Source organism: Aphelocoma coerulescens, chromosome 3, assembly GCF_041296385.1.
Source record: "Aphelocoma coerulescens isolate FSJ_1873_10779 chromosome 3, UR_Acoe_1.0, whole genome shotgun sequence".
NCBI lineage: Eukaryota > Metazoa > Chordata > Aves > Passeriformes > Corvidae > Aphelocoma > Aphelocoma coerulescens.
In genome coordinates, this window is record NC_091016.1 from 91982112 (window position 1) to 92039745 (window position 57634).

The window sequence follows — 57634 nt, forward strand, 5'->3', positions numbered from 1 at the left end:
TTAGTAGTGGACTTGGCAGCGCTGGCTAAATGGTTGGACTGGATGATCATATAGGTATTTTCTAAACTAAATGATTGTATGATTCTAAGTATCTGATTTTTTTTTTTTTTACTGTTGCTTTTCCTCTTGATTCCAGGAAAGTGAAACACAGAAATACAAGATACTAAAATCATGCCAGAAATACAAATCTGGTAAACAGTCTCATGGAATCTAGAAGAGAAGTGAAAACACAAACATATAAATAATGTTGTATATAATATAGATAACATTATGTAAATAATAGAAATTATATACAGCATAAAAAATAGATATATATGTGTAGTTTTGGTCATTAAATAATAGATTAGAAATAGAAAATTATTGAAATGAAGCTATTATCAGAACTCAAATGAACCAGACTCACAGATGTACAAAGCTTTCTTTCCAATGTATATTTAAGAAGAATATGACTAAATAAATCAGAACTGTGAGGTGCCTGCAAGAAAAGGCCCATTTCTAAGTCCTGCCATGATAACCTCTGGAGACAGTTCAAAATAAATGAATAAATAGAACTAATCCATATGCTTTTGTTCAAATATGAATCTTGCAGTGTTAAATAACTCAGGGTCAGTAAAAATCCGTGGCTCCCATCTCAGTGTTTCTTCAGGGGAAATCTGTGCGAGTTCTTGACAGGGACCCTCAGGTGACTGGGAGGAATATATGATAGCATGGCTTGGTCCATCATGCACACTGCTGAAGTGCTGGCAAGGGAGGAACAGTGACCCCTGAGGAAAAGATGTTGGAGGGGAGCAGGGATGGCATTGGGGACAAAATACTGAAAGGGCCAGAGCTCTGCTTAAGTATCAGAACTCGTATCAGACGGCTACTTGTGCCTACTGAGAAGTGGTGAACTGCCCTGGTAGATGCGTGTACGAGCTTTCCCCAGGGGGATCTCTCAGCAGCTGTGCTCTGCAGTGATGCCTGGGTGAGCTGGCAGACAGGGAAGGGATGAAGTTTGCTACCAGCACAAACTGGTCTCTTTATGAAGGTGAACAGGGTAGGACATGGTGGTACTTTTAAATTAGGAAAGGAGTTTTAACAGTAAAACTGTTACTCAATCTTTCACTAATCTTTACCAGATCCACCTTAAAAACAAACTCAGGCATTCCTGGGTTCCAACATGGGAAATCTGTCCTTGTTCTCCACTACCCACACATGCTGGTTTCTCATTTCAGTGTAAAATGAGAAATAGAGTATGATTTCATTTCACAACAGCATTATTTTTTCTTAGGAAAAACCAAGAGACATCAGAAAAACCAAATAGGATAAAAACAACCAGGGACAATACCACTTCAAAGCCAGGAAAGAAAGTCACAGCACAGGTGGAAAGAGAGGTAGACAGTTGAAACTCTCCAAAGCTGAATCCAGTGAGAGACATCATGCAAGGGGCTTTTTCAACTGTATCATCGGTAAAAGAAAAGCAGGATAAATATGGGTCTGCTGAGGAATTGTACAGGAGACCTGGTGACAGAGGAAATGGGAAAAGCCAAGCTTGGTGCCTTCTTTCCTTGGCTTTTATGGGTAAAACCAGTCTTCAGGAATCCCAGGTTCCCAGGACCAGTGGGAAGGTCTAGAGCAAGGAAGACTTACCCTCTGTGAAGGAGGACCAGGTCAGGTATCATTTCAAGGAACTGGACACACACAAGTCCATGGGACCTGATCTGATGCATCCATCAGCACTGAGGGCATTGACCAGTATCATTGTAAGGTCAAGCCTGACCATCTTTGGAAGGTCATGGCAACTGGGAAAGGATCCTGAGGACTAGAAGAAAACAAATGTGAGTCTTGTCTTCAAGCAGGGGAAGAAGGAGGATTCAGAGAATTACAGGCTGGGCAGACACACCTTCATCTCTGGGAAGGTGAAGAAAAAGGACAGTGTCCTTAATATCTTCTTTGCCTTGATCTTTTCCAGACCTTAGAAATACCTGGGACTGGATGTGGCTTCCTCCTCAAAGGGAAGAGGAACTATAAAAGACCTAATATTACACCAAGTAAATGGTCATTATAGTGTCCAGGTCTGAAGTATAAATAAATATTTAAATTGAGGAAACAAAAGGTTGTATAATGAATATTTTTAAAGATAACTTGAACAAGTATGAAAATGCATCATATCACACTGACTTTTCAAGACAGAGGCACAATTCTATTCCACTACACCCAGTCAGTCCCTTAGAATTTAGACTCATATATATATTTCTTTTTTTAAAAATCTAAATAAAATATAATGTATAGGAAAATTTGTGCTTCAGGGCATTCAATGAGCACCATGGAAAAGAAATCCCTGGCCTTTACCTGAATTTAATGATATTAGTTCTGCAGAAAAATGCACATTTGTTTCCTCCTGCAACCACTATTTGCCTTTTGTCAATTTTGTCAAACTCTCCAAATTACAGCAGATTATCATCACTATTACACCCATATTTCTTCTAAATGCTCATGCAGACAAGGCAACCACATAACTCTGATGCAGTAACAATAATTTTTAGCAGGGCCAGCATGCTGCCTTTGCAGTCTGAGACCTCTGAAATTTGTGTGGTCTGAGATGACCCTTTGGGCAAGGTCAGCAGCATCTCAGCCACTTGCTTCCCAACCAGCTTAGCCAGTAAGCAGATTATGGATGCACTTGGAGAGTTTCTGAGTGCTTAACCCAATGAGAGCCCTCCCGTGTTTTGCACTGCCTGGCCCATGAAGATGTGCAAGGCTGCAGAGGCCATTCCATTTTTGATGACAGTGCTCAGTGCTGAACTATTATCTGCCAGAACAGCTGGTTAATAGGGAACCATCCAATATTATTTGCTTATAAGCCAGCTCATAAATGATGAACACTACTCAGTCACTTTCTAAATCCATTCATGTTTCGTCATCATTCATCATAAAGAGGAAAAGCCAAGTTAACTATGTATCTGTCAATAAATGTTTCACCTTACCTGCCCCTGCATTAAGAAACACCTGTTGAATGCAAAGATTTTTTTTTCACTAACAAAAAGAATGTTCAAAGCCTCATGCAATACTTATTTTCTTTATTTTTAGCATAGGCAATATGAATTTTATTATATTTATATTTAGGATGGATGATAACACTATGATTTTTTCCATTGAATGACTGCAGTTTTATCTACCTGTTTATGAAGCTGAAAAATGTAATGGGAAACTCTAACAGATTGACAGATCACACCTGGGTAATTTCCAAGGTGTTCCAGTTCTGCCACTCCTCCCTGTGCCCTCCCACTCCATGTGTCCCTGTAGTATGCTTCCACTCTGCTCTTCCCTCCCACACAAATCCTTTTGACTGATGGGAAGTCCAGTGGGTTATCCAAGGTGTTTCCTTCAGCATCCCAGTGGGCTTTGGATGTGCCCATCATCTTCAGCACTACCTGTAGGTGTCCATGCTCCTGCCAGTGAATTTCCCACCTCCTGATGTTCACAGAATGGTTTGTTGCTGCCTTCTCCTTGTTTTTTTTCCCCCCCATTTCTGCTCTTCTTTTCACCACCCTTGCCTCCCTTTCTCCACCCAGTCTCCTCCCAACAAATTACCTGGTTATCCCTGTTTTGCTACATTTATTTCCAAATGCCTGACACCACTACATGTGCAATCTCAGCATTAAATGTCATTAATGATATGGTTTCCTAGGCACAGCTGCCCTTACAAGGCTCAATTCCCCAGAAGATCTTGAATTCCCCTTGAATTGCCTGGTTCATACTAGTTTCCGCCCGGTTACAAACCCAACCCGCGACAGTTGGCTTGTCTTGGATGCTTTCTGAGACACGACATCTTGCCTGTGTCTCGATTCCCCCATTCAGCTTCAGGTAAGCTCAAGCACTGTCTTGTCCCATACAAAGTTTCTCCTGTAACATGTTTCTCTCACCTTGTTTTGTGTTCATGACACATCCTGCTCTCCCTTCCCTGCCCAGTCACAAGTCATTAGCCTGAACATGTCCTTGGGACACCATCCTGCTTCCTGCAGAGGCACCATCTCAACACCATCCTTGTCCTCTGCAACCCACAACGCTTTCCTGGTGTTGGAGGGACACCCAGTCTGAGCACTGCGCCGGTCCAGGCAGTGAGGCAGGGGCAGGGCACCGGGGCAGATACAACCTCCTATTGACTGGAGGTTACACAAAATGTCCCTGGGACTCAGGTCTGTCCAGATCTGTCACTGCTGGAGGTGGGTTTATCTGCATCAAGGTTTGTTCTTGAACAGATGTGCATGCTGCTGCTTTGTTTCAGGGAAGAAACAAATTTTCTGTGTGATAGAGCTTTATGGAATGAGGGCATTGGTGGATCAACGCCGCATTTTTTCCCGAGGGTCCCCCATGGCGGCACTCCGATAGCACCTATGCATGCACTCGATCTCACCCTCACAGGCAGTCGTGAACAGCCCCTCACACACACAGTCTGTGCACAAACCGGAGACAAAGAGGTGAGAGGGGATCTCTGCGTGCAGTTCCGAGGCACTTAATGCGACCAACACACCTGAAAGGGAACAGAGGCCAAGAACCAATAACAAACCCCACGTGTGTTTTTATCCGGAAGGGTCCCAGGGGTGGGCAGAGCATCAGAAGCCAATGGTCTGAGGGCCAGGGGGCAGAGGCAAGGGTGAGTGACATAACAGGGGCTAATGGGAGAAGGGATGGGAGGGGAGAGAGAGGCAGTGATCAGTGGAATCTCAGTAAAGGGAGAACTTTCTAGCACAATGGTGTGGGGGGGGATCACTTTGAAGTAACATGGGGGTGTAAAGTGGACTTAGCCACTGCAACACAGCTTTACTGAGAATTGACCAAACGTGGGTTGGCTAAAAAGGGGAGTAAGAAAAGCAAAGCATTGTGCCACATTACTTGACACCTGATGGGGAAAATGCAGTTTTCCTTTGTAAGTATCTGGGAAAAGTGTTTTCTATTGGCAGATATCTTGCTCAGAGGTGATAAATAATTTATTGTAGTAATTTTAGTAGGAACACAAGTTTTGGGAGACCTCTCTTGTCCCTGCAGCCGGTCAATTCCCCTCTTAGACACCGGCTGCAAATTCAAGACAAGCAATTTTGTAAACACGAAAATAGGATGTTATGATCGGGACACCTGATGGAAGGGTAGAGGAAAACACAGAAGAAACCTGGACTTCCTTAAGTGCAACAATTAAAAACAGGTGATGATGTTTCACTACAAAAGCACAGGTGAACAGGACTTCATTTTTATTCCTATAATTTATAAAAAATTTTATGAAGACAGCTGGCCAGTGTGAAACAAATCACTTGCTCCATTGATTGATCTTCCTTCCTAACAGCTAAACTAGACAAAATGCCAGTTGAGCAGAAAAGCCTGAGTAAGCATTTTCCGTGTAAGAGGTTTCATTGTATTATCTGGTATCAAAAAAGACCTGATTATGTTCTTACCTGATATCAGTAAAGATCTGATTATAGTCTTTCCTGATCTCTACTTCATAGGAAACATTTTTAATGGTTATCATTGCTCATGTCAGTGACATTTCTGCTAAACTCCGTGCCTCTCCTGCTCCTTCCTTTGGTGCCATGGCTGCATTCCCTGTCATCTCATCTAAAATGTCCTTCTGTGTTGTTTCTAGTTCCGTAATCTACTGTGGTAACAAACAACGGACAGTGGTAGTATTTATAGAGGTAGTTGGAAGAAGGAGATTAATTAAAAGTCATTTTGAAAGGAAGATGGTCCCATTGCTTTGAAGAAAAAGATATCAAGACCTTGGAGCTGTAACTGCTTTGGAAGGTTTACTTTCACTTTTAAAGCAGATGTCTCTGTTGTTATTTAATTAGGAATAAACTGGAATAGCTGGATGCTATGGGAAATCTGCTCAAAAGCAGATGTCATCCAAACTGTTTTAGTTCATGCAAAGCACTTGCAAACTCCGGAGGGTTATGGCCTCTTTTAGTTAAACCACAGAGCCTGTAACATGTAGTGCTTATTGTTTTATTTAATGCAATTCGTTAAAAACAATTTACCAGGGAACATTGAGATTGTCCCGTTCCCTGACTTGTCTTGTCCTTCCCTCAAGAACAATTCAAGGATGTTCTGCTCTTTTCTGATATGTAAAATCAGGCACAATCAGGTAGTACCTTATTAGCACTAAGCGCATTTTCAGTCAAAAAGAAATGTAATGCAAATGCACGGGTTTGGAGAAAATCTTAAGCACAGCTGAGACCTTCAAAGTTCTTGGAATACCAAATTGCTTTGACTGGGCTTTCATTCTATGCTGATATTAGTTTTTTTCACTGAAAGGTAGAACTTCTAAAATTACTCTAAGCAGACTTTTTCTAATTTCCCTCCATCCCCAAACTCTTGCCTCACAGTCACTACAGCAAAGTTTTGGGCAATTGTAGTAGAGTGGTGAATTGAAGCAGGAAGAAAGCGTGTCCCTGGAGGTCTGGGAGCTGTGACACTGGTGCATTGGAGATGGACATGGAATAAAATATGAAGAACTGTTATCTTTTCCAGAGAAGACAGGATTTGGGTCCAGGATTAGATAGTCTGCATTCAAGTAGCCTTCCCTAGATGTCCATTTGCAATAATGAGATGCCTTGTTCACATAAGAACATTCATTTACTTATCTTAAATTGAGCTAAGCTGCATCCCACCGTTAGTATGTTTTCTAAATTGACTAAAAGGCTAAAGGATGAATTCAGTTTTTGGACTGTAATTAATGTCCACAGAATGATGATACATTTATTCAGTGGTAATGCCAACTGATGAGGTGGAGGCATCTATAGAGTTGCCATGATCATGATGGAATCGTTAATGTTGAAGGGTTGTAACCAATATTTAAACAATTGAGAACAGTGCCATTTACACCTTGTGGCTGCTCTGACCATGGTTTGCTTTACCAGAGCTTGTGCTTCGGGTGGTTTGGGTTGTGAGAAAGCACACTGCTATTTTCAAGATGTGCCTGTACATCTGTTGGTCCCTCTGCCTACACGGCCAAGCAAGCTTGCAGGGGCACCATTTATGGAAAGCTTCTGCTTCCTGCAAGTGCATCTTTGAACTCAGCAATAAGGAGGGCTAACTTTACTCCAGGAATTTTGGTGAACTTGTGTCTTTCTACATAACTTCAGTCTGGCTGTTCAGTAATGTGTGTAGGAGAAGCAACAGAGATTCAGAGGGGCCTGTCTAATTGCAGCCTAATTTTCTGTCTTGACAGCAGCAGCACTGAAATTCTCTGAGGGGTTTTCCCCATTTCTGTGTGCCTGTGCAAGGAGAGGCATTTCACTCTGCCTCTCCCCCAGCGGCGCAGAGCTCCTGTCAGCCTCAGCAAAACAGCTGCTTCCCTGGAGAAACCACTCCTAGGCAAGCACATACTGCTGTGGAGCAATAAGGCAACTGGCTTAAAATTGCATTTTTTTACTTGAAAAATGTATGGGGTAAATACTTCACTCTGCATATAATTATTAATCTGTATTTCAGCTTTTCTTTAATCTATTTCTAGGCAAAGTAGGGATGAAAACAGGACTTTATATAACCCTGATGAAAACATCTGTCAAGTAACAGGAAAGAAATAAGTACAAAAGACTTGTTAATAAAACAGTAAAAGTATCTAGAGACATAGCATTACAACGGGGGAGCTTAGTGCTCTAATTAAACCATCTGCTTTTAGAATTGATTTCCTTTAGCAACTGGCTTGATTGCTGGGGCGTCCCTGCCTAGCACTGAGCTGAGCCCCAGACTTGCCTCAATCAGTCTTCCCTGGCCATGCAGGCACTGTCCTTCACACCAGCTGGCTCAGATGGTGCAAAACGGCCCCCAGAGCCACTGTTGTCATGCAGGAACACTCCAACGAGGTGCCTCCTGTCCCAGGGGGGTGATGTCCCCTAAGCTGGGGCCATTTCTACTTTGTCCATATGCCTCCTTCACTAGGGTCTATGCTGAAACAGTAAATGACAGCCCCATCGTTTGGGAGAACAGGGAGGAGGAATAAAGTAACCTTCCTTCATCCACTGAAGAAATTTCCTTGGTTTAAAGATAGTGGCTACTGACTGCTTTATGACATGGAACAATAAATATTTTGGAGTTTTCATCCAGAGCTTAACTGGAAGAACTTTGCAATTTTAAAGCTTTGTGAAGAAGTCAATCCCTGTGCCTTCAGCTCTACTGAAACATCATCAGGCGTCCACTGCCCAATTTATTTTCCACATATAACATGCTTTCACTGCAGATGAGCAGGTTTTCCTGCTTTCTTTTTTGTTGTGTTTGTCTGCTTTTCCTGGCATGGTGGGCAGGAGAAGCAGAAATGCCATTTCTATTACCACAGGCATGAGGACCATGCTCATAGTTGACTTCTTTTTACTGAAGATCTTTCACCATCTAATGAAATAAGTCCCTGCAACTGTCAACCACTGGGATCCAATGCTTGCAAAACAAATGTGCAGGAGCCTCCCCAGCAGGAAAGTAGGCAGCAGTGGGGGTGGCTGACCAGAGCTGGTATGCAGAGCTGCTGGGAAGAAGTGGCACAGGTTATATATACTGCCTTACCTGCCCTCACTGAACTCAGCCTTGTAAATCCAGAGAGCAAAGCTGAAAGCATGGGAAAAGCTAATTAAATGCAGCACTCAATTAAAATCCCTCTAAAAATTTTTATTAGTTTTGTGCAAAACAGTTTACTCATCCTTTTACTATTCTTCTCAGTTTCTTTATGAGGACAGACTGTTTAGGTGAGCTGAAAAACCAGTGTGTAGGGTAATCCCTGAGCCTGGGCAGTTAACCCTTTATGTGCCAATTTGATGTGGTCTAAGCAGAATGCTGAGCTGCTGCATGCATGCTCAGCTAGCCGGGGAGGAATCATAGAACCATAGAATACTGGGTTGGAAGGGACCTCATGGACAGTCTGGTTTAACCTTTCTTGACAAAAACATCATCTAGGTGAGATGGCCAAGGACACTGTCCAGCCAAATCTTTAAAGTGTTTAATGCTGAGCAATCCACTATTTCCCTGGGGAGATTCTTCCAATGGCTGATTGTTCTGATTGTAAAAAATTTTCCTCATGTCTCTGGTCAGAATGTCCCCAGGAGTAACTTTTACTCCTTACCCCCAGTATTTTCAATGTGACTCCCTGTAAAAAGGGAGTCTCCATCTTCTTTGTAGTCACCCTTTAAATACTGGAGCATGGTAATAGTGTCTCCCTTCTCTTCTTAAGGTTGAACAAACGCTCTCGGCTTTTCCTCATGTGGAGTCTTCCCAGTCCTTAAATTATCTTTGTGGCCTTTCTCTGGACCTTCTCCAGCCTGTCCACATCTCTTTTTGCCTAATGAGGACCAAAACTGAACACAGCATTCCAGGTGTGGTCTCACAAAGTGCTGAGTAGGATAATGACTCCTTTACTGCTGCTGGTGATGCCCTTGTTGATGCAGAAGCTTCTTGGCTTGAAGTGATTCCTGACCACCTCTTGGGGTGAAAGAATCCAGCCTAGCCCAAAGAGCTGCAAGCAGTTTAAAATAATCCCTCTAAAGCTTCCTGGAAAAGGGTATGAATTGCTGTTTGAGCCCTTTCTGTTGTTTTCTACACAGTGTTGGCAGAAAGACATGCAGAAGGTGGTATGTCTGTAAAAACTTTTATTTTCTTCCCCTTCAGCTGTGCCAAGAAGCGGAGCCTAGTGTGAAAATATGTCTCTAAAATTAAAGCAAATTTATCAGGAGCACCCCTAGTTATTTTCTTTAATTTTAAAAGCTGCCTTATGTTGCATTAACAGAGGCTTGAACAACATGTTCTTTATAGGCAGGCGTAAAGTGCTTGTAACACAGATGGATGACAACAGGATCACACGGTGCTCCTGGATGCTCCTCCAACCAGAGGGATCCCATCCAGCCCCCAGCCAGAGTCCAGTGGGGTAGGGGACACACCTTGTGGTGGGGCTTTTACCCTACAGCACCAAGCAGCACCCCACAGCCTCCTACCCACACTGAAGTAGCACAGGGTGCCAAGCAGTGGCCATGGACCCTGGCATTAGAGACAGGGGGCTCTGCCAAACCCTGACCTATCTCAACTGACTGAGTAAAGCCCATGGGCTTCACAGCCATGGTGGGTGATGGCTCTGCCAGCATGTTGCCCATGAGGAAACTTCTGTTGCTGCGAGTTGGTTTGGTCAATCTCAAATTTTGTGTTTGCTGCGGAGAAGACGATAAGGCACGCACAGAAGACAGCAGTGCTGATGCCTTACACACTACAAAAGATGCCATGTCAGTGTTCACACTGGCTAAAATGCTTAAAGCTGGCATGAGTTTGGAAAGCCAGCAAGTTCCAGGTGCAAGTATCTCTGTGCCTGTGAGTGGTGCCGGGCCAGGGGAGGCTCACCATACTCGGGGTTTGGTTACCTCATGTTTCACAATGTACAGACTGTCTGTGCTGTCCTCTAGATGTCAGTGACAGCACATCCCAGCTCCCTGCTTCCATCCACACCCCATCATGGCTGGGCCAGGCTCTTCCCTCCTTCCCTTTCCCTAGCTTCATTGTCTCTGATACAGGACTGACGCTCTGTGGCAGCACCAAAGGAGATCATTCTCCAAAGCACACCGAGATGGAAATTTGTGACTTCTATTTTTTGAAAAAGCTGGTTTCCAGTTTTCCTGTGGGTTGCCACTCCTTGGTAACACAGTGTCTCACTATGCACCAGTGGACCATCCAGATGTCCATGATAAGATGGCTGTGCTTTCCCAAAGCAGGTATGCTCTCCTCAGAGGTGATCAGGTGATCCCTGACCAAGATGGGGAATGCCACATCAGTGTGTGCTGATGGTGTTACAGCAGGACCTTCCAACAACGGATAGCTAAGGAGGTGCAGGAGAAACAGAAGGCTATTGAACAACTTCCTGTGCTAATTTATATGAGGCAAACTTATTATTAATGGAACTGCTGGTAAAATAATTTTCCATTAAAGTCTTTCTCAATGAAAAATGAGATGAGTGAAAGTACACATAACCAAAGTCTCTCTTTGGGGCTTCTATCTTTCAAGAAAAATGTGAAAAATAATGATTGCATTGGCTTGTTTTCCATCTCTTTATTCTACAAGGAAAGTGGGTGATGTTTTTCCAAACATCTCTAATGTGAAGACCTTCAGTCAGCACAGCGTGAAGACCATATTCACGAGAGACCTCATTCTCTAACTCCACCCTTTCTTCAGCCCTCCACCTCCCTTTTTATTCCCCAGGATGTGAAAAAGGTCTTCAGAAAGGTACAACAATTACATAGTTTGCCTTTATTGATCGCCTATAGTGCTAAGTCTCCAAGAGCATCTTTTATAAGGACTGCTGCTGATTGGTTGAAGATATTGCTAAGATACTGTAATGCAGTTGGGTGGGATAGAGGAAGCTAAGAAAACTTGAAATGTTTTTCTAGTTTCAACTATCACCATCCCTGGAGACGTATAAATTTTAGGTCATCCTAACCCTGAGAGGATGTTGAGCAAGTCTTCATGATAAAGAAGATCTTGTAAAGTTACAATGATCAAAACTCTCCCCAGTCTTTATCTGGGAAAAGCTGCTGAAGCAGTCACCATTTCATGTTTTATTCTCCCTGGTTTTAGGACATATGCAACGATGTTTTTCTTCCTATTATTATTGTTAAACATAAGAGCATACGTCCCATTGGGGTTTGGAGAGCATGAACTCCACAGTACCCCTTGGAGCAGTGATGCATCTACTCTGGGGACTTTTGGCTGCCACAGTGAGAGGTGTTTTCTCATGAGCAGTGCATTGCAATGGCAATTGATTACCCTGGGAAGAAGATCATCAGTATATTTGTTACATTTCCCTTATAAAATATCCCAAACTTCTCATTCATCTTCATAACCTCTCAGCTGGTAACACAAGGCAGGGAGACTGATGTGAAGCTGGGGGTGGTGGCAAAGAGAAGACACAACAGCACAGAGATTGCATTTGAAGGTACAAAAAGGTGTAAAGCAAGGAGAAAAGACAGGAAAATACTCTGATAAATGTGTTGGAATTCCAGGTAGGATAGTACAACAAGGGGTGGGGGATTGAGCTGTGGGAGCCTGCTGAGAGATGCATGCAGGGAGCGGGTCAGAGCAAACACCACAAGAATGATTTTGTTGGGACAAACCCAGTGATTTTGTGTTGACATTAGGAAATCCAGGCAGCAGCACTGTGCTGGGGATGAATGAGAAGCAGCAGCAAAATCTGCCAGAGAAGGGGGAAAGGGGAGAGCCTGAGCCCTGAGCCCTGTGCAGAAACAGAAGGCAGCATTCAGCTGCTCAAAGGAAGGAGACAGACTGTGTACGTGCTTGGGGAAAAGTGGCCATTGCCCTTGTCTTGCTCACCACAGCCCACAAAGAGAGCCATGACCACAACAGATCCCAGGCCCCTCACATACAGGGTTTTATGTTGGAGTAGCTGCTGTCTGCCAAGGGTAGTCATGTTCCTTGTTCAAACTAGTGGGGAATAGGGATCTGCCTTTACAAACATTTTTTAATATATATGTCTATCTATTAAACGGAAATAAAATTTTTAAAGTTTTTTAAAAGATAGCTGGCTACCCATGGTCTTTCCAGATCTGTATTTCACTCCTGCAGCTGTTGTAAGTTCAAGGAACGCATCCCTGGCTATCGAATTTTCTGACACCTTTGAATTAACTGAAGGTTAAAGTCTGTCAAGAGAATGTTTAATTCATGTATTTAGCAGGCACAGTTCTTTCATCTGCCAACACAATATGCCAGGAAATATGCTAAATTGGAGCAATAGCTCAATCAGGGCTAAAACAAGAAACTGTTAAACAGCAATGCTTCTGCCAAGACACTGAGAGCTAGTATCAGGATCATCTCTAATTATGAATTCTGCTAGCTGAAGTAATTAAAGAGCTCATTCTGGACTTGCTTCACGGAGCTTCTCCATGCTATTGACTAGTGGGAATCTCCTCATCCTGGTGATCTCAATTGGCCCTGGATGTCACTGGTGCCATCAGGAGAACAGGACTCTGCACCAACTCAGCCACTTCTTCTACTTGACAAAAGCACAGCTAAGGCAGAAGAAACCAGCTCATATGATAGGTAATTCCTGCAAGGGAGACTTATTCAAATGAAAGAGCAACCAGGACAATGAAGAAAAGCTGGCCACAAATAAAGTTCAGCTGGAATTTGGAAGAAAGTTTATTTTTTGCTGCAAGAGAAGCAGGATTTTCAGTCAACTTTCCAACTAGCACAGCAGAGCCAAAAAAGCACAGGAAAAAATATCAACCCAGACCCAGTGTTGTGCTTTTAGGTGGAGTTGGGTAGTTTTATGAAATAGACTCTGTGGCAACATAGGAAACAGCATAGGTCTTGTCTCTGTAACCCAAGAATCTCCTCTAGGCTGATTATTTAATGCAGACCATGAAAATTGTTGCACTAAAATGCCATCCCCTGTGCAGGTTTCAGTAGGTTTCAGTGGGTGTGATGGATACCCACACTTTTCTCAGAGCAAGAATGTTCCAAAGGACATGAAATGGCCACTTAGGGCTTAAGTATTATAGTCCAGCTGGAGCAGCACTGCTGCTACAGCAATTTACCTTAATGATTCAAGAGCATATTTCACAGCAATGCTGTATAGCTCTTTCAACCTAAAAGCCCTTTCATGGCTTAAACTCAAATTTATGCCACTCACAGAATACATCTAAAAGAAAAAAAAAAAAAAAAAGCATATCCACCAAAACCAGGAAGAAAAACAGAGGATTTAGAGCTGTGAAAACCCAGAGGTTAAAATGTGCTGAAGGAAAATTATACAAAGAGTGCCAGTGATTATAGAAGTCTCATAGTAGGAAGCCCATTACCTCAGGGGTCAGCAATGAAAGCCATTAAACAGACATTACGGGGTACAGCGTGGTAGGGCAGCAGCAGGATGCCCAGACTCTGCAGCACCAGTCAGAGGCAGTGCTTGTGGGACTTCAGCCAGCTCAGCAAGCAGCTTTCCTGTCCTTTGGAGATGGCACATGGCTGTGTCACTGCTGCAGGCAGGTGATATCACCAAAGGACTCTGCAAGGGCTATTCCCAGCAGACAGCCATTAGGCAATAGCTGAAAGAGGACAATATGGGTGGGTGGGCAAAGGAAGCTGAAGCAGAAAAACTAGAGCCCTGTCCAGATACAGCTTTAATTAGAAAATCCAGCATTAAATGATAAAATTTGTGTATCTGAACACATTAGTATGCTGTTCGTATCATGCTCAAGACTGATTCAGCATTCTTAGTTCTCACACCTGAAAGGCTGACCTCTTCACAGCCACATTCTTCCCACCTCCCTCCATGAAGCATATAAAACTGAAATTCAGAGAATCTAAAGAAAAAAGAAGGGAAGAGCTGTTAGCCTTAATATCAGGTTTCATGGGACAGATTTTGCGAGTGAGGGATGGACTGGTGCTTATGTGCTGCAGACTGGAGCCCAATGGTGGCAGCACCCATGCCACATCCAGCACCGTGTGTGCTTTCCTTGCACCTTTGCCCTGTGAAAGAGAAGTTGACACAGAAATTTGCAGGAAAGAAGGAAAATTGGCTGAGGCTATCTTGGAAAAGCATGCAGAAACCATCAAATCTGATAATTAGCCTTTTCCTATTGGGAAGGTATGAACTGGAAGTATTTAATTGAGAGGAGTAATGGGGTAGCAGCAGGTGGAGAAGCAGAATGGGACAAACCTGAGCCATTATCTTCAGCAAACCTCAGCTGCTACAGCTCCATGTTATTTGTCTGGCCTTGCCCCTGGGCTCCTGATCACTTTCTGCAGGTTTGTCTCCATGCCAGCACTGATCTGCTCCTCACTCCTCCAGTGGTGAAACAAATCCCTCGTGCCTAGGTGCAGGCAGTGGTGGTCTGGTCCCTTTGGGAGTCAAAAAAGTAGTCATGGCTTTTGCTTGGCGTCTGGGGCTGGAAGTCCTCTTACACCCTCAGCTCTGGCACTTCACAGTGATGTGACTGCAAAATCTTGCTGATACTTAAAGTCACCCAAATAAACCAGGCAAAAAAAGAAGCTACTAACTTTTTTTTTTTCCTTTGGGTTCCCAGCAAAGTAACTCTGTCTGCCAGGTTTATTTGTGGAAGATGCTGTAATACAGAGAGACATTGTCTCAGCTCTTATTTTACCCATCTTGATATTCATTGATTTCAGTGGAATTGGTCTTGATCTCCAAAGAGTTACAAAAGAATGATAAGCACTGGTTGCTGTGCGGCATGGTTGAAGGGGATAGAACCCAGACCTGGAAGTGTGTGCTTTCCCTGGAGAGTGAGGTTCCTCTCCTGAACTAGATGTATGTACTGTGCACAGCTAAACTGGATGGGGCAACCAAGCATCTAGAGATTGGCACACATTTCTCAAGGTCTCTGCTTCTCAACTCCCTGTTTCCAAATCAGAATGTAACAATTTCTTTCTTGTCTTCTGAACACAATTTTTCAAGGCTCCAGATGACCTTTTCTTTACAGTGCTAATTCCTTAAACCTATAATTTTCTGTTTCCCAAATTCACTAGGGGATTGAATCACACACAGTGGGCACCTGTGAAGAAATCATATAGAGGACTTGCACCCAAAATGTTTGCTTGTGCTGCACCATGCAGCCTGAGGAGGCTACTTCATATGAGACCATCAAGGCACCTTCAGTTACAGCTTGGTTGAAGTCTATGGAATGAACAAGGCAAGTCCTTCTGGCACCTAAAAAACAAATCAAGCAAATGAAAGTTCAGGAGGACCTTGTCACAGCCCAGACTGACTGCTCTGGGGTAGGAATGAGATGCAGACAGACTGGCACACACACACGCTTGCACGTGTACAAACACAGCCAGGACTTTCAAGCACTTTTTTCCACTGATGCTCCCCTGGCACAGGGAGCAGACGCAGGGCTGGGATGCACAGAAGGATGACAGCCAGTGGCAAAGCATCCTGCACCGTGTGACCTTTGCCTGCTTTCTGCCCTCAGTGCGGTCTGTGGCAGCCAGGTGGGAGGAATGGCAGTGCCACTGGTTTTCACAGAGTGCAGGCTGTGATGCTACACGAGCAAAGTGACCCAGAACATCACTTCCTCTGCAAATCTAGAAGCTCCTGCCCCCCCGTGCAGCAATATCTGCTTCTACCCACCATGACGTAAGAGCTGAGCTACTACAGCTCCACTCACTTCAGAGCAGTGCTACTGATCCTACATCAGCTGAGGATCCCACTGCAGGCATTTCAGGCTTGCCTATTCCACCTGTACCTCTTTTATGGATCCTGCCTAAAGCAGGTGGCACAGAACCTCCCTCCAGGGTATAGCTGAAGGCACAAACAGAGTTGTCACAGCAGCACTCACAAGAGACAGTGGGCAAGTTTTAGACAGGAACAATAAGGTATTAAAAAATATTTACTAGACTGAGAATCAAGGAAAGACTGTAATGATGCAACCTGTACCTTTGGTTAGCCACTTAACTGGTAAAATGTATTTAATGGATTCCATAGAAATGTATTCTATGGATTGGCAAAGTGGATAGGCAAACCAGGAACTCACATTCCTTTCAGACAATAAAAAGCAGTGAAGGTTTTAGCCCTAGGAACAAAACTTCATTGTGTGAAAACTTCCTGGCCCCCAAGTCCAAGCCACCCCAAAGGATCTGCCCTTTATTTCTGTGGTATTTATCAGCTAACCCAAATAAAAAAGCTGGAAGACAATAAATCATCCCTTTTTTCTTTTTTTTCTTTATTGCTCTTTACCTGGGGAGACTCCAAAGCAGCAGGTATTCTGGACACATTGCAATTCCCATGCAGCCACCAGGGTTCAAAGCCAATGAACATCTTACATAATCAGGCTCACCCATCCCAGGTGAAAAGTTCTGCAGTGCTTCCACCTGCAGAGGCTGCCCAAACCAAAGCACCAGGCTGTCACCAGAGCAAAGTGCAGCAAGAATAAAGACTCACATTTTTTCATTGTTTCTTTTAGCACATACAACACAGTGCAAAAGTCTTTTCTGAATTACAATTTTTTATTAGATGAACACAGTTTAATACATAATGTGTACATGACCTAGGATGCAACATGCTCCCTCCCCTACAGAGTTACAGAACATTGATGCCATGAGGGGGAACAGCAGCTCTGCATTTGTGACCTCCCAGGGGTGTTACAGGGGTGTTTGTGACCTCCCAGGGGTGGCTGGGAGTGGAAGCTGTGCACACAGGTAGGTCTACACAGGACAGGATGACACACATGAGGAGGAGGGAAAGATTAGGAAGAAGGGAGTAAGCTGGATCTGCCCTGGCTGAAGGACTGCTCTCAAGATGATGTTCTCTGTTCTCCCTCCCAAATTCCTTAGGGAGCAGGAGGGTGAAGCATAGGCCATGATGCAGCTGGAGTCCTGGAAAGCAGTGCTGGGTGGTGTCACACATGGCACTGCCAGCCAAGGGCCCCTGTGAGAGCCACTGCTCAGGGTGCCAGAACAAGCCATGGGCCATTCTGCACTGGGTCTTCCACTCCTGCTCTCTGTGCAGGGTGAATATATGGGGTTCCATCCTCCTCCCACTCCACTCCTCCCATTCATGCCAAGATCTAGTGAAATCAGTGAATAAGTCACTGAAGATTAATGAGATTTGGCATCTTCTTGGTGATCACTCCACTCTTGCACTTCTGTGAAGGGCCACATGGTCCTGCTTCTGAACCATGGTATTGCCTGAATAGGACACCTCAAATAAATGGCCTGATGATGGAAAAGGACAGAGAGGGACAACCAAGAAATCCACTGAAAGCATGGCAGCTACTCTTCACTTTAGTGAGTTGGGCTGCTCAACATTAGAATCAGATACTTATCTTAAAGTAAGTGTAAACTTATGGGCTTTAGTCCAGATTCACGTCCCTTGGAAGGTTTGATTCTAAATAGTCAACAAAAAGGAAAAAAAAAAAAGTCACCTAGGAAAAATCAAGAGTTCAGAAGACTCATCAAAAACTGTTTCAGTCTTACAAAGCATGTGCCTTTTGACTCAGGCCTCAAAATAAATTTACTGTGTTATTAAAAAAATAGCAATATAGAAACTACCCCTTTCTCAGTTCAAAGTTTAAGCACATCTAAGAAGACCCTACAGAAACAGTCCTTTTTCTGGCAAGGCACTATCCAGTAGTGTGTGGCACAAACAAAAATACCTCTATCAAAGCCACTGATACAGTGAATGTGCATGTGCACGTCAGCCCACACAGCAACTTTAGCTAGGTACAAAGATTAACATTTTCACTCACACTGCTCTCCATTTTAGAAAGTGGGGTAGTTATCAGTATTAGATAGAAATTGGGATCATTTGGTTCTTAAGCATAACTTTGTATGTCAAAATTTTAAAAATAATTAAGGATTTCCTATTTCTTTCAATAAATGTCTCTAGTTTCCCCAGACCTTTTCAGTTACCTGATAGTTACATTTCTTTACTACAAAACTGATTTAAAAAATTCCAGATCATCTTGCATAACAAACTAGAAGTCTACTTGCTTTAGTTACAAAAATAAGGCTGTTGTACAACAGACAAAATTCACATCCAAACATATATACTTCTTTTTTTTTTTTTTTTTTTTTTTTAACTAGCCATTTATAATTCAAAAGCACATATTCTAAGGGACTTACACTGCCAATCCATACAAGCAAGCAGGATATCTTTGGAGCTAGTGTTGCCCTCCATACAACTGATTATGCCCACATGTGTGCTCCGAAATGAGCCAGGTTTACTTAACAGCTGAAACAAGACTAACTCTCCACTAAATGAGAGCCTTCTATTCTACAATTATCAAAATTCAAAAGGAGGTTTGTGAAACTGATTTCATCCCTGGAGAAATCAGTGTGGTTTTTCCTTTCACATCAGTAAGCCTGGGATTTCACCCAGGATTACTCATGTGCATATGCTTACACACTTCAGTACATTTTTCAAATCTGGGACTTCAGGCAGTTCTCAAAGTTTACAACGTATCAAGTACATGATAAATCCAGGATGGCTTCTCTGTAATCAACTGCAAAATTACATAAACTTATATCTGTATTCATTTACAAAGTTAAATACTTTTTTTTAAGAATAGTTATATTGAACTTGGTGAAGTTAACAATGTATAATTACACCTCATGTCATATTTCCTTCCTATAGTTCAAGTCTCATGAAAATATGGGATTGGTTACAAGAATGTCACAGTACCTTAGCACAGACAACATAATTCTTAAAAATGCACATACATATATCAATGCCCGTTCAGGATTCCTCTAGAGAAGGTGCTCTGGCAAAGATTTGGACCAGTAAATACAACCATGGACTTCAAAATCTGTGTGTGCTCTTGCTCCATCTAGCCCTTTAGATGAACTGAGGAGCCAGGTTTGTTCAGTCAGGTAAGAAGAAGGCTAAGAGGTGATCCAGTGGTAGCTTTCAACTATCTTGAGGCCATTAAAGAAAGAATGGTGCCAATCTGTTCTTGAGAGTGCCAGAAAAACACAAAGCAAAGGCAGCAGCCTCAAATTAAAGCCTAGGAGTCAAAGCTGGACTTCAAAAAATAAAGTTTTCACTAGGAAAGCACTGCAGCAATGTCACAGATTACCTAGAGAGTTATGAGATCTTCATCTCTGGATATTCTTAATGCTCTGCTAGACCAACCCATATCTGATCCAAGCTAGTGTGGTTCTTAGGCCTGATTTTGACAGTGCTGGACCAGATGACCTTCAGTTGTCCCTTCCAGCTGACATGTCTAGTACGCCATGGTTACTGATGTCAACAGAACAGGTGATTTTTTTTCACAGTGTTGCTTTTGTTGTGGTAGTGTTGCTTTCTGACACTTTTTACAAGTCTGGCTTCCTTCAAACCACATGGTCTGAGTGATGCTGTGATTGCAAAGAAGCTTTTCCACACAGGGTTGTCTTTCATTCACCCAAATACATAAGGACATTCACTGTGATGGCACTACCTCGCCAGTATGAAATCCCTTGAGTAAAAGCTACATTACAGGGTAGGTGTTATTTATGTAGCCAGACTTGATTCAAAATGCATAATGCAATTTTACTTCTGTCTAGAGTGCATTTTGTAATGGTTATTGGCAATTCATGGGCCTAAGTTCTGCTATGTGGATCAAAGCAGTCCCACTGGAATAATCTCTACCTCCTTTACTTGGCTCCTGTTGCTCAGCTGAGCAACCCCTGTTGCCTCATTCAGCAAAGCACACACTCAGCTTTCTCACTGTCTTGGAGGCACCTCCACATGACCACATCTGGGGATACAACCAGGACAACAGATAGGCAGGTTAGGCATGCTCTTGAACCACAGTGGAGTGTTTAACCATCATGGGACTGAAACCTGGCTCTCAAAGCATCCCCCTGACTCTCATGTGGCTTGTGGTGGAGCTGTGTGTTATTGAAGGTAAACTGAAGGTTTTGGCAAAATTTCATTTTAAGACAGTCCAACTCTAGAGCTCCAACACTGGGTGTTAAGACTTTCTCAGTTAAGAAAGAACTTCATATTATCATTAGCTAAGAGACCCCTTTAGTTCTTCAGAACTCCCCAGTACCACCAAGTATTTTACTGAACATTTCACCTGCATTGGGAAACATGTCAAAATATTTCACTTTGGCACCTCCTTCATGATAGCAACTTGTTTTAAACAGTCAGTTGCAATGTGCATCATTAGACAAATCAAGTCTTCATTAACAAGATTAGCAGCCCATGTCTCTTAAAATAACCATGATCTAGAATAAGCATCACAGTAAATAAATGTAGAGGAAAAATACAGCAGTTTTTGGCTTAGACTGAGATCTCAAGATTGATACTTTTTATCTTCTGGATCATAGCCAGCCCAAACATCATAACAACCACCAGCACTTTAACTATCATGATGAGCTAATTTGAACTACAGTAGTGGGAAGAATTAAAAAAGGTAAGGAATATGACTATATAAGTATACCCATGAGTGATAGAAGCCCTACACTTCCACTCATTCTCAAACATACGTGTCTGTTAGAATATCAGGGCCAGTTGCAAAAGCAATCCAAAGACAAAAGTGAAACATCAACAGTGAGCATTTTTACAAAGGAAGATGAGTAGCCCAGCCTTAATCCTATTTCATATGAGTGTTATTAGCTCCACATTATTGGAGAGCACCATCTCATGGCAAGCAGACTACTACTAATGATACATGTTTGCTCTATCACAGTGATCCATTAGGGAAGCTGTTATGTGCTGAAGAACAGAGTCATTCATTCAGGAATGTGCTTGTTGATACTTCATGTGGGCTTTCTAGGGTTCTGACTCCTATTGAAAAAAGAAAAAATAAAGAGTATTATTTATTATTATTAACATAATATTGATGTTATGAATACATTTTCATCTCCTGTACCTGTGACCTTTGCATATAAGGTGACCCTAACCCTGGACCACAGAGGAGCTGAGGATATATCTCTCTGAAGTACCACCAGACTGAAGCAGGAATTTTATAGAGACAGCCCTCCAGGCCTCCAACATCATATTTTCTAGTAACAGAGCTGCATAGAAGCTGCTATTTCAGATTGCTTCATAACATCATCTTTTTCCTAGGACATGCTCTCCGAGCTATAAAGTGAGGCAGGCTGCCAAAATAACCTGTTTCTGTGGTTCTCTGCTGAGGCTCCTTCCTACTCCTGTCCCTCAAGGGGTCCAGAAATAAATGAATTCCTGGCAGAAGAAGAACTCTATAGATACCCAAGAGCTACCACCCAGGCCTGAAACAGTACTAGTACCAAATATATCTATACAGTATCCAAAGGAAGAAAAATCCTCCCCTATGTATCTGATCTACTGCAAAAAGGTGTACCGTGCAGCCTGTTTGAACAAGTGTCCAGATTTCCACATGGCAGTAAAATTTCCTCTATTATACTGCCCTCAACAGAAAGATGTTACCTGGCTTTGTGTTTTGGCCTGTATATATGTGTTTGCTAAAACTGAATTCAAAAAAGTTAATATAACTTCTGACTGCTCCAGCATTTCAGCATTAAAAAAAAAAAAAAATTAATGCCTAATGAATAAAAATGCTGAGCTATTATGCCAGGCTGCAGATAGTCCAGTGATCAAGATCCTAGTTTTGTCTCCTTTTATAATTAAGCCAGTTGCTTGCAATTTAGATTGATCATGTGAAGGAGAATGTAGTCTTTAAACTTAGTTTATCTACTGTCCCAAATTACTCCCACATATATGCTTGTTTTCATTTAAAATGCTTTACTCTCCTTACAACCATTTTGATTACTTCATTAGCATGAAGCTGATATGGACAAGGTATGGATCAGAGCAGTAGTGCATCCAAACACACAGGGTTCCTTCCACTCAAAAACATTCAATCTCAACATTTCAAGAGTTCCATGAAAAATCTGCAATACTACACTGACCTTTGATGCCAAAGTTGGTTTCAGTCCAAGAAAGGAGAACACAGTGTTGCTCTCCTTTGATTCAAAAAAACCATCGTAATCCTAGAGAATTAAAAGAAGATGAGTCAACATTCGTATTCATATTTTCCTAATTGATATTACCACACCTTGTATTAGTCTAAAGGGTGACATGTAATAATGCTCAGAAAAATATTGATACTTACCCCTGTTCTCCTCTCCAAACCTAAAACCTAAACTGCAGTGATATCACAAACTACAGACTACAGCGGCAAAGAAAACCACATCAATTCTCTAACTTCAGCATCTCTCTGACAGAAAAGTATAAGCATGTACCTCCATCAAAAGAAACTCTATTGTGGGTATATTTTAAAGGTATGTAAGTGCCTGGCAATGCAATAAGTTTCTGACCGGGTTTTTGTCTTTTAGCAAACAAAGTACTTCCTAACATGGAAACCCCCAAGAAGTCTTAAGGCAGATGAATTCCTCATTCCTTCTGTGGTAGAACACAGATTTCATCATCATTGTATCCCTTGAAATCATCAATTATATCTCAGTCTTGAACAACAACATAGTTAAATATGTTACCATAAATAAACTCATTATATATAAAGATAAATAACAGGCTTCATTATCAAGTTACTTTTAGGAGTTTTGATCTCAAAGTGTTACTACTACTTTTATTGTTTTGGTTATTACATTGGACACCTGCTACTCTTGTATCATCAGATGAGCTGACAATACTCAGTTTTCAAGGGGAAAAAATAGGGAAAATCAGAGCACAGTTTAGTGAATGGATTAGGCACATGGCAAGAAGCTTCATGTGCTCCTCATGGTTTGGCAGAGATTTCTTCTATGACCACTAGCAAATGATATAGCCTCCAGCTTAGACTCTTTTCCTCCACCACGTAATTGCAAAATGGAAATATCAATCCTTACTTAACCACTCCTGACATGTAAAATACTCTGTAAATGTTTGGAAATTTCAGGTATGTGCTTATCACTTCATAGCCATTATCTTTTAAATATTCAAGATTAGTAGTTATGCTTAACTTGAAAGTATTCAACAAGATACTGACTGTGCACATACATGCTTTCAATATAGAACAATAACAGGCAGTCTCAGTGCCTCCACATGATTCCCATCTGTGCAACAGCCATTCCCAATGCACCTGACCCCTGAAGTTAGCACTTCTTTGGCTCCTAAGATCTATTCTCCTTACTTTTTGAGAGCTCTTCTCTCAGTGTTAATTTGTCCTGGATTTGGCTGGGACATTAAGGTGCTTTCCCTGAAATTAGACCTCAATTTTCCCCCAGCAGCAGCTGCTTTGCCCACTTGACTCCATCCACTCCTGCATTCTCTTGAACCTCTAACTTCTCGAAACAGCCCACAATCACAAGAGACCAGGGGCAACAAACAGAAGCTCTAACTGAAAAGAAGAAATCTTTCTCTGTCTTGGTTAGTCTTGGAAGGAAATCACAGGATATGCAAAGATTAGGAACCTTCTTTTATCTTTCAAGCAGATTGCCTAACCAATATTCATTTGTGTTTACATTTTGGCTTCTCAGATCCTAAGCAAGAAGCAAAAGTGGTCTGGGAAAGCTTTCTGCTTCCCAGGATTCCTTTGGATTTTCACAGTGTAGTGTGAATCCCCAATAGCTCTTCATTCCACCTGCCAGACCCAACTATAAGATACACCAAATCATGTCCTTGCAGAAAAGTGACAGGTATTTCATTAAATAACTTTGTAAGGAAAGAGTGTGCTTGTAGATAAAGAATTAACTTCTCTTCACTCTTTTTTTTTTTTTCCTCCACCAACATAAATTGATTGTTTGGAATGAAAATACATAGACACCATAGCAAGGATAATACACCTCCCATGAGATCCATAACTATTCTGCAGGTGAGTGGAATTTCTCCTAAAACCTTTATGATGCACTAGATGAAGATGCTTTTTCAGCATTTTAATAATGATGTACTGCTATATCAGTGTGAACTGGGATGCTCTGCAGATGCATAATTATTCAAACAGCCTCAGCCCCCCCAAAAACACACCCCATAGCTGCACAGGGGCAGTTTCCCAGCCTGACCCTCTATAATAAAAGCATCTGTGAAATGCACACAGAGGCCAGCAGGAGTATATAATGGTCCTCAGATATATTAGCTAACGTAAGAAGAAAAAGTAAACCTTCTTAAGATGACTTTTTGTTGTTTTCTTCTTAAAACATGGCATATGTTAACTTACGAATCAACCAAAATTTCCAATTAATTACCAGAAAGTAAATCCAAGTAAAATAGGCAAATCAACTAAGCCATGATGTAAAATGAAAGATTACTGAAAGGAATCCCAACATTGCCATGGATTAAAAAGGGACAACATAATCATTGAATACCTAGAGGAGCAATAAATACTGAAGCTCTGCAGAAAGATGTTTGATCAGCCCTTGACCCCTAAGAATGAGACTTCAAAAACTGCATGGACACTACTAAACGTGAACAGGTCTGTTCTGACTCTTCTAAAGCAGATGAAAACCCATGAGGGACACGGGCTCTATGAGCAACACACGAGAAGACAGCGCATGATCTACCTGAGAAATAACCTCCATTTGCTCCACTGGGTTCATCGACAAGTGAGTCACACTGTCTCTGGAGCTGAAGGTAGGGCAGCACTGGATGAGTACAACCCACAGGAAGAAGGACCCTTTCTTTAACATCAGGGCCAGTCTAAATTGCCTGAAGATGCCCATTACAGCCCTGTAAACTACCAGCAGCCAACCTGCAAGCATGCAGCTGTTGTGGCAGACACCTTTTTGGGTCCCTGCCAAGAGCACTCTCCCTCCTAAGCACACGGCCAGTCTTCACTAACCCCCAGACATTTCTTTCTCTCAACAGTTTGTCCAAGGAAGGTTCTGTGTTTGTTTGGGTGAAATCATCATCTCCCAGCACCATTTTCAAGTTCTGGCATTCTCCTGAAGTCTCTTAATCCCAGTACTTCAATTAGATCTAGAAGTATCACTACTCTAAGACGATGTTTTTTTCACTCTTTGTTAATAAACAGGTAAGCAAACAGAGCAGAGAAGGACTCAGAGACTGAAAATAACGTCATAAGGAAGTAGGCTGCACCTGTGGCTCTGACAATGACTTTGACATTCAGCTAATCCACCAAAATCTGTGAACATCTGTTTAACCTAACCTCTGTAAAGCAACTTAATAATAAAAAGCTGTTTTCAAGTAATAGTTATTTTACTTTCAGAATTACCAAGTCCTGATTTAGTATTTAGTTTTTCCCACATTTTTACTGATTAACAAACCTGGATTCACTTACTGAAAAAATTGTGAAGGTTAAATGGTGAGCTAAACTGAGTAAGCCTGTGTTTGAAAGAGCACAAAACCCAGTGGATTGCTTCATTTTAGAAGGACCTGAATATTTAAGAACCTCAAGAGATTATCCACCAGAAGCAATCTCCCTGATATTTTGAAATATCTGCATTGCAAAAACGTATTTAAATGCTATTGACACGTACTTTCATGGGTGGTGGGGGAGAAGAAACATCATGCTTTTTTAGATATAGGAGATTTTAAATAGGAGAATTTTCCTAGTGATGTCTGCAATTAAAACATATGATCTCAAAATATTCAAATGTGAAACAAAAAATGTTATAAAAATGCATAATAGTCCTCTAAAATTTTTAAGAAATCACTTTAGCAAAGTAGTTTCTTAAGGGTTTATTGAGAAATATGATCTCAATGACTCAATGGCTGTGCTTTGGCATGTGGTAGGAGTTCAAAGTGGGCATCCATGGCTTTTCCTGTAACACAGGCAAGATAAAAGATGCTCCAAAAACACCCTGCCTTTGATCTTACCATCAGAAGGAGAGGAAGTCTGTGCAGATTTGGTCCACATGTAAAGACACTAAAACCATGGGTGAGGACATGAAAATTATTATCTCAATAAAGAACATCACACTGCTACCAGCAGTAGATGCAGAGGCTGAAGAAGGAAAATCGGGCAAGTTCAGTGAAAGCTGAGAATTTCATACCTAGGCAGGAGCCCAACTCCAATGGCGACCCAGTGGGTTCCATTTGGGAAAACTCTCTGGCACATTTTCCCTCCCACAGAGGAAGGACGCCACCATTCACTGGTTTTGGCAAGGCAGTGGTTCCCTCTTTCTGCACCATGCTTCACCACCAGCAGCAAGTTACCACAACCCTCTTGTCACTGTCCCAAGCAGCTCTACCCAGGCAGTGCTGTGGCTTCGCTGGGATCAGTGGAGCAGTGCTGTCCTGCCCCTGTGCAAGGAAGTGGCTCCCACTGACAATGGAAGGCACTCAGAGAGCAGCTGTTAACCTAAAAATACACAAGTATGGCAAGCTGCTACCCACTGCCCCACTTCAAAAGGCAACTATGTGTACAAATATAATTTTAACTGTGGCATTTTAAATTATGAAGCTTGGTGCTTTCCAGAGCTGCTAATCACACTTCACTAATGTATAAAATTCTGGCAACATCACTAGCTGATTAAAACTGACTAAAAACTGAGTACTAAAACTAGTAGGACATGGAGACAGTGGACATGAATCATCAGCGATGCAGAGATGCTCAATCCCTCTGGAGAAGTTGAAAAGCCAAAAATACAGATGATAAATCCCACAACCGAGGGTATGAAATGTTACCAAGAAAGATGAATGTCAGGAGAAAAAAATTTATCTCAGGATGGTTTGAGGGGATAAAGAAGGGACAGAAGGATAAAGAAGGTAAGAAAAAAGCTATTTCAACATAGAAAGGGTTTTTTAACAGGATAACAACTAGCTGACTGCTTCAGGCATGGCTCCTCACCCTTAAAGTTGGTGGCAGGTCCTGCACCCACCATGTAACCTGAGCAGGATACAGCCTCTGTGTTTTAACACCAGAACAGTTACAGCTCAATATGCTCAATGAGCTGCTAGGAAGTGGATTAGCTGACCTAATAAGCTCTTGCTTTGTTGAAAATAAACTGAAGCCACTGTAGGTGAGCTACTTGTCTGTAGCTCACCTATAAACAAATAAAATCTTGTTGACCTTGTGTGGCCTAAAGCTCTGCTTTGCTTTCCCAGCTTCTGCTGAGTGACTCTAAACTGGGATAGAGAGGCTAGCTGTGGCTGCAAAGGTCTTCAGGACCAAAGTTACCCCAGAGGATAATGGGAGGAAGGCCAGGAAGGCTGTGAAGCTCACTGTGGTGGCAGGACGCTTGGTACTAGATGACACATGGAATCCATTTCCAGAAGATGCTAAATGTTTCCCCAGAAGGTTCAAGTTCATGAAAGAAAAAGATAGTAAGAATTACTAAATATGTTAAAGTGACATTTATTTCAGAAAAATAACTAGAGACAAGGAAAATACTCAAGCATTTTATATCTTGACTTGCTTGTGGTCTTTCCTAGGCTTATGGCCACAGCTGGGACAAAACTGGGCTTGATGGACCTTCAGTCTCACACATGTAAAGCCATTTATATTAATCTTAAGGTGTACCATACACAAAGTTTTAAAATTATGATAGAATCAGAGAATTACTTGGGTTGGAAGGAACCTCAAAGAAAGTTTCAACCTCCAATAATCAGCAAAGCCAAGTGATGTTGTCCATTAAGTAGGATGATAAAGGGGAAAAAAAATAAACCAAAACTACCCAAGCTTCCAAGCCTCACACTTACACAGCTTTGTTTTTAAAATTTGAATCTTTGTAGTTTATCCTGAAACTAAGAGGTGCTGTGGCTGCTTTGCAGCTCTTTAAAACCAGATCAATCAAAGACAGGTGAACTTTGTTAATGTCTACATTATGCAGAAATCCCAAAGATTATCCACTGCCCAAATGCTACAGAAAACTAGCCTCGGCTTAGTCTCTGAGACACTGGACAAGCATTCAGGAAATCTGACACAAATGTCTTAGGTCCTTCTGGCCTTCATGTGGGTTTTATGCCAATTTACTACAGTAGGAAAACCACTGGTCCTTGGGAATTCTCTTCTCTTTAGAAATCCCACTTCCAGGATAGGTTCTCTCAACAGCAACTGCCGAGTTCACAAAGCTCAAGCTGGCTACAGCACTAGCTGTATCCCAGCCATGATGATCACTAGAGTTTCAGTGTGCTGTATTCCTGGTGCTGGGAAACCAGATCACTATAGTGATGTGATTACAGACACTGCCATGATTAATTTGGCTCAGGATTTTGTTAAGCAGGTACACTCAGGCTTGTTTAAATAAACACTGTCACTGCTGGGAGAAACTATTTACTGCACACCAAAGTTAAAACTGGAAGTTCTACAGATCAGCTTAAATTATTATTTGGGCTTCAAGGAACAAAACAGAAGCAGGAAGGCATTGGTTCAAAGTAAAACATTAACACGAAGTAGATTTCACTTACAATTAGCAATTATACCTTCATTACTGCACTGAAATGAGGACAACATTACATCTAATGAAGTTTCAAAGAGAGTAACTGTGAAGAAAATTTTTTCCAGTAAGTTTCTTTAAACAAGCAAGTTGGTTTTGTTGCTGTGTGCTTTTAGTTGGCAACAAGAGTGAGCTTGTTAAACATCTCAGACAAATCTTTATTGCTTACCACACCAAGAAGCAGAAAAACAAGAAACCCACCTAAATGTAGCTTGCATGGCTATTCCTACAGATTGTTAAAGTGCAGTGATTATTGGACAACACAGATCACTCCATTGGCATGCTGTTCAAATCCATTTCTCTTTGTCACTAATTTTAATATAAGATTATGATCTCTCCATTCTTATAAAAGGGGCAACATAACTGGTCCTTCAGGTAACAGCGAGGAACTCATAATTTAAACACATTGAATCAGCACTTGGCTACTGACTGAGTTAATACTGTATGCCATTGAGAAGGAGCTGGTAACATCCTCCCTGAAAAGGGCAGTTCAGTTCTCCAGAACAGATGACATTCATTTACTGATCAGATTAGGATTACAATGGAAAACTCTTACACAGCACAGCTCTCCTTGGAGAATGTGTGTGCATGTGTGAGTCTCTTCTAATATTATATAAATATACAAATAAAAGAAGATCTTGTCTGCACAACACAGGACAAGCTAAACATGACTGTTTTCGTTACCTCACCTTCTGATAAGATCTCTGCACAGGATTTTTAAAGAGCTTATAGAATTGACCCTACAAAGCAACTTGTTACTCCTCTACTAAAGGCCAGATGTTTATTTCGGTAATCTGTTTAGTTGTAGCCTTCCAGAGACAAAGGCTTTAATAAAAGGGAGCAGATGTCAGCCACAGCTCTATTGTTTGGACAGTACATGACAAACTCAGGCTGATGTGATGTTTGCCATTCATGCAGCAATGGTGTCAGGGTACACAGACCAACTATCTAAGAACTTATGTCCCTCACCTCCAAGGCAGGGAGTCCAAGTGCAGCAGAACTTCCCCTAGACAAGCACTGAAGGCCTCGAATCTAGTGCCCAATGCCTCCTGGGGTAGGGGAATATTCAGGGGAGTTAGTGGCACAATCCATAAGTATTATGGATGGCAACAGCTATCACCTCCACCTTTTGTGCCCCTTCCAGCTCATCATGTCATATTACAAATTGTTTGGATAAGAATATTATCAAATCAGACCCACGACAGGAATTTGAGAAAGGGAGAGATGGAAACATCAGGGAGTTAACTGTGGTAGTTACATGAGGTAATGACTAAAAGACACAAAATGACCATGTTGCACAGAAGCTCTGCATGCACGTTTTAACGTGGACACAAGTGGAACACTAGTGGACTGAATTACTTATTTCATCCTGGTTGTTCTCTGACAACAGCCATGGCCTTTTCTAGACATTGTTCCAAAATACTGCTATGTCCATAGCAGTACTGTGCAATACTATGTGACTTCAAAGTATTACTGCCACTTACTAAGATTTCTTGGCCTTTCCTCATATATCATTGATCCTATATTTTAGAACTAGCCTTTTAAAGAAGACTTTAATTAAAGTAGTCACAACATCTTCAATAATAAAACCTGTTTCTTCAAGAAAACATGGCACAATAGGAAGTTTCTGTTCCATGGAAAGGAGAGTTAGGATCCTAAACAAAATTGTTAATAATTATGTCATACTTGCTAATAAGTTTTGCAGAATATCAGTGTAATGAAGATAAAAATGAAAAAGAAATGTGCACTATTTTATATTACATCCTGTAAAAGTAACAATTCTAGTTTTACACCAGTCCCTTTTAAGTGTTTTAAAATACATTAACACCCTACATTATTATATTTAGGAAATAAAAAATCTGCAAACAGAGCAAGGCATCTCCAGAGATGTCTTTGACAGCTATCATCTTTATGTGAAGCGATGATTTACAAAATACCTGCTACTTCCCTTTGAAACAGCTATTAATGAAGTTTATTTAGTTCAAATAAAAACCATGGTGTTCAACAAGAATGTACTCTCTCTCCACTTCAGGGTAAACAGCAGCACTATAATACAGTAGTGAAATGAGTCCTGACCTCACTGAGGAAGATAAAATTCTCAGATTATTTTATTTTCACTTAGTTGCTGAGCTTCTACTTTTTAAACCTTGACACTGGGCAAGCTGGCTGTTCTACACTTTGCCTCTGGTAGCATGCTTCCCTTTATAAAGTACATATTACACAGAACTAAAGCTCTTTTCCTCAGGACACAGAAAAGCAATGGAGAAGTGGATGGCAAAAGCATAGGCATAGCCTGAAAGTTATAACCAGACCTTGCAAATGGTTTGAACAGAATCTTCCTATCATGAAGAAGACTCTTGGGCAGGGGTTGCTTTCCAACACCAGCTCTGCCTTCTATATTCCTCATTTGAGACAAGGCCTTAATCAGGAAGATAAACAGTGCATGTCACTGGCCTCTACTCACATTCAGCCTAGGGTTTGTGGATGCCTGTGAGCCCAAAACTGCTCCAATAGAACTGCAAAAGGTAATTAAGAACAATTTCACACACAGAGCTTAAATTTACCATACAGGAAACTCTGCTTTTGATGGCAAAAATAATTAGTCAAGAAAGTTTTAGCACCGTCAACCATTAACAACTGTTATGTGATCTCTGAGAAATTCACATTAACTTTTATCTAGTGAGATCATCCCTCTTCTAAAAGCAGACCTGGACCAATAAGGTGCTAAGTGAATCAGATAAGACATCTCCAAGGGTGCAGAGAATCAAACGTAGACTTGCTGGATACCAAATTAGCCTCACAACTGCTCTAGCTCCTAAAGTGAACACACTACAGCAGGAATGCAAAGGTGAATTCTGCCACGTTGTTTGAAGATCTAGAGACAGAGTTCAAGCTCTCTGTACCTGTAGGCACATGATTAATAACAAACTCCCCAATGACAGGCCAGGGCAGAAAATCTGAGGTGGCCTCTAGCCAGTTTTGTTAAATTCTCTTCTTTCTTTTATCAGTGACCACTTACTTATTTGTAATGTGACACCTATAAAAAAGGAAGAAAAAGAAACATGTATGCATCTTTTCATGATCTTAAAAAAAAAAACAAACAGAAGAGACTGATACATAACAATGCAAAGAAATGAGTGCTACAATAATTGCCTGTGCACTGAATAGTTTCCCAAGAACACTGCACCTCTTTCAGCAGCCTATCTTACTTCTTTCTTGTCTATATGCCTTTGCTGTTTCGTTGGAGTTGACACCCATATATTACATTTCAAGGAAGGACAATAAATATCACATATCTCTGTCTCTACTGTTGCCCACTGGGCACTCTACCAGGACTTACCATAATACTCTAAACCATAAGAACAGCTTCAAAGGAAAAAAAAAAAAAAAAAAAAAAAAGAGTCAGCCTGCTACGTAAGTATTTTCCCTTAGGCTCGAATTCCCACCCGGAGACAGATTTCCTTTTAATTTTGGTTGGCCTAAATTTCAGGCAATCTCCCTTCAGTGGCAGATTTCTGCATATAAAACTCACTGCTCAAAGTGCTACCTTGCAGCTTCACAAGAGTGCAGTTTCACTGGGAAGTGCGTATTTCCAGTCTTCTGGAAGATCCAGAAGTCACTTCTAGTCTAAGAAGAGTTGTATGCAGCTGTGGAGAATTCAAGAAGAGGGAGGTGTGAGGCACAGGCCTAATTTCAGACATTCAGTTTTCCAGCATTTCTGGCTTACTGCTTAAAGAGTTGGGCTGCTGCAGGGCACTGCTGCCTGGGTAGAGAACCTTGTAAAAGGATGTTATGTAGATACTCACATACCCAAGAGCCACATCACTGAAGTTCACAAGCAGGTCCATGCATCTTATTTGCCTGAAATGTACACACTCTTCTCACACACAGTTTTATAGCAATGTCACTAAGATGAAACAACAGACTGTAAAGTCACAAAAATATGTAAATTGATCATATTGCTGGTGCTCTAACATAGCACTTAATTATTAGTAAAATTATTTGTGTTCTCATGTGCTTGCAGCTCTTATCTTGTTCACAGGAAATAAAAATTGTTCTTGCCAAGTACTTTATTTCAAAACGTCTTAGCATAACTTGGTACTGAAAAATGGTCAGTGCATCTCAGAAGACTGAGAAAAAGAGAAGGTAGATTAATGATGAATGATTAATGATTGTATCTGCAATTACATCAATTCAGAAAAACCGCAAGGTCTTGCTCACACTTCGAAACGTGGAGTTTGTCCCTTGGAACCAGAAGAATCCCTCCTCCTGTAGTACAAGACACTCTGTGAACCAGTAAACATTGATCATCTTTTTGTACCTTTCTCCCCTCTTACATGAGCTGTCAGATGTTCAAATGGTTGACACAAATCCATTTTGGATACTTACTGAAACCATTAAAGACAAAAACTTCTTCTAGCCTGAAGTTACATCCTGAAAAGTGATTATTTCAAATGGTGATGATCTAACCAGGAAAATCTCTTCTAAGATTGTACATTGCTGAGGTTTTCTACTAAGGAGAAAACAGGGAGAAAAGAAATCCCAAAACTCTTAATGCTAATACTAACACAGAAAAACCAGTATAGCTATGAACATAACACTGAGTCATGGACATCATATGCTTGTGAACTTCTATTGAAAAAACATGACCAAAAGAAAAACTGTACCTATTTTGCTTTGCACTATCTAGCCCTCATACCTTTAGAGGAACAGCAATGGACCTGACCAGTTTGTATCACAAGTGTGAATTGTCAGCAACAATGCATAAGCCAGAATAAGTACATAGAAAGTCTCCTGGTAAGACTGTAGATTGCAGAAAAACAGAAAGAGTTTTTTAATAGAGAAAAGTGGATTAAAAATTGCCTGGACACAAATCAGAAATTATAAACTACAAATTTCAAACTCAACTAACAGAAAACTCAGGTGTTTTTTTTTTTAATTTAAATTACTTAATAGGGATTCTGCTTTAGTTATTTATGTCAAGATAAACACATGAAAACACTCACTGTGGAAATGACGAAGAGAGACCAGATGTGCAAGATTTGTTGACTTTATTTAATTGTAATATTTTACCCCCTTTCCAGCACTAACCTCCTTTGCCTTCTGCATAATGTTTCGCTCCACTCTATTACCTAAGAACTTCATTAATTAATGCAGCAGTGAACTCATGAATGTTGGAGATCCCGCACATACTTTCCCCTTCATCCTAGAAAATACAGTTTCTTTCAAAGCATGTTTGCTCTTTATAGATGGTCATACAGACAGTGAAGTCTAGTAATAGGATTAACTCTGCTCAACCAAAATGGCTATCAGCTCAGCAGACAGATTAATGAGATCATCTCACATGTTGCATGACATCTTCTGCCTTGCTAATTCCAAACAGCGATTTCTAAGACTAGGTTAAAACACTGTATAAAGGCAATCTCAAAGGGTAAGAAACAACAGCTTAAAATGTTGCATTTCCTAGGCAAACTAAAATCACACAGAACAGTATAAAGGTTGTTATTTGTAAGTGAGGGGCTGATCCATATGGGAGGGTAAAAATCCCTTCCACGTCCCAGATACATTTCTTTGACTGACTTACCTTACCTGGAAGTAAGAAGATAAGAGTGATACTGTTGAGGTAAACAAGTAAGGCCAATACAAAGCACATGGGAAGGATGTTAAATACTTTGCTTCAAGAAGCCAGTTAGCTGCTGCATCATACCCAATCTGTTTGTTGCAGAGGATCCTAAATCACTTTTAATGTGCTTCCTGTATTAAGCTAACAATTGCATTTCAGTCAATAGGCTCTCATCAGATCTGAGCAGCACTGTTGAATCTGGCAGGGACTAAGCCAGAACCAGTTTGGATGTACACATCAAAGGGTACTGCTTCAGCTTGCACTGGTGGATGGAGAAGCTTACACCAAAAAAACAGCTCACCCATCAACCTGCTGTCAGATTTACAGCAAAGAGTGCTCATTTATCCTAAACACTCTTATTGCATAAAGACACTCTGAGCATAAATGAAATTTACACCATGACAGCAGCAGAGAAGGAGCTTAATTACAATAATAAAACTCAGTCTAGCCAATGTTCTCATTTACTGCGCCAAAGACTTCCTACTGAATTTTTGTGCCTAGACTAGACCCAAGCAGCAAGAATACCACAAATCCCCAGCTTACAGTGGTCTCACAAGGCACTTTACCATCAACAGGCTGTACATGAAGCATGTGACATTACCGGTTCTTACATTCCTGGAGGGAATCCCCTAGACAGCTCTAGGACTGACAGAAGAATGAACTGAATTTTGCCTGTATGATCCTTACCTGATCCTAATGCCCCATTAATTCAGATTCTACTAGAAAAAGCTCAACAGCAAGTCCCAAGTTCAAATGGCCAGCTGAGTGTACTAATATATTGTCCATTGAGAACCATAACAGCTACTTACCCCACAGTACCGATCATCACTGAATATCTGTGGTGGCAGTGGGTTGCCTTGCGCAGGCTGCCTGTCCTCAGGAATATTTTTATACATCCATTGTCTCTTCTCCTCTGACATGGTGATATCCACTTCTTCGAACTCTATGCGATTGGCTTCCAGAAACCTCACCACATCCTGCTGCCTCTTCTTTATCTAGATGAAAGAAGGAAAATTTAAAAAACCATAGTCAGAGCAAGTCCTCCATAGCACAGATATGCTTACAAATCTGAGAACATTCCTCCTCTCCCATCCCGCTTTCACAGGATCACAACTCAGAAAGACAAAGGAGAAAATATTTTTTTCAGTTTTAAGTTCATGAAAGTTAAGCACTGCTGTTTCTTTATGTGTTGGCAAAGCTTATACTTCTTCATCTCACTTCTATAGGGCTGTCTGTTTAATTCAGCTGTGGCAATTTCAGCCTTTACCCTCCAAAGATGTTTTTAAAAAGCAATCTGTAAGGGTCTCTTCAGAAGTAGAAGCTAAAAGAGGCTGTCAATTTTCAAAGACATTAGGGGCTATGTTTTTAAAGTATACAGGCACCTAAAAATGCAAGCTAAACAACCTGGCAAGTCCCAGAAGAATTTACTCCTAAACTTGTTCCTTGAGATGAACATGTCAGTACATCTGAAAAAAAAACCCCACCCCAGCTACACACATTTTTGTTTTCCTAGATACCTACACATTTTTTAAAATGCAGCTCAACAGTTTCCTGAGCAAGGCTTGTTGAATATTTAGCTAAGAGTGTCTGTCTGCATAATACACATGCCTGAAAGTAAGCATGATGTCATCTCTTTAAAATGAACTTTATTGCAAAAAAAAAAAAAAAATGCATGAGGTTTGTATTAAATGTAGGGGGTTTCTGCCCCTCCAAGAGATTATCATCTTTATACAAAAGCCTAACAAAGGCAGAGCACTGGCAGTTTTTAGCTCATTGTAGTTAAGATTGGTTGTACTCAATGATCTTAGAGGTCTTTGCCAACCTTAACAATTCTGTGATATTAAGATCAGCCCTTAAGAACTAGCTGGGCTTCAAGCAGATACACTCAGGTAAAGACAATGTCTGCCTCAAATAGAACTTTATATCAAGACAGCAACATTTGAAATGAAAGTCTGTGGGGCCAAGGAAAGTCACCTGGGCTCATTCAGCTGAGTCTGCTCTGCACTCCTTTCAGTCCATACTGTACTTTTTGCATCAACCTAAGGAAATTAGTACCTTCAGAAAGAAACCATAGATTATGTGCTGTATTTTTTACAGGTATCATCACAGTGTTATTTGAAAAAAACAATCAGCTTTAATAATTTTACAGTATTCCTGGAGTGTCATATCTATGCAGTTGCTGGCTGGCATAAAGCCCAGGTGGATGAATCATGCCTGTGGGTATCATATGACCTAGATACTATTTGGAAATCAGAGGATTTTCAAAATGCATGTGCTAGTCGCTCCTGTCACACAACAGAGTCTATCTATCTAAATGCATCACAAAAATACATAATTTTGGAGGCAATACTGATGGAATCCTTATTTCCTTGAAGGCAATAAGAAGGCAGCCATCCCAAGAAACTACAAATACAAAGCTCTCACACAATTACTGTCTTTCTTAACAAGTCGACTGCACAGTAAATTTGTGTCACAGAATCTTATTCTTTTTCCCTTTTTTGCACACACTGGTACAGTTTTTTAGGCATATGTGAAAGGATCACTTTCACAGAGAAGGCAGCTCCTAAACTTGCATGCAAATAACACATTATCAACAACAGCAAAATCACTTCATCATCATCACTGGTGGTACCAAAGGCAACACACCTTTTACTACATCCCTAAAAATTCCAAATGTAGAAGTGAAAGACGAAAACAATTTCCTCTGTTTTTCAACCAAAAAGAAGCTGCAAACGAACACAAAAGAGACAGAGACTGAGATATTCTTAGCACGAATATTAAATGTCTGGTTAATCAAAAAGGAGATGTCTAAAATGATACGTGGGAGAGGTCATTTCCTTAAAGTGAAGTGCTGTTAAAAGGCACATGAAATCCCTCCTGCACTGGTCAGAGCAATGAGCAAACTCCAGAGCGGCTGGGCCAGCCCTTTGGCCCAAGGCCAGTTGGCATCCTCCGGCCAAAGCTATTAAACCTGCAGCCTCTCAAAGCTGCTGCTTGCAAACTGTACACTGGGAATGATCCCCAGCATGCTGTAACATCTAAATCATGGCCACGGGCTGCTTGTGAGACTCTAACTTAGCCTTGGCCAAAGCTGACTGTGCCAGCAACCATTCTTCAAACAGTTCCAGAGTACCAGAGCCCTCCATTCTCAGGACCAGGACATGCACCAGTAGAGATGTATCCACATGGGCCCATTTTCATCTGCTTTCTTTCAGCAGCCTGTAAACTGAGCAACTTAGATTTAGTCATATCACTGTTATTTTACAGTTCACATCACGAGAATTCTCCCACAAACATGAATTTCCTAATGCCTCATTTTATTTTTATAAAACTAATTAAGATGTTGAAGTGAAGTAAATTGGGGTTGTCAGTTTTTTTAGCCATAAGCCTTACAATTCTCTACATGACATCTGTATGAGTTATCAGCTGTGGATGTACCAGCTGCATAAAACTAAACAAAACAGCCTGAAAATTTCAAGCCAAAAAAGTTGCATTTTCTCCTCCCCAATTTATTTGATTCAGGCCTATAAACTGAAACAAGAGCATTAGTTGTATTTAAAATCCTATTAAATTATGCCTTGTTGTTTAAGATGGATGCTCAGAGCATCTGTCACAACAGAAGCCAGCTGATTATTCCCCAAGAAAACCACAGGACCTTTGTCTCTGTCTGCAACTGGATCTGTGCCGCAGAAGTGCGTCAGCCTCACAATCCTGCCTGCAACTCTCATCTGTGCTTACTTGGAGCCCTAAAAGCTCCCAGCGTTCAGCCACAGGAAACACGGAGCAAAGGCAACACAGCACAAAGAGCAGTGTCAGTTCTCACTTCCTCACTAGCCTGTCCTGTCAAGAGCCCAGTGGAGAAAACTACATCCTCATTTGACAAACTACGGAGGTGGATGGTACTCTTTGTAAAGTATCTTGCTGCTACCAAGGCTTCCAGAGTCTGATGCAACTGAAAAGAACCTGGAAAAAATAATCCTATTGTCAGAGGTACCATGTTCAGAAAAACTTGGTTTGTGGCTATTCATATACCACTTTGGGAAAGCTTTTGTAGTCTTACACGACAGACTCCTTCAGCATCAAAATATTTTGGGTTTAATACCTTTCAGCACACCAGAAGACACTGTAAAATACATCTTCAGAACATATACCCACTGTGACATTTCAGAGGAAAGTTTTTATGTAATGGGATCCTAATCGATCTTTAAATGCAGTGAGAAACCTCTGATGGAGTTAATGGTCTGCTATTATCATCCAATGTTTGCCTCCCATATTTTTAGCAGGGTAATTCTTTTCTGAACATCATTTCTCTGGGTTTGGTTTTATTGTTAATCTATATTTCGATTCACAAAACTAAGACAGGAAAAAATCACAGTGACATCTTAATTTTATCCTTGTATTCAGACCTGGTATCTTTATTAGGATTAAAAAGCAGCAAAAATAGGATGTCCATTGTGATATATAAAACTGCTAAAATGAGCTAATCACTTAATCAGTAACCCGATTTATAAAGTCTATTGTAGCTAAATTATTCTGTCTTTCTGTCCTAGTTTTCATTTCTTTACACTGATTTGCAACAGGTAACAGAAGGATACATTTTCAGACTGCTTTGTAGAAATATTTCAGACATACTCAGTCCTGTCCAAGTGGGACCAGTGCGATTATCTGTTCTGACTTTCCTCTTAGGAGTAAAGGGTTTCTTTGGACTGTTTTCCTCTCTAAGCTCCATTCCAGAACTGATAATAACAGAGTATCTGCTGGTCTTTGCAAATTGGTCCCACAATTAATTGACTGTCTTTACTTGAAATATTTGCTTGCTTCTGTTCAGAATCCACCTCACTTCAGCCACTTTACTTTTCCTGTCTTTGCCCAAACTAAAAACTGTTCTGTTCCAAGATTTCTGTTTCCCACACAACTAATATCAGATCTCCCAGCTAAGCTGAACAGTGATCTCCAGTAGCAGAGAAATCATATGGCTCATTTAGTAGCAGAATGAGAAAATGAGGATGTTACCATTATAAATCATGTCCAAAGTGGAGCAGAAGTTCAGAAAAATCAGATTACATCCTCTATCCAAAGATCCCTGGAAGCTTCTCATCACTTCCAACTAGTGACAGTTTCCTTCTTTTTTTCCCTGTCTGTGCTTCCTGAATCTGTTTTCAGAAGTTCTCCTGTCCTAGACAGGCTTGCCTGCTGACAGCTGCTGAACCAGAGGAACATAGCATGTGGTCTCTTCATTACTAAAAGTCAGCTGCATTTCATCATTCTATACTCTTTCAACCAAGATACTAAATACCCTGCAAACATCTTAGTAGTCCAGGATTTATCTAACTCAGGATAAATGACTACTACTTCTACTCTACTACATGCAAGATGACTCAAGTAGCAATATTACTAGGAACTGTGCCATGATTAAAGAGAACTTCTCTGCCTTTTTTCATTAGCCCAGTTAATATAAATGGGACCAAGCAGACACATTCTCAGTTTCAAATTTCTTCACAGTGTCAACAGGAGGAATGTTGCTGAGTGTCTGGTGCTCAAAATGTGGATGTGGAAGGTTGGTCTTCTGCTGTAGACTCTGCCCCCCACCTTCTGGAGGTAAGGCATTCCTTGGGTTTCTGTGCTCCTGCCTGCAAATGGAGGGAATGACAGCAGGTACCACTCCCTGCATTGGCTAGTGACTGAGATTGGCTAGTGACTGTTTTACAGCCTCATTCTCTTGGAACTGAAGGAACTGAAAGCCTAGCCTGAACTGTCCAGTCATTTGAGACAGATCCCAAGAACAAACAGCCATCTTTCTAACTCAAAATCCCACCCAAAAAAACCCATTCAGACCACACATGGCGAGAGAGAACAAAGCCTTATGAGGTTATCTTCCAAGCTGGCTTGTCAGACCACAAGCACATTTGAGAAGCCTTACATTTAAAAAACAAAAACTGAATGCATGTCTAAGTTCGCACCAAATACTTGTTTCACAGCCTGGCACACCTGTGCCTCTAAAGATGGTGATGGTCCTGCTCATTTTCTTCCTTCTTTTTAATTTGGTTACTCTTTCCACACACCTACCCTCCCTCCAGAAATGCATCAGCCACGTTATCCACCCACTGACTCAGCCAAAAACTGAATGTATTGCATTTGGCAGGGGCCAAACACAAAATGGCAGTTTGATGATACAACTCAGCAGATCTCACCACTGGCTGTCACTGGAATGACACAATGTTCCTCCCTCCTGCCAAGTAGCTCCTGCAGCTTTCCTTGCACAAGCATAATGCAGGAACCAGGGGAACAAGGGAAGGAGCATCAATAATGTCAGCACCACAATCTCATCAGTTTATACCAGTAACAAAACTGCATCCTAGGAAAATGGCTCAGCAGTGGCTGAAGCATGACCAGTTACAGGTATTTGAAATATGAACTGCATAAGCAGCATTTGTGTTACATAAACACAAGCTCAACTCACTCCCACAACTGAAAATATTATATGTGAGCCCCTGTCTTTACAAGTCATGCAAACAGAACCAAAGGGACTTCTGCAGTGTAAAATGCAAATGTTAATATAGCTACTGCAGAGGATTACTTATCTTCACTTCTCACACAGATGAGGCTTAACATACACTCCCAGATAATGAGATACTATGCTCTAACAAACAGATATAAGCCCTAAACACAGTAAAGGAACAGAATTTTAAACAGTGTTAACACATCCTCTTCTTATGTGTCCTCTATCTTTCTGCTCTCATAAAGAAGCAATAAAAAACTATCCCATGGTTTCACAAAGTTGAAATGCAAATCCTCATGGTCCTGTTACATTTGAGACCTGTAGTGACAGAGATTTTCAGCCAGATTTCTCTTTTCTTTGCCTGACTTAGGAAAGGAGAGCACAGCTGACCCCTGGCAATTTTTATTGCAGTGAAATGGCAGCACTGTGACAACTTTACAAAGGTTCATATGATTAATTCATTGTTCTTGGAACAGAAGAATACTACTCAGCTATGTACATATGAGAAAAGGATGAAAAGCTGTGATGAAGAGAAGAAGGTTATTAGAGAAGAAAATTTTAAAAGAAAAATAAACAAAAATCAGCACTGCATAACTATTTCCAAAAGGAAAGTGAGTGGCTCTCTGCCGTAGCAAACACCGCATTGCATCTGAGAGAAGGAAAATACTGCCTTCTCATAACAGGCCTCCAAATAGCTAAAAGCACCTGAATACTTCATCCTCAAAAAAAACCCACCTTGTTTCAATATCCTAAAAACTGACCGCAGAACTTTGCAACCTGAAGAGAAACAGAATGGTGTGTGAACAGTGGCCACATGCAGCCAGCACTGCCCCGGTCCCCTGCCAGCAGCAACCTTCCGCTTGCACACAGAGACATAATTAAGGACACACAATATGAAACACTCTGTTGAACTGGGAGGGCAATCTGTTCAGCTTTATGCAAAATCAGTCTGCAGGTCTCTGGGAGCTGCTGAGACACTATTTAGCCAAGGACTCTGCATACCTTTGCCTCTGTGCAATGTATGAATGGTAACTTTGAAAAGAATCCAGTATTTAAGGAATGCAATTAAAATATGAGACAGGTTTGGTTTTTCAGCCTCTTAACCATGAGCAGTGAGCAAAGGAAAACATTTTCTATAAAGCTACAAAGACAGTTAAACTGATCCATGCCCAATGCCTGCTAGCCTCATATTTTCCTAGCCATATGTTGCACTGTGATAAATGCATTTAAATCTATTTCTGTGTATGCACATAGGTCTATCTCAAGGTGAAGGGAAAAGTTTATTATTTAAGGCAGGTTATCTGAAATCATTGTTCTCTCTGCAAGTAACAGAGTAACACTGAAACACAAAGGAGTCTTTAGCAAGTATAAATACAACTATCACTGCCAAAACCACGAGATGATGGGAGTTTGCTCAGGGGTTTACTAGGTATGGTTTCAGTAAGCATAAAGGGAAAGGGAGAGACAAAAATGCAAGACATGGGAAAAGGGGAAAGACCAAGAAAGGAAACAGAGAATGTTCTACAGAAAAATCACCTAGAGATAATGCCACACAGGGTGCCTTTGAGATGCGTGCAGCTGAAAAAGTCTCTGAAGTCATACCTGAGTCTACTTCTTTTGAATTCTTCTGTATTTTGGGAAACAAGACTTGCCACTGATGTACACAAATGAAGTAAGTGATTCCATCATTTTCTTATTGCAGTAGGAACAATGTGTTCTTACAGTGTTGAAAATCCACTTACACATGAGTCTCTGCTGGACTGCAGGAAAACAGATGCTACAAACCTCAAATTTTGGCTCATTGCTTCCTCATCAAAAGAATAAGAATGCCATTGATGTGGGATCTACCTTCCAATTAATGGTGTGAATTTTTTCTATGGCATCAATGTGGAACTAAAAAATATTTCTGTGGAAATAAAAAATGGCTAAAACAAAGTGAAACTTGAAGATTTTGCAGCAGGAATTGAACCAGAACTTGGAAGCCTCACTGAGTGTATAGGCAGCTCCAAATTAGTGAGGCAGATTAAGAGCCAAAGGACTCGATGCAGACTGAGTAACACAGCCAGAAGATTCCCTGCCCAGCCTGGCAAGTAGCAGGTGACTGCCAGATTAAAGGTCAGGATGCAAAGCTGGTTGTTCTAGCAGGGGAGCTTGCAAAGCCTGCTGCCAGTTGAGACCATAACCTACAGGAAGAGCTCCGTTCTGTGGAACTACACTATCCTGAAAACATTTCTATTTGACAAAATGCATGCTTGAAACGGTATTTTTGCCACAGGTACAGGATCTTTCCTAGTCGTAGGTATTTTCTTGGGAGGACACTTGGAAAGCGTGCTGGTTCTTCTACGGTTCTTCACCTCTAACTAAAACAGATGCTACATTACCAGAGCTTGCTCATAACTTGATCTGATTTTAAAAATGTCTCAGACAACAGTGAGCCAAAAAGTCAAAATTATTAGAATTATGTATTAGGACCTTTTTTTTTCTTTTAAACAAAGTTGAGGATCTTAGTGGCTAGCACAAGAGACAAGAGAAACTTTGAGCAGCTTGAAAGATGTCAGGGATTCGTACAACATCCTCAGGAATAAAGAACTCCTGATGGAACCATCCTGCAGGGGTAGACTATTGCTTCAAAAGGTTAACAATTCATATCTTTGCTGGCAGCTAACTTCTTTCAATAGATAGATGTTTTTGTTTGCAATTTACCATATGTTTCAGTAGTTGAAGAGAGTGGCTAAAAAGAAAGTGTCATTTTCATGCATTTTTTCTGCAGAAACCTTTCATAGATGCCAGAGAATAATTTAAATCTCCTGTTTAGCATTCTACCTTTAACTCATCCTCATACTACTCCCTTTTGTCACAGTGGCATATTTATAGCAAGTATTTTGCATCACGAAAGAAACCCTTTCAACAAGCAACAACTATCTTCCTTTTCAAAATACAAACACATAAATACAAGTATGATAACTGCAACCCTTATTATTTCAACTACTTTTCAGTACCTACAAACTAAATGCAAGTTTTTCTCTGATCTCCATGCTATATTACATTTATTCATGTTTATTTCTTCTGATTTCTCCAAGTTTTTTGATTCTGAGGAATATCCTTTGCTCCCCTGCAAAGCTCCAGTTCAGCAAGGTAGATGAGAACTGTCAAGTCTAAACTATTGGAAACTCAGCCTGCACTGATGAACAGAAAGTTGATGTTTCAGTCTCACAGTTCTGCAGAGAAAGCAGAGTGGGGAATAGTTTGGTGTCTTGCACATGGGAGTCCAAAACTGCTACAGCTAAAAATCTGCAGGGATTTAGAGATGTCGCTTTGGTGTGTGCATCAGATTGCTCAGTAGAATTATGATTTTGTGAAGGGAAGTAAAACACGATTAATCCCTTTTGTTTCTTTATTTTCTTAAACTGTTAAATATTTGGTAATCAATTAAAGTTCACTGAAATAACAACAAAGAGAGCAGCTCTATAAGCAGGTTTTGGAAAGCAAGCAAATGCTCTAACACTCAGCAATGTGCCCTGGCAGCCAAGACGGAGATCCACATCCTGAGGTTCACCAAGCACAGCATCACCAGCCGATCCAGAGGGGTGATTATCGCACTGCATTCAGCCTTGGTGCTGCCTCACCGCGAGTACTGCGAGCAGTTCTGGACCCCACAGTTTAAGAAGAATGTGAAGGCCCTTGAATGCATCCAGAGGAAGGCAACAAAGCTGGTGGTGGGACTGGAAGGAATGCCCTGTAAGGAGCACCTGAGGGCCCTGGGCTTGTCTGGTCCAGAGAAAGGGAGGCTGAGGGGCAACTCCATGACTCTACAGCTTGCTGAGGAGGGGAAGTGAAATGGGAGGTGCTGGTCTCTTCTCTGGTATCCAGTGATGAGATGTGTGATACCTGTGTCAGGGAGGTTCAGACTTGTCATTAGGAAGCCTTTCTTCACAGGTAGTCAAACACTGGAACAGGCTTCCTAGCTTGTCATTGTTTAAGACACATTTGGACAATGCCATTAATAACATGCTTTAATTAACTTCTGGTGAGCTCTGATGTGGTCAAGCAGTTGGATTAGATGATCATTGTACATTACTTCCAACTGAAATATCCCATTCTACTCTAAATTCTGCAAAGAAAAATAGAAGTTTAAAACCAAAAAATCCCTCTAACAAGACATTCACAGACATTTCCTATTATGTAACATGTTTATCACCTGAACTCTGAAGATGAGTACAGAGAATTGACTTTTTTTGTGATGAGGTGAGTCAGCAGAACACAGAAAGTGTTTGAACTAGTTCTGTGTATTTATCAGTCACATTGTTTTGTCACAATGAATAAAGCATTCCCAGCTGTATTTTCTGGATATATTGCAAATGAGATACAAAAGAAAATTTTCAGCACTAAAAAAAGTAGGTCACGTTTCTTCCTTCTCATTAGCTTTAAGCATCAAAACCCAGTGGCATAGGAATATTTATCTATCAGAGTGGATAAAAACACCTAGCAGTCCAGGAGACAGAACAAATAATTAGCCTTGTTTCGTCTGGGTGGGGTCTTAGTTCTGTCAGCTCAAGATACAAGTTCTTCTGGCCATCTCCTACCATAACCATGAGCTGCACCCTCTATATTTTGTCACTTAGGACCCACAGCCCAAGACCCAGGTACATCTGACTGCAGCTCCAGCTACTTCTGGAACAAGAGCTGGTGGATGCAGAGTGTGGGTCCGTAAGATGGTCCCTTGACAGCATGGCAGAGGGGTTAAGGCACATCAAGGCAAGCTTGAGGACTGCAGTACTGTCTAGCCCTGCAGTGGCAGGCTGGGTTTAATGGAGAATCCTTGTGTTCCCACATGAACACAGCCATATTTCTCTAATGCAGGTACTAATCCTGCTCCTGAATTTGGGGAAATGGTAAGTCCCCTTGACCACTTGGAAAAAACATCTAGCCTTTCCTTAAAAAGGACTATGCTTGTATTCTCGTTCTCTCACTTAAAGAACTGGAGATACTATGATTCCAACAAGCTCCCAAGAATTTCAGAAACAAGTTTGTGAAATAAAGTTGTTGATGCTTTCGCTATTTTCTCCTGACAGTTACTATCCACACAGCACAGATGTGTCATTCTGCCAACTACAGATATACACACCCCTGACAATGCACTTTATAATAACAGCTGTAACAGCAGTGCAAGTCATTCAGAATTCATTGTGCTAAGTTTTTGTGGATATTTACCAGTTTTCTCAGCACTATATGAAATTGCAACAGAAAAATGCACTTGTGGCTCTAGATAAATGTCATATTTCAGATAAAACTGGACTATATTACTGCAACATTCTCTCATGTTTTTGTAAGACTAGGAGGATGGATTTTCTAAACCAGGGCTGACTGCCACTGCCATTATTCAGATCAGTAACAAAATTATCTTTGACTCAACTGAGCAGAACAAGGTTTCTAACCTTATTAATAAATGTCAACATTATTTCTCTTTCAACAAATGCAACTATATCTGTGTAGCTTGTGTGTTTTTGCAGCTCTGTATCTGTAAATTCTCTTTTCTTTTATACTTCTGCAGACCCGTTTCTTAGTGATGAGGTGCATCCCCAAACACAGCAGCCATCTGATTGTTATCCCAGAAACTGCAGACACATCTCCTGTAAGGTCAAAAGGAGTCACCTCCACATAGCCAAAGGTATTGCTGAATACCACACTGCATAAACCCACAGACTTTCAGAAGTCCCTGGGGCCTGATGCTGGAAACCTTTACTAGAAAACAGACCTTGCTGCAGGCAGGCCAGTTTGACTGAGCAGGAAGGGACTGCTTGCACATCAGGGCCATCATAGCAGTTGTCTTCTTTGATCAAAGACTAGTTTTGTATCTCTTTTCTAACTAATTTTAGCTTCCTAGCTGGTTCCTACTGAAGAATGTGATGCTATCTACATCCTTCAAAGGCCACTCCTGTCTGTTTCTACATAAACCTATCAGATCACTCATTAGAGATGTTTCAGAAAGGCTGTCTGACCTTAGGAGATGCAGATCCAGATCAAAGGTTTAATGCATACTTCAACTGCAGTTCTTTAGATTGGACAGGGATGATAATTCCACTAACCCTGCAGCAATTTAATGACAGGTTTCAGTTGCTGATGCTCTATTGTTCATCAGATCAAAGGAAGCTTCCTTTCAAATGAAGATACACAAAAATTCACCTGATGTTCTCTGAAAAACACAGATTAAGAAACCAGTCTTTAATGGATTGTAATGTTACTATTAAATGGTTCCAAATAATCATTCATTAAGAGCACTGATAATACCCAGTATCATCCGCTGCAGCATATGAAAGTGCCAGGAAACAAAACAAACTTGTGAAAGTTTTAATAGAATTTACACTGTTAAATTCTGTTGAATTTTTCTGAGTCACTTTCTCTTGCTTCAAGTGGGACCTATCCAGTGGGTTCAGAGGACCTGTGCTACACAGACTGGTGAAAAGAATCACAACAGGTCATAACTCCCAACATATGAAGGTAAACAATGTTCTACCTTTTTCTAACAGCACAAAAATCAAAAAGCCAAAGGGAAAGCATGTTAGCACATGTGACTGGAACATACACAATCATGTTTTGATTTCCATTTAATATGAAGCACAGGTTCATGGTTTCAGGTCTCTTCTCACAAACAAAAGCTCTGAGGGTAACCCTGCTGGCAGAGTTTGCAGCAGAACAATCCCATGCCATGGGACATCCAGAAAGCCAGAAACTGCCTGGAGTTCTGCAACAGGCAGAAGAGCAACTTTGAAGTTACCAGCACAGAGGTCTTCAACTGCCCCTTCCATCCCTGTCAGATAAAAATCTTTGTAACATTGTTTACACTGATGTTACCTTTTCCTAGGTAGGAAGGGAACTATTTTATTCCACTGCAGTCATATTAGTGGCTATCTTATGTTGGTATAACTATTCTGATATTCTGCAAACAATTCATTAGCTGAAGTAAGGTACATAAACAAAGCTTTTAAGTACAGGCCAGACACATGGAATAACATAGAATAATAGAGATAGGTGAGCAAGCACCACGATTTCAGCCCTCTAGCTTACACTGAAGATAGACATCCACAGCTGAGATAAAGGAGAAGGCATTTTTGACACAGCCCCAACAGGTGCTGACATATCTTGAGCATCCTAAAGGCACCAGGACTTTATTTCTCTTCTGGGAACACTAAAATCAGTGGTTTATTTTTACTGAGGGATAATTAGCATCTATAAGTGATGCAAAGGTTCAAGTATACATACATAAACATATATATATAGCCATATCCACATATATACATATATGGATATTTGTATCTTTCTATATATGTGTATGCATGTGAAAGTACATATCTACATATGCACATTCAAACAAAATGCAAGTTTACCCATATGCAAATATCACTCCCAGGCACTAACTTCTGCAACTTTATTCCTTGCAATAAAGTAACAAACATCTTGTCTTTTCCTGTATTGTCTTAGTAGGAATGATAGGGATTAGTTATCCAGGGATAGAACAGCAAAACCAACAATAACAAACCCTGGAACTCCTAACTGTGAAGACAAGGTCTGTCCTACCCAAGGGAGATGGGCAGCAGCAGAAGGGAGTACTGTCACTGATGATTCACATGACTGTCCCAACAACCTGCATCTCTTATGAACTTCTCTTCAGAAACCAGCTAGCAAGACAGTTACTCCCTTTTCTCTGCACCAAATTAAATTATAGTGAAGTACAATATTAAATTTAGACTAAATAAGCTTGTTTACTGATGTAAAATCAAATTGATTTTCCCTTCTCCCACTAATGAGATAGAAATAACTTGTTTTGAGAAGGTTCCTCATCATTGTAGCTCTTATGACCACAAAAGGAGGATACACACATGCTTTAGACTCAGCCCCATCAGAATGGTGATAAATATCTTACAGTAAAGTAGCACACCTGAATGGAAGGACTGCCATAGCTTTGAACAGATTTAAAAGATTTCACCCCAAAATACTTCACAGATGGAGGTCTACAGCCCACATAAGAAAAGAAGTTTAGTATCTGTGTTCTCTTGCAATAAGATAAACTATGGTAAATGAATTGCCTGTACAATGTTTGTATTTCAGTCACTGCTTCTGCTCAGTCACCAACAACTTTGAGTCATTCCTTGAAAGATCAGGTCACACTTTGCTCATCTACATGAGACACAATGAAATCTGATGTTTTCAGAAATGACAGGCAACAGTGACTTAGGTTTCTGAATTGAGTTGATCTGCCCATCCAACGGGTGCCAAACAACATACCAACCCCAGGAGAGAAGATTATGGAAACAACCTCTCAGCTACTGAGGAATTCGGAAGCTCTTCTGAGCTTTGGCAGCTATCTGCAGGCTGTTTTCATTGACAGACACAGGTAAGAAACACTACCACCACCTCTACATTTATCCTCACCTCACCAAGGAGGAAATTTGCCAACTAAGGGGACTTGCAAAATGTTAACTGTCTTCTGTAAAACTTATTAAAATATTAAGCTGTTAAAAAACACTGACATACTGGAACATGATCATGGTTTTTCGGATACAGGAGATTTCAACTAGGAACAGATTCCAGGAAGTACTGTGTTTCTGTGTTCATTACTCTTCTCAGCAAGCTTCCACACTGAAAGGAAAACAAAGATTGCAGCATTTCCTTTTGGACAGACTCCCTGAGGGGGCCAACACTTGAAGCTGCAGGTGAGGAAGCTATTGCCCTTGGTGTACCTGTTAGTAAAGAGATACAATCTGGGTTACCAGCTCAGTGACAATTCTCTATCTTCAAGCTGTGCTCAAATTGATAAACACAAAAGTGATACTGATTTTATACAATGAAGAACTTCCTTAAATGCTATTTTTCCTCAACTCCCAAATTCTGGACATTCCTGAGTAATTTGTACTAACAAATTACATGTGAGTTAGCTTTTACTTCAACACTCTTTTTCATTTATTATAATCAAATTCAGTTATATGCAACATCCAGCACTCACTGGCACTATGATCAGAGTCAGGAAAAAGAATTTCTAGACTTTAACAATATGGGTGGAAAATTAAGGAGAACATGTCACCATCAGTGAAGTATGCCCATCTGGGGACTTGCACATTGATACTGCTGTACTCCACAGAAAAACAAAGGGGAAAAGTCTTCATAACCTCAGTCAGAACAATACCTCCTTTGAAGTTTTATTACAGCTAATTGTAATCAAAGGTCAGTAACCATCCTACTGCACATGACTCTGTGTAGTCCAAAGCATGCTCTTTAAAGTAGCATTATTTCTGACATGATCTATCTGCCAAGAAGAAATGCAAATATTTGAAAAGCACTAGAGCATACAAGAATGGTGCAACAGTTAGGTACTAAAACCATACACAAATTCAACTGGCATCCTTGTGACTAGAGTTCACACTCAGTTCCCTCCTGAACACATTCCTTAAGCGATCTGAACTGCTGTTCATAGGCTCACAGTTCTCTCCATCACAAGGCAGGCGAATGCAACTAGAGTTTAGACTTATTTGCAATACAGACCTGAAACCTAGATCCACAGATAGTCAGTCCTTAAGGTGAAAACCAGCAAAAGCCTTTAGCACTGACCTCCCTGCCTCACAGAATTCACAGTCACGAGTGACGCTCTCAGGCTCCCTATGCCACAACCCTGCAAAATAGGACTGACAGAAGCCAGCAAAGATGAGTATGAGCCACCTGACCTGATAATAACAAACCTGAGGAAGGATGAAGGAACTAATTTTGTTCATCAAAGGGACTAGATCCAGAAACTCCCCAGATCTCTCCTATGGTCTTCATATAATTGCTAATGTCCAAGATGTGGATACACTTTGTGACCAGTCACTGAGCAAAGATCCAGCTTTTTTCTTCCAGTATCACTCCTGTGCTCACAGCAGCGCTCTGTAGGTGCACAGCCAAAAGCACCACCACCTTGAACAAGTGAATTGACACACGTGGGATTCATAAATCGGGCTTTGAGGATCCAATCCAACCAGTATATCCTCAGCATGCTGCCAGATGTTAGACAATACTGTGGTTAAGCACTTAAAATACTGCTACTTCCCATGTAAATATTGCAGGATCACTTCTAAGTATAAAGATTATTGTCTCATTTCTGAAAAGCTAGCTTACCTGCTGCTCTGATCTGATTTTACAAAATTCAAATATTAAAAAATCATGATAATATTTATAATTTACAAAGCTTATTATTTTACATTATAGGTAGTTGAACTTCGGTAAATCACATGCAACAAGTTGTAAATCCTCCCAAATGACCACCATAACTAATACTGTTGTCTCAAAAGGCACTTGTATCACTCAACCAAATTACTTTGAGTTTTGACCGTTTGTGCTTTTGGGGTGAAGAGAGGCAAAAAAAAAAAGTTCAGATGGTGGATATTCTAGAAGTGACATATTCTAAGTTAACTTATTCCACACCTCCAATAAGAAGCACAATCTTTCTGAGAAGTCCTGTAAGAAATGTTGAGTTACAATGACTTTTTGCAAACAAGGGTGGAGTTGAAGTTCATCATCGATCGGAAACCAGCTTATCCTTAAGAATGCTAGCACTGTATTTGTCTTCATTGCATTACCCAACAGCACATGAACCAAACAAACATGACTGCAATTATTCTGACATTCCAATGTTTTATAATGTGATTTAAAGGAAACAAAACAGGAAACAAAAAATCCAACTCATTTGACCTCCATAATACGCTTAATCAAAAGCAGAGCTTTAGTCTCATAAAACCAATATTTGCTATAGAAACAATTTAAGTATAACTGCACCCATCTTATCAAGCTTCCTAGTAAAAAATCCATAATCCTCTTCAGTCACAAGAGTCAAAGTCCAAGTTTTGGTCATTTTAAAAAGTCTATTCTTTTCACGTTGTTGCTGTTCCTCCCCAAACTCTTGTGTCCTCCCAAACATGTTCTCCTGAATAATGTGGCTGAGCAACACTTATCTTTGTGCACTAAAATGAACTCATTTCAGTAGCATGTTTTTCTCATCTTGTGAACATACAAAAATGTCAATGGGAAAGTGTTTCACATCTCTCACTAGTCAGAGCAGATTTTAGCTGCTGTGCCATTATTTCCCTAATTCCCCCATATGATCTGTTCAGCTCAACAGATGAAGCTTCAATTAATTAATACCACAAAGGAGAAAGTACAAATGAGGCCGTTGTTTGAACTTTCTCCATAATTTGATAGCTCTTCAGTGATATTCCCCTTACCTTATCTTCAGTCCTCTAACTGCAAAACTGAAGTCTTCTCTGGTTTGGCATTTCTAGATAACTGTAGGAATTCCAGACTTAAAGTTATTTACCTCATACTACCACCTTCCTGACAAAGGTAGAGCTGCTTTAACACTGAAAACCATTTAACTATGAGTCCATACATAGTACAGTAGCACAAGTGTAAATTTTTATTGATAGACTGGAGAAAGTGAAACACATAAAATTACAGTCACCTTGGAATGATTTGGTGAAAAACACAGGCATAAACTATTTCCTGAAAACAGTGAAGCACTGCTGAGGGAGAAAAGTAAAGGCTACTTTTAAAGTAACCTTTCTCTTAGGCACAAAAGAACATTGATTGTCCTTATCAGGGAGGAGTAGCAAAGCCTGCCTCCCCAGCCCTACAAAGAAGTGCATGGAATTCGAGACACGGCTTACCAACACAAGTAGAAATTCAGGTCAGAAAGAGCAGGAGACAGAGACAGTAAGGCTTGTAGAAACATGCCTGCCTGCCTATTCAGAGGCTTCGCACTGCCATTCAATTCAATCTGCCTAATTCATGCTTAAAACAACACGACGTGATTTAGAAATGTACTCACACGCACAAATGCCTCTCTCCTCCCTTCCCACAAGAAGATCTCAGAAACTTCTCTACAGCGTCCCTACAGGCTAAACCCACAGTCCAGCTTCCCTAAACACTGAAGATCAACGTTTCCACTCAAGCAACAACTGCATTTTGGGATTTGTGAGTTATTTTAAGCTCATGAAGCATTTCTAGTCACAAGTTTTATTAAACAAATAAAAAGCAGTTACTACCATTAACCTCTCGGGGGTCTAAAAATTTTCAGATGTTTGGAAGATGCTGCAGGGAGAACTCCGAAACCAAATGAAGGGAAAATTCACATTATTCTTGGTTCCTTCTCATTCCCCTCAATTACTTCCTTTTCTCATTTTTTTGAATGACCCTCAAAATGCTTTATGCACTAGACTCTTAGAATTATGTGTGACAATTATATATTTTTATCTTCTTTAGCATAAAACAAATTACACCAAGTATTGAGATCAATAAATACTTTAGTAGTTTCCAGAGAAAGGTACATTTATGCAAGCTAAACCCTTTTCTGAGTAGACAACCAGTGTATTCCTCAGGAACATTTGTCATAGGTTAGCCAAATGCCTGTCATTTGACCAGGATATTCTGAAGACTTCAGAAGGAGTCATACACAAAGAGTTTAGCTCATTATATTTGCCAAAACAAAAGCTTACTCTAGAGACTACATGGACTTTCCATTTTAAAACAAAGAGTAATTTAACAAAGTATGTCTAGAGAGACTGGGAAAATTAATTATGTCACAATGACACTGCTTGTTTTTGTCAGTCGGTATTACATGTAAAAGTTTTTGGTCGATTACAGCAGGTCAGATACTAATCTGAGAAACATCCATTCTTACAAGCAGCTAGCCTACAATTTGACTCAAGCTGACCTACAGGTAGAAATTAAAACATGGATTCTGACATTTTTAGCAGGAGAGAGAATAGGATCTATATGGGGCACTCATTTTTCTTGACAGGGAAATAATCTTGTCTCGTGAATTGCACATCCCAAAAAATAGCTGATGTAGTGCTGAAGGCTGGAAGAGATGACAACTTTGACTTAAAACACTTTTTGCTTCCTCTCACTAATGTTAGTTCTAGAAGGATGATAATAAGTTTAAAACTTCCCTTAAAACTGTTTAGAGACATGAAATACAGTAACCACCTTCTTCTCCAGATGCAGATTCCCACATAACTAGCTAATAATAGTGTTTTCTTTGTCGTTTTCCTCCATCACTTAGCCCAGATCTAAGGACATCCCCTGCAAGGCCCACAGAAAATAGAAAAGCCTCCATGATGCAACACTGAGAACAGCAGGAACCTAGCGCATCATTAAAGTTCTTAAATGCTGTGATAACACAGATGAAAGAAAAAAAGGTATGTCACAGCTCTGGCCCTTTATAACAGTACCTTCAATCACTGAATCATCTGTTCTGGTCTTTAGGCTGCACTCAGATGTACTGCTGTCTAGATGAACAAAGTTTACTATCACCAGCATGCAAACTGTTACCCATATTCTGTCATCTTCTTGCTGTCCAACCCAGAAAAAAAGTCAGCAAGAGAACAGATGTGCAATTTAAACTGCTTGTCAAACTCAGATTTGGTTTGCTGGGTTAATAGATAGTTAAAAGGGTTATTTTGCTCTGCTAACTGCATATGTGCCTTGCAGGCAGACAGGGTAAGGAGAGAGAAGAATCAAAAACTCCTATCAGTAACCTCCTTGCAGACTGGAGATGTGGGTGAGCAAACTATTGTGGTGCTTTTCTACCCCTCCAACAAAAACAAAACACAAAGCTGTGTATATTGTTCAGCCCATGAGGCATGAAACAGAAACTAAAACTAACCTACTACAGCATGAACCAACTGCCCATGCAGGGAAGATGTTTCTCTTATGGATGCTTGATGGACATGGATTATAGAGTTCTGAAGATGCTGTGTTTACTCAGTTGGCTACTGAAATGGATAATTAGTTTTTATTAGCTGTAATACAGCCACTAAGCATTTTGAACACTTCATGCCAAAACATATCAGAACACATACCTGTCATCATGCCACTGAACTGAAAACTAGATCCACACAGTAAAAGGCTGAAGGAATTGAATACACAATAAACCTTCAGATAAGAAAGTGCTACGTCTTTTCGCAACACAAAAAATGCAGCTGTCTTCACTGCTGAAGCATAAAGAATATTAATTATACCTAAATCCTTCTGATGTTTCTTATTTAAGAACGAATTCAGTAGGACGCTCACGCCCAGATTTCCTTAACAGAAAGCTGTCACTTTATATGAAAATATGGAAATTCATAGGTCACATGCGTAATTAATTTAACAAGAAAATGATGTACGAGCTTCAATTAAACAGAGAACGCAGTGATGCCCTTCAAAAGCGAGTTTGAGAAGAGCTGCACCTATTCCAGAGTATTTCTTAATGCAGAGAGGTGCTGGTGGCCTGAAGTCTGTCCCTAGGCTCTCCTTGTATTTACCTGTCCAGCCTGCCGTGGGTGGCAGGCACCGAGGCATCGCACCTGCCCGGCTCGGCTCCCCTCGGGACGGTCTCCCCTGCACCGCGGCACTGATCGCCTCCCAAGAGGGAAAGTTTAGCCCCGCTTAGTAACCTCTAAGACCCTTTAAACACACCCAAGATTAGTCCCCTACGAAGGTTTCGGGGCGCTTGGTTTGTCAAAGGCAATTTAGGAACTACTTAAGCTCCGGCAGCCTTGCGGAGGAGAGTTGTCTTTTCCGCCCCCACCGCACACGCAACCGCGGCAAATTCAGCGCCGCGTTCCAGGGCAGCTCACGGACGGACTCTGGGGTCCGTGCCGGCGTGCGGGGACAAGCTCGGAGCCGAGGGCAGGCTGGGCAGCGCGGGGAGGACGAGCTGCCAGCCCCGCGCAGTCCCCGGCCCCGCAGGCTGAGCTCTGCCCGCGGCGGCCCCGCGCCTCTCCCTCCTCCACGCCGCTCGCCCCCACTCACCGCCACCGAGCCCGAGGAGGAGGCGACGAAGACGCGGATCACCATCTTCACCTCATGAGCCGCGGAGACAGGAGCGGTCGGGACGCGGCAGCGAGGCTGCGAGGAGCCGCTCCCCCGCACGGGACGGGGCCGGGGCCGCCCGGCTCCACCCCGCCGCCGCCCCCGAGGATGGCCGCCGCCCGCCCGCAGCACCCCTCCCCTGCGCGGCCCTGCCCTGCCCGGCCCGGCCCTGCACGGGGAGCGCAGCCCCTCTCGCCGAGCCGGGTCCGGCTACCGGCTGGCAGGAGGCAGCGATAGGGGCGAGAGGCGGGAGTGTGTGGGCGGCGCGCAGGGACCGACGGGCGCTGTAGTCCTCCCCGGGCGGGGACAGCCGTAGGACGAAGCCAGGAGGGAGCCTGTCCGCCCCCAGCTGCCGGGGAAATGGAGGCATGCGGTAGCCTGCCCGCCCCAGCTGCCGAGCCCCAGCGCCCGGGACTGCCCGGTGCCATCGTGCGTCTTGGAGAGGCTGAGAGGGGCTTGTGCCGCCCTCCAGGTGCGCTGTCCACGGGCCGAAGTGAACAACGCCTGAAATTGCTCCCCACCCCCGCCACGAGGGCTACTCCTCGCTCCCAGCTCAGGCTGCTCCTGGTCCTCCCACCCCATGCGGATCTGATCCGCTCGGTCCGGGTCTGGCCCCTTGGTCGCTGCTTACTGCGGCAAAGGGTTGGAAAATGAAGCCGTTCTGGACCGGCATTCCTGTCAAGGCAAGCAACAGGGACAATGCAGGACAGGTAGGACACTGGGCGAGAGTGCCATATATCCCAAAGGAGTTAAACAGCACTGCCCATTTTCACTCCCTGGTATTGATGTACAGTTCCCAGTATTATCAGCTGTGGAACAGATGCTATTAATCATCAGGATAAGGAGATAACCCCAAATAACCCTTCATCACTCAGATCATCTGCAAGTGACCGAGGGGAACTCAGTCCTCATCAGCTTTTGGGTCTGTGAGGATGCAGCCTGCCTTTAAATAAAGTCAAGAACCACATAGCCGATGTTACTACAGTCATAACCCTCATCCTCTTACTTCCCTGCACGCAGCCAGATGGTTACTCATTCCCTCTAACTTCCCACCGTTTCACCCACTGATGAAGTGTGCTGTGTCATCCTCCTTCGCACCTTTGCATTGCCACTGCCCTCAGTGAATTTCCACTGTTCAGACAGTGCACAGACCTCGACTTGCTGCTAAATATGTCCTTAAAGTTTGTTGTACATTTTAATATTATTTATTTTGAAATCCTGAATTCCCTGGGGAAGGTACCTAGCAAGAGCCATATAATACTCAGAGTTCTCTTAGAGCTTGATTTATCTTGTGGAAGTCATTGGAAAGATTTCCACTGATTTCACTGTCCTCTGGACTGAAGCTTAATATCAGGAATATAAAGACCTAAAATGGGAATTCAAGTAGCAATCTTGGAAAGATTTATGCATTACTTTGGTTTTGTGAGAGTGCTTGTTGAAAGATAAAGAGAGTAAACTTTATTGGAGTACACTTAGGTACAAAGGTTAAGATTTTCTGGCTTCAGTGCTCCTGTCTTCACTTGAGCATAACTTTTAATGTGGGAACCACAAACCAGTGAACGACCAGTGTTTATTGTTTAATTGCTGCTGAATGACCAGGGAAAGCATCAAAGGAGACAAACTTGTTTTTATGTTGGTTTATAAGGCAACACCAAGTAACTTGTTAAAATTCTGTGATAGGTGAGTAATTACAGGAATCTGCTGGAAAAATCCCATTACCATACTCAGTGAATTTCCTTCATGCTTCAGGATTATTTCTGACAACAAATTTTCCTGTATTTCTTGAAGTTTTCTTTAAAAGGTGGAGGTTCTTACTTTCTACTTATTTCTCTGTTTACTCACTACTAGAAAATATTTGGTTT

The 57634-nt window shown here is 41.4% G+C and overlaps 1 protein-coding gene across 1 annotated transcript; it reads right to left on the reverse strand.

Moving 5' to 3' along the window:
• Window positions 1-16952: 16952 nt before the first annotated feature.
• SH3BGRL2 (SH3 domain binding glutamate rich protein like 2) lies at window positions 16953-55910 on the reverse strand. Its single transcript, XM_069011275.1, has 4 exons — window positions 55713-55910; window positions 35203-35388; window positions 22348-22428; window positions 16953-21241 (listed from the first exon to the last, which is right to left on the reverse strand). The coding sequence occupies exons 1-4, from the start codon at window positions 55755-55757 to the stop codon at window positions 21227-21229; spliced, it is 327 nt and encodes a 108-aa protein (XP_068867376.1). The 5' UTR covers window positions 55758-55910; the 3' UTR covers window positions 16953-21226.
• Between the last annotated feature and the right edge of the window lie 1724 nt (window positions 55911-57634).

What these genes read in the sequence shown, in the direction of transcription:
- SH3BGRL2 (XM_069011275.1), bottom strand. Translation starts at nt 55,757, where the DNA reads ATGGTGATCCGCGTCTTCGTCGCCTCCTCCTCGGGCTCGGTGGCG. An exon ending in CCTCCTCGGGCTCGGTGGCG is followed by an intron (nt 35,389 to 55,712) that starts GTGAGTGGGGGC and finishes TCTTTCATCTAG; the next exon opens with ATAAAGAAGAGGCAGCAGGA. An exon ending in GTGATGATCGGTACTGTGGG is followed by an intron (nt 22,429 to 35,202) that starts GTAAGTAGCTGT and finishes TTAATTCTCTAG; the next exon opens with GATTACGATGGTTTTTTTGA.